The sequence below is a fragment of the Cricetulus griseus genome, chromosome 8 (genome assembly GCF_003668045.3).
Source record: "Cricetulus griseus strain 17A/GY chromosome 8, alternate assembly CriGri-PICRH-1.0, whole genome shotgun sequence".
Taxonomy (NCBI): domain Eukaryota; kingdom Metazoa; phylum Chordata; class Mammalia; order Rodentia; family Cricetidae; genus Cricetulus; species Cricetulus griseus.
In genome coordinates this window covers 73893885-73965050 of record NC_048601.1, presented here as the reverse complement: position 1 = coordinate 73965050, position 71166 = coordinate 73893885, and the positions used below count along the sequence as shown (strand labels likewise).

Below are 71166 nucleotides of genomic sequence, written 5' to 3'. Positions count from 1 at the left end.
ATATTAGGTATGTTTTCAAGGTTAAACAGATATGTTTAGATATATAGATGGTCTTCAAACCCTTCAAAGACCAACAGAATATGGCATTTAAGGTGTTTAATAACAGTGAGACATGTCTGCTCCTGACAGCATCAATTACTTTGAAAGAAGATGATGGGCACTGAAGAGTGTCTATATGGAATTTGCTTTCATTGTGGCAGATCTAGCCATTTGGGCAAAGAGACTTCCCTTGCCTCAATTGCTGACAGTACATGTCCAAATGGGATCAGCAGGACACAAAAGAAAGCAGCTGCCAAAATTTGCCAAGACAAGGTAGAACAGTCCTTCAAAACCCCTTCCTTCTTAAAAATGTCTGTCATATACACTAGGCCTATAGGCCAAAGTTGGATGCCCCAACATTACAGAAGAACTTTGGGTCCAGGCATCCAGGTGTCCCTATCATTAAGTAACATTACACCCTTCTGGAGTCTTTGATGGCATTAAAGACTAAATAATTAGATTTAAAGTTTTCCTTAGTTATGATAAAAGGTAAATTAGGTACAAAACTTAGACTCACAAAGACCAGATAAATAATAGAGTATTTTCTCTAATTTTGCCAAATACTAATGGACTAGATATTGTAACTGTAATTTGTACTTGATAACAGTTTTTGTGTATATAATTTTACTATGTTAAAGTTAAAACCTTCCTTTTTAATTAGACAAAAAGGGGGAGATGCTGTGGAGCAATCATTGTACACTGTATATATGTATTACTCTCATAGACTTCGTATATCTGACAGACATTTTCGAGAAGCAGGACACTAGGAAGAAGAAGAGGAGAGTCTTGGGATTCACCAGCCAGAAGCAGAGGAAGCAAGAGATTAACATGCTGTACTGAGAAAAGGTACCACTCCATGACAGAGGGTAGAACATAGATAAAATATGGGTTAATTCAAGTTATAAGAGCTAGCTAAGAACAGGCCTAAGCTGTTGGCTGAGCATTTATAATAATGATAAGTTTCTGTGTGATTATTTGGGACCTGGCTGGTGGAACAGAAAAACTCCACCTACAAATCTGGGTTGTCAACTTGACATACCTGGGAGGAGGGAATCTCAATTGAAGAACTGCTCCCAGCAGATAGGACTGTGGATATATCTGTGAGGCATTTTCTTGATTGATAATAGATGTAGAAGGATCAAGCCCACTATAGGAGAAACAATCCCTAAGCAGGTGGGCCTGGGTTGTATAAGAAATGGAGCTTGAACATTAGCCTACAAGTAAGCTGGTAAACAGCTTTCTTCCAGGTTCCTACCCCAGGATCCTGATTCCAGGCTCTTCCTTCCTTGAGTTCCTACTTTGGCCTCCCTTGATAATGGACTGTAACCTGTAAGAGGAAACAACACCCTACCAGGTTTTGTGAATATATATATATATATATATATATATATATATATATATTTTGTTTTTTTTTGAGACAGGGTTTCTATTTAGCTTTAGAGCCTGTCCTGGAACTTGCTTTGTGGACTAGGGTGGCCTCCAACTCACGATGACCCACCTGTCTCTGCCTCCTGAGTGTTGGGATTAAGGGCATTTGTCACCACCACCCAGCTAGTCAATATATTTTATCACAGCAACAGAAAAACAAACTAGAACATGGGCTGAATAGTTCCTTGTTATGGGGCCTGGTGTTTGTGTTTCAAGCTGTTTAGCAGTGTCCTTGCCAATAACATCCCAAGCTCTAGTAGTAACACCTGAAAATGTCTTAAGATACTGTCAGTTGTCTCTTGAGAGGCAATTCTATCCCAGTTTATGTGAAGGAGCTGTGGCAATCCCATTCCTCAATCTAGAGAACTAGATTGTTTAAGAATGGGTGTGCATTCTCATGGCCAATGAGATTGAGAAGAAAAATACTGAGGGGTTTCAGGAAATATATTTTCCTTTTATTATTATTTATTTAAATTAGAAACAATCTTGTTTTACTCGTCAATCCCAGTTCCTGCTCCCTCCCCTGTCCCCCTGCCTCCCCCCACCGACCCCCTATCCCATCCCCTTTCTGCTCCCCAGGGAGGGTGAGGGCTTCCATGGGGAATCTTCAAAGTCTGTCATATCATTTAGAGCAGGGCCTAGGCCCTCCCCCGTATGTCTAGGCTGAGAGAGTATCCATCTATGTGCAATGGGCTCCCAAAGTCCATTTATATACTAGGGATAAATACTGGTCCATTACCAGTGGCCCCATAGATTGCCCAGGCCTCCTAACTGACACCCACGTTCAGGGGGTCTGAATCAGTCCTATGCTGGTTTCCTAGCTATCAGTCTGGAGTCCGTGAGCAACCTGTTGATATTTTCCTTTTGATGTCAGAAGAACAAGACCTGGGGCCTTGTAGACTTAATGTAGCAGGTAGGTGATAGAAGAAGAAATATCCGTAAGTTTGACGGGAGTCTGGACTTCATATGGGCACCCTGCTTCAAAAACAAACAAAACCAAACAAGACAAGTGTTGGGACTAGAAAGATGGTTCAGCAAGTAAGAACACTTACTACTCTTGCAGAGGACTGAATTTGGTTTCCAGTGGCCACATGGTGGCTCACAAACATCCTTAACTCCAGTTCCAGGAATCTGACAGTGAGAGACAAACAAACAAAAAACAAAACAAACAAAAAAGGACACCTGCTGAGCATGTTGGGATGTGCCTTTAGCTTTCAGAGGCAGAGGTGGGTAGATCTCTGTGAGTTTCAGGCCAGTCTGGTGTCCTAAGTCAGCCAAACCTACATAATGAGGACCCTGTCTAAAAAAAAGAAAGTGCAGGAAGGGTGGAGACAGCCTATAGGATAGATATATCAAGCGTGTATTTACACCCCTACACCTAAAACGAGAGGTGTTTCTTTTCTTTTCCCCTGACTCTTATTTGTGGACAGAATCCAGATGTGCCGTAGTCATCTGACCACAAGTTTTAAGGTGAAGCCAACTCAGGGGTCAAAGCAGAGCCAGGAGATTCTCAGAGAAGTCAGGCACAGCCCTGACGCATGGGCCTGGCGCCCAGCCCACCACTGGGGAGCTTTTGAATTCAAACAACAAATCTCCTTATTGTTGAAGGAAGGGTATTTTGTTTCTTGTATCTGAAACCATCCTGAGTGAAGTCACTGGGAGAGTGTGGCACATAGAGAGGCACCGTTGGTCTGCCGGAGCTGCCAAGAACAGGGCCCAGCTCATGCCTGCTGGGACAAGTGCCTTCTTAATTATAGGCAGAACATTTCCCATCACTGAAGTGACAGGAGGTGAGCGAGGCTACTTGGGGGGTTTTTGCAACTTTATAAGAAGAATCCTAAGCTCCTGCTGTCAGAGGATGGGAACAGGGCCGCCATGGAAGCAAGGACCAGTTAGTTGTGCTTCTAGGCCAGCAAAAGATACAAAGGTCAGCCTGGCAAATGGGTCAAACTGGTGCTGAGGGGCCACAGGAGTCAGATTCATTTATTTATGTATCTAGTTATTATTTAATGCTATTTTTTTTTTGAGACAGGTTCTCCTGTATTTCTGGCTGGCCTTAAACTTTTTTGTATATCCAAAGGTGACCTTGAGTGATGGCCTTGAACTTCATCTCCCAAGTGCTTAGATTACAGGTGTGCTCAAACCCAGTTTATGCAGTGCTGGGGATCAAACTCACAGCTTTACTCTTGCTAGGCAAGCACTCTACCAACGGATTGAAACCCCGGAGCCCAGGAGTTGCATGTAGATTCTAAGACCAGCAGATTTGCCTGAACTGCCAGGCACAAGGACCCAATCACCCAGAGTCTCATTGGATCCATGATATTCCCCTTTGGCAGGCAGTTGGGAATCCCTTGGAGTTCTGCCCCACAGATTCTGTTGAAACTGAACTGGGGTGTTTGGGGGGACCTGTTTTGTTAATGCAGAAAACTTTTTAAACTCATGTCATTACTCCCAACTCAAATCCTTCCTACTTGATTGTGGGCCTTCACTCCAGTAAAATCTTTTCCCAGGTCAATTTCTGTTTGGGTTCAGCAGATGTACTTGCTCCAGTACAAGAACATACAATTCAGGTGTGGTGGCACACTCCTGTAACCTCAGCACCTGGGGGATGCAGTCGGGGAGAAGCTCCCCTGCCCCCAGCTGTCTTATGTAGCCCAGGCTTCCCTTGGATTCATGGCCAGCCTCCTGAATGCTCAGATTGTAGGCATCCACCAGCTTACCAACAGCACCAGCACCTTTCTTTCTTTCTTTCTTTCTTTCTTTCTTTCTTTCTTTCTTTTTTTTTTTTTTTTTTTTTTTTTTTTTGGTTTTTTCCGAGATAGGGTTTCTCTGTGTAGCTTGGGAGACTATCCTGGCCTCGAACTCACAGAGATCCGCCTGCCTCTGCCTCCCGAGTGCCCAACAGCAGCTTTCTGTGCACTTTGTCTCCGTCTTGTTTCTGACTTACATGTCACAGATCACTCCATACAAATACTTAGAGAATGCCTTGTACTTTTCATATGGTAACCAAGGACTCCCACCGGGTGAGCGTCCTCAGATCTCCCCAACCAGGGTTGCTCCCTGCTTTCCTCTGGCAAATAGTTCTGCAGTGTAGACCCTCACACAGCATGTGTGTGTGCACCTGTATGAATAATGAGATCTCCGGGCCAGGTGTACTTCTGTTGCTGTCTCACAGGGGCTCTTGTCTTCCATCAACAACACATCCTCTGACAATATTGGCCAAAAAGCCAAAAAGCCGAGGAACGGGGATGGTTTGTGGAGCTCAGAGACTAGAACAAGAAGAGCTTTATAGTGCTTTGAGTTTCATTTCTTTATGGAGACATCAGGTTCACTTTGAAGTGGGCCTCTCACCTCATGGTAAGTGCATTTCCCTTATTTGATATTTGCCCAGGGAGTATAGCAATACAGTTTAGCAATATAGTATAGCAATACAGAAATAAGCATGTTTTCTTCTTCCTTCTTTTCTTCTTCCCTCCCTCTCTCTCTCTCTTCCCCCTTCTCCTCCTCCTCCTCCTTTTTTTTTTTTTTTTCTATTTTGGAGACAGAATCTCATTCTAGCCCAGGCTAGCTTTGAACTCATGACCATCTTCTTGCCTCGGTCTCCTAAAAGCTAGGATAACAGGGGAGAGCCATCACACATGGTTCTAATTTTGCATTTCCTTTTGTAAAATATTTATTTTGTGTGTTTGTGTGTGCCTGAGTGTACGTACATGTATCACATACACGCAGGATCCTTGGGGGATCACAAGAGGCATTGCGTTCCCTGGAACTAGACAATTGTGAGACACAGTGTGGTTGCTGGGAACAGAACCCAGTTCTCTGCAAGAACAAGTGCTCCTACTGCTGGGCCATCTCTCTAGCCCCTCCAGTGTATATTTTTGTATTGGTGGCTTTTCAACTAGATGTATCAGGGATTTTTCTATGGGTCTTTTTTTTTATGGAATTTTAAAAACTTTGTCTCAAACAGGGCTTCATCATTCTTTCTTTACAAAACAAATTAAGGGCTGGTGAAATGGTTCAGTGAGTAAATGCACTTGCCGAACAAGCCTGACAACCTAACTTTGAGTTCCAAGACTCACACAGGGGAAGATAACTGCTTCCTGCAAGTTGTCCAGTGCCTTACACACACACACACACCAATAATAATAATATACGATAAAGAAACAAACAGAGAAGGCGTGCTGCTCCACTTGGGAGGCTGAGACTGAAACATGGTGACTGGATGGTCAGACCAGCCTGGGCTACAGAGTGAAGTATTTTCTCAAACAAATAAGCAAACAAACAAAAGCAACAAGAACATCAAAATACAAAAACCAAATAGAGCTATGTGTGGAGGTGCAGGTCTGGAATCCCAGCACTTAGGATGCAAAGGTTAGGAGGCTACTGAGAAGCAGGACCTGAGGTACACAGCTAACTTGCCTGAAAAAAAAAATTAAAACATGTACATACACACATGTGCACATACATACACATACACTCAAGCATGTCTTCATAATACACACACATATAAATAAATACAGCTAGCAAATAACTTTCTTCCATGATTTGCTGAATGTTTGAGGGAATGTTTGTTTTTCATGTAATTTTTAGAGTTGGCCTGTTTGTTTGAAATTGTATTGAGGCTTTGAAAGGCACAGATTCCCCTAAAAGGAAGTGACATTTCTGAGGTACTGTTAAGCCCCTCTGCTTGTCCTAGTCTCTGAGCTCCTAGAATAGCTCCCATGCCTAGGAACATTGGATGGAAGAAGAGATGTTGTGAACGTCTGGTGTTAAGTGGGCACAGGACTGTTAAGTCACCAGGTGATCCTGACACAATGACCGGTGGGGTCTCATTCCCCACTGGTCTGTCCCCCAGGCTGCTTCCAGCTCAGGTGCTGTTTCTCAGTTATTCTTGTTGCTGTGGCAAAAATACCCAACAAAAGCAACTAAAGGAGGGGGGAATCATTTTGGCTCACAGGTTGTGAGTGGGGAAGGCATGGTGGCAGGATCTTGGGGCAGCTGGTCACATGACATCCACAGGCAGGAAGTAGAGAAGGATGGGTGCTGGTGCTCATGAGGCCCTCTCCTTTGTATTCAGTCCTAGACTCCAGGCCGTGGAATGGTGCCCACCACAGTCAGGGTGGATTGTCCCACCCCAGGTAACCCAGTCTAGATGGTCCTGTTCTAGTTTGCTTTCTGATGTTGTGATAAACACCGAGACCAAAAAAGCAACTTGAAGAGGAAGGGGTTTATTCCACCTTTCAGCTTCTATTCCTTCATAAAGTGAAGTCAGGGCAGGAGCCTGGAGGCAGGAAGTGAAGGAGAGACCATGGAGGAATGCTGCTTACTGGCTTGCTCTCCCCTCTCCTACATCACATCAATCGTTAATCAAGAAAATGCCCCCAGAAGCTTGCCTATGGGCAATCTAATGGAAGCATCTTCTCAATTGAGGTTCCCTCTTCCCAGACAAATCAAGCTTGTATAAAGTTGACAAAACCTTAGCTAGTTCACCCACTTAACAGACATGCCCAAAGGTTTGTCTCCTAGGTGATTGTAGATTCTGCCAAGTTGAGAATCTGTATTAACCACCAGCTACTGTGTGTGTTTTCTTCCTCTCAGCCAAGTCCTGTATACCTGCCTATCTTTCCCTCTTTCTCTCTCTGGAATCATCTCTCTAGACCAGACCATTGTAATCTCATTTGTAATTAATCAGTCTTTCCCACGTTCCCAAGACTACGTATTTGCTATTCCTGCTGTGTGGATTTATTTATTTATTTATGTTTTAGTCCTTGAGTTCTTATTGCATAGAGGACTTGACCTTGTGAATGATGCACTTGGGAGATATATACTCAGCATCTCTTGGGTACCAACCATAGGCTCTGCACATTACAGCTTAGGATCTTCACTTTGCAGAGAAGGAAACAGGGCCCAGGAAGGCCCAGGACCACACCTTGTCCAATGCCAGCCTTTCCTGCCAAATGCTCTTCTCAGACCCTGTGCCCATCAGGATGAGAGGGAAGTCAGACATTAGTCCTCAAACTCAGGCACTTCTCACATCTGCTGTGACACTGTGCATGTCTGTGGAGAGATGCTTGTGTGGAGAGGGCGAGTCATGCAGTTTAAAGTCAACTCATTTATAGTCAGGTTCCCTGATGACAATTTGCCTGCTGACTATGGTCTCCCTAATTTAACTCTTATTGAGCACAGATGTCCTATTTGTTAATTCCTTTGATGTATTTTGGATTTTAGAAAGTCAGTTTGAGCCGGGCGTTGGTGGTGCACGCCTTTAATCCCAGCACTCGGGAGGCAGAGGCAGGCAGATCTCTCTGAGTTCAAGGCCAGCCTGGTCTCCAGAGTGAGTGCCAGGATAGGCTCCAAAGCTACACAGAGAAACCCTGTCTCAAAAAAAAGTAAGAAAGAAAGAAAGAAAGAAAGAAAGAAAGAAAGAAAGAAAGAAAGAAAAAGAAAGTCAGTTTGTCTAAGGGCACTTCAAACTTCACAGTGTGGCACAGTCAGTGACTCAAGTATGGGGAACATTTGTCAGTTTGGGGACTTCCACAGCCCTTTGAATATCTGCCTTATGTTTTGGGATTTCTCTACATTGTGACTCTTGACTATCCGGCCTGCTTTTCCAGCTTCCCTTGCAGCTAAGTATGGATATGACACAGACTCTGATAACCAGCTGAAAGAGGTCAGCTTGGAAGTAAATACCAAAAAGGTGGTGCTATCCTGAAATCTTATCAGAGATGCCAAGAGACAATCATCCAGCTGTTGGGTGGCTATGGTATGTCCTAGCCGTTAAATCCCATGTCCATCATCAAGAGTATGGGCAGAGATGCTAAGACCAGGGCCACAGCAGTGGCATTTCTATTGGCAGAGCTAAATGACATAACCAGCAGGGTTCTCTGGCTTCTTGAGGATACAGCAAGGGACTTTGTATTCTTTGATAAACTTTTTCTGACTAAACTATCTAAATGACTTTTGTTTGTAGCTCTATTGTAAGATGAGGTATGGATTCCATTTTTATATTTTAACTATTGTGCCTCCTTTATTTCTTCCTTTCTTCCTTCTTTCCTCCCTTCCTGTTCATTTTAGCTTTTTGAGGCAAGGTCTCATATTGCAGGCAGGCCTCAAACTCCGTAAGTAGCAGAGGATGACTTTGAACTCAGCTTCCTGTCTCCACCTCTGTAAGAGCTGGAGTTTTGGTATATAACACTATATCCACTATTTTAACACTTCAAATGCCTCTTTCCAGGCCCACAACTTCATACACTATAATTAAACTATGCAATATAAGAGAGTTTCCAGATCATTAAAGTCTGATATTAAAAAAAAAAATAGGATACAACTGGGCGTGGTGGACAAACCTTTAATTCTAGCACTAATAAGGCTGAGCCAGGAGGATTTCCATGAGTTCAAGTCCAGTCTGGGCTACATAGTGAATTCTAGGCTAGTCTGGGTTGCCGAATGAAAACCAGTTTTGAAACAGCTTCCTTCTCTTTTTTCCTCCCCCAGAGATCACAAGATATAAGGAGTTTCAAATAGTTGGTTAAAAATTTACATAATCTCATCACTTATGCCTCAGACTTCATTTTAGTTTGTTCCCTCCCTTTCATTTTTTTTTAAAGATTTTAATTATTTATTATGTATACAACATTCTGCCTCCACACCAGAAGAGGGCACCAGATCTTATTATGGATGGTTGTGAGCCACCATATGGTTGCTGGGAATTGAACTCAGGACCTCTGGAAGAGCAGCCAGTGCTCTTAACCTCTGAGCCATCTCTCCAGCCCCTTTCATTTTTTTTTTTTTTTAATGGAGACTGGGTCTTACTATATATCTCTGGCTGTGCTGGAGCTCACTAATATACCAGGGTGACCTAGAACTCACAGAGATCCTCCTTCCTCTGCCTCCCAACTGCTAAGATTAAAAGTCTATATCCCAAGCCAGGTTTGTTCTTCTCTATTTTTTGGGGGGGGTGTCTTGAAACCCCCCCCAAAAAAGAACTACCCATTTTCTTCAGTGTTTCTCTGAGAGTGTCCTACACACTATAAGGCCTTAATAAACATGTTTCGATTGATTTTTCCCTTGGAACGTGGTATGCAAACTGTATAGCTATTCTACCAGTCTTCAACATCTGTGCCTGTGCATGCTCATAGGGAGAGGGAGCGATAGTAAACACTAGACAGGAACCTGGAGGTCAGAGCAATCTAAGCTGCAGAACCCAATCTTGTGTGGATGACTGTCCCCTGATGCACCACATACATGAGTTAGGGAATATCACAGTACTTATTCCAGCTAATCTTCCAGGGTTATTTGGAACGCTGTAAGACATCATAAAGCACCTAGTGAGCATGATTTAGTCCTCATAAAATGCGGCCAGAAAAGAGGATGGAGAGAGTACTGAAGTGTGTGTGTGTGTGTGTGTGTGTGTGTGTGTGTGTGTGTGTGTGTGATACAAATCAGTTGATAGAATTCTTGCCTAGCACAGGTGAATTCTTGGGTTTGACGCTGAACTCTGGAACTGGTGTTCTTCTACTATTTCCAGTAAACTAGATGTGGTGGTCAATGCCTGTGACCTCAGCATTTGGGGGTGGAGGCAGGAGTATAGCTAGTTCAAGATCATCCTTGGCTACATATTTAGTCAGAGGCCATTTGGGGCTACATGAGACCCTGTCTCAAAACAAAGAGATAGAATTAGCCCATTGATCATGGTTGAGCTGGCCCCATGACTTTGATCTTAGTTTTTGGAGGAAAATGGATTTTTATTTGTTTGTTTGCTTGTTTGGTGGCTGGAGAGACAGCTGTGGGTGTCGGGAATTGAACTCTTTCATTTTTGGTTGTGAGCCTGGCTGGCCTTTAATGGCTGATCCATCTCTCCAGGCCAGGAAAATGGATTTTATATACTGAGCTAACTGTTGGTTTTTAAGTGTCTCTAAAAATATTATTACATTATTTTGTGTGTGTGTGTGTGTGTGTGTGTTTGTATGTAGGTGTATACATGCCATAGCATGCATGTGAAGGTCAGGGGGCAATTTTCCAGAGTTGATTCTCTCCTTTTACCATGTGGGTCCTAGGGATCAAACTCAGGTAGTCATGGTTTGGCAACCAGAACATTTATCCACTGAGCCAGCCCCTGAGTGTTTCTAGGAAGCTGATATTTTTTTTTCTTCTGTTTTCTATCTATCTTTAACCTGTGCCATCAACTATGCCTCAGACTTCTGAACACCTAAAGCTGTAATCAGACTCCCTGCCTCACCCTTGTCTTGGCCCGGCCTTTATCTTATCTGAGAGTTCCTGTCTCTTCTCACTCTGGCCTCTCTCTGATCCCTTCCTCCCACTCACGTGGAAGGCAGCTATTGTCCTACAGAACCAAATCTGATGGACCATTTCTGCTTTAAGTATCTCTCTCAGGTATCCCAGTCTGTGTCAGACACCTCCAGTTCATCTGTCTAAAGAGGGAAGCTGGGTGGTGATGCTGTTGCAGCTGGATGAAAGATACTGGTGAATTGTGATGGGCAGATTGGTGGAAAGGATTTGAGAGCTAATATAGAAAAAGAAAGTCTCTCTTTTGTGTCTTTTAGTCATATATGACGTAACAGTCATCACTATAAATCATCTACTAATTTATACAACAAACACCTATGAGGTGTTTCCATGTGATAGGGTGCCTCCATTCTAGGCACTGTAAATGTAAGGGAATGGCAGGCAGTGGTGGCACATGCCTTTAATCCCAGAATTTAGGAGGCAAAAGCAAGTGGTTCTCAGTGAGTTTGAGGGCAGCCTGGTCTACAGAGTGAGTGCCAGGACAGCCAGGACTACACAAAGAAACCCTGTCTCAAAAAACAAAAAAAACAAAATAAAACAAACAAACAAACAAACAAAAAAGGTAGGGGAACAATAGACACAGGCTCTTGTTTGGACTAGGGAAGGCAGAATGAATATAACACTTAAAAAATAAGCTGGGTGTTATGGCACATATCTTATATCTCACCACTTGGGTGTGGCGGCTGAGGCAGGAAAATCTTTTATTTATTTATTTATTTATTTATCTTTCTTTTATTTATTTATTTATTTTGAGACAGGGTTTCTCTGTGTAGCCTTGGCTGTCCTGGAATTCACTCTGTAGATCAGGCTGGCCTTGAATTCAGAACTCTGTCTGCCTCTGCCTCCTAGTGCTGGGATTAAAGATGTGAGCCACCACACCTGACTGTAAAAATTGTTTGACAGTCATTCTTAGGAGTTTGAATTTTACTTGAAGACTGGAAACTACTAATGGTTTTAAGCCAGAAAAAAAAGACTATCTGAGATATATATATATATATATATATATGTATGTATGTATGTATGTATATATATATATTTTTTTCTTATCTGTCTGTCTGTCCAGGGTCTCAAGTAATCCAATTTGGTCTTGAATTCCTGACTCTTCTGCCTTCACCTCCCCAGTGCTGAGACTACAGCTGTACACCACCACACCCAGCACTGGTTTGTATTTTAAACAAGTCTCTTTAGCTCCAGAGTGAAGGAGAGATCATAACGGTCAAGCCAGAGGTAGTTAAAAATGGAAGCTAAGTGATATAAAATGGGCTCTGGTGGAGTCACTGGTACCTTGGCCCCGAGGGTCTGGCCTCTGATAAGTTAGACCATTTGCTCACTGACCGTGTGAATAAACGTGACAGTGAGTGGCAGAAAGGAATCATGGATGGTGATGCCTTTTTGGGGGACAACTGATAAAGGGAAAAAGTTGGGAAGAAAGTTAAGTGCAGCCTTGGTGCATGTTAAGTGTGAGATATTAGTCACCTCAGCAGGGGTGACAAACAACAGTTGGCTAAGAAAGCCAGAAGCCCAGGGGAAAGACCTTGCTTGTAGATTTAGGTTTGTGAGTTACCATGTGTAGACAGTGTAACTGCTAGTGACAGCACCGGAAGGGATCACCCATAGAGGAAATAAACGAACTACATCAGAGACTGTGGTGGAAGGCAGCTCAGCAGAGAAAAAAGGGCTGGGGTGTACCTCAGATGGCGAGTGCTCTTCTAGCATGCCCAAAGCTCCAGGTTTAATCCCCAGCAGTGGCACATGCCACTCGAGTTGGGGAAGGAGCTTGTGGAGTGAGGTTAGCTGGAGCTGGTCGAGTTCGTGTCCTATGCTTACCCTTCTCCATCAGCACCAGCCTCATGTCACCTGAGATGCTATTTCAATATTCAATATTCAATATCTACTCATATATGTATGTATACCTGGAGTCTGGTGTCAGGCATGAGTTGAGGTGGAGACTTGGGCTCTTCTCAGCGTCTATAAACCATTCCACACTAGAGCCTAGGACCAAACAGTTACAGACTCAACATCTCACTTTCTCCTCCCTCTTATCTGTCCCAGCTACTGACAAGGTTTCTCTCCAGCCCTTTACTGGTTTCTAGAAAGGCTGGATAATATAATGGCGAAGAGAATTCCTTTTCAGACTGAGACGTGTTCCTGACTTCACCTACCACTTGTTAGCGATGTGACCCTGGGCAAATCTCATTAACAGCACAGCGCCCGGTTCCTTAATCTGTAAAACGGGGTTAGTTAAACCCTTATGCTATTGGTATGATGGTTACGAGGGGCTGACTTTTCTAAGAGCTGGCTCATGTCGCTTCGGGGATGCAGGGAGCCACAATCAAGATGCTTCTTCAGACTTGTGACAGGGCAGTGGCAGCCCCTCACATGATCCGCAGATACCAGACTGTGTCCTTGTCCGCCCAGGGCGTGTGTTGGTGTTAATCACTTGTCTTTCCAGTCGCCCAACATCTCTTGGGTCCGCGATCACGCGCCCCCCACCCGAAGCGGAGCCTGACGCGGCGGTGGCTCATGCGCCCTAGAGTCCCAGGCCCTTGCCACGGAACACACGTCCCATCCCTGGCGCAGGGCTCCGCCCCTAGCCTCCGGCGCGCCTCTCCGGCCGCCTGCTCCGGTGTCTGAGCGGCCGCGCCCGCGGGCTTTGGGCACTCATTGGCTGTGGATCGCGGGCGGGCAGCCGGAGAGCTCACACACCCTCTTCCCGCAGCCAATGAGCGCGCTCACGTCACTGTCCGGGCCGGCCTAAAGAGCCGGCAGCCCCTCAATAAGCCACATTGTTGCACCAAACTCCAGAGCCGGAGTCCCAGGACACCACACGCTACGCCGCGTAACCCAGCTAAGGAGATCCAAGGGCGGGAGCATCACGCCAGTGACCGTGAGAGCGCGATCGACGGAGTGGAGCAGCGTTGTCATCCTTCCCAAGTTGAGTTTTGGTGACCGTGTGGCTGAAGTTAGTGACTAAACTCTAGGCAACTAGACCCGTCTCCAGGAGTGAGACGTAGGCACTTTCTAGTAGTTGTGACTAAAAGAAAAAAAAAAAAAGAAAGAAACTTGTTTCTGGAGACTCGGGGCCCCCAGCTGGTGGTGAGCCTTCGTGGTTAACCTTCTTTGTGCGGCTCCTGGAGTCTTCGATCTCAGCCGGACGCCCGGGCCTGGGTACAAAGCGATCGTACAGCGTGCGCTCCCCCGCTAGTGCTCAAGCCTCGGGCCCCGTCTCGTCGCAGCAGGATGATCGCCTCACATATGATCGCCTGCTTATTCACCGAGCTCAACCAAAACCAAGTGCAGAAGGTAAGTCAGCACGGGCGGGGGAGGCTGGCTCGCTTAGGACCGAGTTGCGTGCTCTCCGGGAATCTGGAGCGCGTAGGGGATCTGCTTCCTCCTCCTTCGGGGCTGGGGACGTGGAACCAGTCTGGGTAGCTGGAAAAGACCTGGGCACGAGAAGCCACGTCTGCTAGGCACTCCCGGGGCCGGGACGCGCGCCCTCCCCACACTTAGATCCCCTGGTTTCTTGAGGGGCGGGGCGCCCTGCACGTAGTCTGAGGCTGCTGCGCCCACGTGGGAGGAGCCCCCTTCTGCAGCCGGAGTTCCGGCAAGAGCACGTGGGGAAGAATCCCGTGTAGGGGAGGAGGCGCGGTGGCAGTGGGTGGCAGCCCGGGCCCGGCCCTCTGGCACTTAAGGACTCGTTGGAGAGGCCATCGGTTCCTCGTGGCGCCTCTTGGAGGTGGATGGGGAAAAAATAAAATAAAAGAAGCCACCCAGGAAGGAGCGGGAAAGGGAGCAGAAAGACTGGCTCGCTGCGCCCCCTCCCCGGAACTGAACTGCCCGGAACTGAGGCTCGAAAGGGGCGCCCCCTCACAGCAGATCTTCCTGGGGACCGCCCCGCCTCTCGTCCCCGCGTCCGGCCTCCGAGTTGGGGCCGGATTTTGGATAATACTTTTTAGTTTGCTACTAAAAGTTACCCGGAGTGGACTCACCTTCCCACTCCAGGATTCCCTGAGTTCTTTTGATTTGTTTCTTGGCTTCTGAAAGAGAACCTTCGTCGCTCACACCCTCCTGTGCCCACCTCACTGCAGTCTGGGCGAACCCGAGCTCTGCGTCGCACGGCGGGTCATTTACATGAGAAAGAGCCTCGGGCCCTGCCTGGAGCCTCACTCACTCTCTCCGCCTCGGGCTAGGGAGGTGGGGGTGGACCAGAGCCAGGCTCGAAGCGCTCTAACTCCCGGGAGAATTGAGTTTCTAAAATGCCCAGGATTACGGGATTGGTTCCTGCCCTGGGCCCTAGTCCAAGATTTGAGGGAGGGAATGGTCTAGTATTGGGGCGGGGGAGGTGTGCTGTCCAAACGGTTGTGTTAGAGCTATGAGCCGTTGCTCAGTTACACACTTGAAATCTCAGTGTCTCGTGGGAGCAGATTTTAGGAAGTGCCCTGACTACGTCCTAGGACTCACCCCCCCTCCCATCCTCATGGTCCTGAGTGCGTAGGAGCGGATGATAGATCGCTCATGATGTATCCGGGGGCCCTGGCAGATGAGCCTCAGCCTGGAGAAAGGCACCTGATTTAGTTGAGTTTTTCTCTGTTGGTTGGTTCTCTCTAATCTCTTGGGATGTAGTCCTGCACTTTAATTCTGTTTATTTAGAAGCTTGTCTTTGGGCTGGCACGATTTTGCTGATTCCGATGGTCTTTTCTGTTCAAGATACGACAATCTCTTGGCAATTCCTAAAGCGTAAAGTGGAGGGAGGCTCCTTAATCCTAAGGGAGAGTGAATTTCCCTCCTGGACATACGACTTTTTACGAACTTTCTCTCCGGCGATGGGACTGTGGAAGTACAACAGACACCTTTAGGGGCATGCTAGGGAGTCACCTGTTCTTGGGAAAGGAAAGGGAATTGACAAGGGTGCATGGAAGTGAGGTGTTTTGTTTTTGTTTTTTCCTCCCGAGACAGGGCTTCTCTGCATTGTTTTGGAGGCTGTCCTGGAACTCGCTCTGTAGACCAGGCTGGCCTTGAACTCAAAGAGATCCGCCTGCTTTTTGCCTCCCGAGTGCTGGGATTAAAGGCGTGCTCCACCAATACCCCGCGTTGAGTTCTAATTCCTGTCTTGTGGCTTATTCACCGCAGGACCCTGAGCCTCTTGGGAGACCTATTTTCTCCTACAAGCTGCAGGTGACTGTGCCCATCCTGGTTTATTGTAACTTACTGGGCACAATATGAAAATCTTGTTCCTTTAGGCTTTTCTTTACTCTCCTATCCCCGGACACTTGGATGTATTTCCTCTAAATTACCAATAGGGGCAGAATCGAATCAGGCCTGTAACTTAAACCAGGTGTCGCATGGGATTTAGCCTCCCAGTTTAGATTCTGATCTGGCTTAGATGTGCAAAACAGTTTGATCCCTCTGCAGTTTGAGAAGAGATGCAGGGTGTCTTGGGAATGCCTCTGAGCTGAGGAGGAATTAGGAAAGATGAAACTCCAGTTTAATTTTGGAGTATTTCTTCTTCTTTTGGTTTTTCTTTTTTTGTTGTTGTTTGCGTTTTTGTTTGTTTGTTTGTTTTGAGACAGGGTTTCTCTGTGAAATAGTCGTGGCTGTCCTGGAACTGAGGACAGGGTTTGTTCTAAGCTCCTGACACAGGTTAAGTTAGCTCATGAATATTCAAATAACTTCCAGAGATGAGCATGAGTGTTCCTTATTGTATTGGCAAGGAACTGAGGTCAAGATTAAGTTGTTCAAGATCACTTAGGGGCTTTGTTTTTTGGTGAGGTTTTTTTTTTTGTTGTTGTTGTTGTTTTTTTTTTTTTTTTTTTTTTTTTTTGTAAGAACACCAGGATGGTTTCTGCTCTTTTTGATAAGAACATCTTGTTCTTGTCTGCCCTGGGAACATTAGACTGTAGTGTTCACTTGTGGTGCTGGGAACACTTTCCACCAGTGAGACAGACGGGTAACTGGCCCCCGTTTTGGTTTGAGCAACAGCATTGGTGCCTACTGGATCTTCCCTAGGCCCTGGATTCCTTTTTACCTTTTCTGTGGGTTCCTTCCAGACATCATAAGTCTCCCAAATTCTGGTTTAGGAGCTAGACTGCTGTATTTCAGGAGCCTTCTACAACTCTATCAGCTAGCTACCCCTCATCCCAGTTTCGTTTTCCTTGCAACTTTTCATTTCCCAAAGTTGAAAGCCACGGGTCCTCTGTCAAGGCCGGTTCTCACTAGGCCTCTCTGCCCTGGCCCTCTGGGGTGGGGGTGGGGGCTGATGGTGAATGAAGCCCAGCTTTTCTCTATGCACCTCTCCCAGTTGTATGTCTCCTCTTTCAGGCTTTCTATCACACACCCACCCTGTGCCTACATCTTTGCGCTTGAGCTTTGGTGGCATTAGTTTAGTTAGTCCCTCCAGTAAGGTTGGATTTGAGTTGGAATCCTTCCTCAGGCAGGGACAATCCTGGCTGTTCCAGTTGGTCACCAGTTCCGATCATGGATGGGGTGCTTAGAGTGTGTGTGAGAATGGAGGAGAGGCACTGGTGGAAGAATCAGGGATGGGTGCTGGTGTGTGGCGCGCGCGTGTGTGTGAATCCTTGGAGGAAAAGCAGCTCTCAGCCATTCTGTCACCTGAGGCTGCATGATAGGAGAGGAGACAGGGAGTGGTTGTGTTGCCTGTGTCAGGGCCTTGTGTCTTGTCCATGGAAAAAGAGAAGGTTTGTTTCTTAGGCAGTGAGAATCACAGTTAACTATAGGCATGAAATATATACCCCTTTCTTAGCCATGGCCAAAGTGTCTCACTACACTGAGAGGTGACATTTAACTCCAGTCTTGTAATAGGCTCAGCTTACTTAGGTGCCTTGCATGAGGATTTGAGGAAGTAGGAAGATTACTGGAAGCAAGGATCTTATGTAGCCCAGGCTAGCCCTGTAAGGGAGGCTCACTTTGAACTCCTGAGCTACCTGCCCTTACCTCCCAATGGCAGGAATGAACAGATAACATGCTTTTCAGAGCTGATCTTTTCTTCTTGAGGAGTTGACAACTCATTCAGCTGTTTTCAGGAGAGAAACAGACCATAGAGTTTAAAGAGGTGGTAGCTAGAGCAAGACCTGATACCTGAAACAAAACACCAAAGCCAAGCACTCCGGAGCTTCTGAAGACCTGCTCTTCATAAGAGGGTCCGTCCCTTTATGCTGGAATTTTGAAGTCAGCAAGTTTGGTTTGTTTTCGGACATTGTGTAGTTGGTCACTGCCATTTCAAAGCATCAGGCATTGGGCATGGCAAATCACCCCAGGTTTTATTGTTTTATTGGCTGTGCGGGTCCCAGCAGCACTTGCTTGGTTTGGAGGTGGTGCTGCAGTTAACAGCTTTCCAGCCGCGGTGCCTCAGACATTTGAGGCTAGAAAATCTTCTGCATGAGGGGCTATCCCATTCTGTCATTTAATTTGATTTGATTTTCCCTTTTTGAGACATAGCTCAGGCTGGCCTCCAACTCTCTACACAGCAGAGGATGACCTTGAAATTCTGATCCTCCTGCCTCTTCCCATGTGACACTGTTTCATGTGGTGTTGGAATCAAACTCAGGGCTTCATGAATAAGAAAGCACTCTACAGATTGAACTAGATCCCAGCTCCTCCCTCTTCCTTCCTTCCTTCCTTCCTTCCTTCCTTCCTTCCTTCCTCCCTCCCTCCCTCCCTCCCTCCCTCTCTCTCTCTCTCTCTCTCTCTCTCTCTCTCTCTCTTTTTTTTTTTGAGGCAGGGTCTCGCTGTATACCTGACTTGCCTAAAACTGCTATGTAGACCAAGCTAGTCTGGAGCTTACAAAGATGCACCTATGTTTGCCTCCTGGATGCTAGGATTAAAGGTGTGCCCCACCAAACCCTCCCTTCCTTCCTTCCTTCCTTCCTTCCGACCTTCCTCTCTCCCTCCCTGCCTTCTTCCCTTCCTATCTTCCTAGTTTCACTGTAGCCCAAGCTGACCTAGAAATCTTAGTGATCTTTCTGTCTGGGCCTCTCAAGTGCTGGGATTGCTAGCATGAGCCACTGTGCCTTGCTAGCCCTCAGTTTTCAACAGTGTTGTCACATGGGAATCTGAGGAGGTTGTGAGACCATGCCCTTAAGCTAAAGCCCCCCTCCCCCATTCCTCACTGAAGGGCAGGTTCACAGGGCAGAAGCAACTAGATGCTTTGGGCAGTGCCCTTGTTCCAGGAAGCCACTGGGGAAGATTGTGCTCTCCAACGGGAGAATCTCCTGCTGGCCCTAGGGGAGCATCCCGTCACCTTCCACACAAGGTAGACATTTGATCTGGGGGGAAAGGCTGGTGACTCCCACACAGGGACAGAGGCAGTAAGTAGTTCTTGGTTATAAGATGGAGAAGGCTTGTGGGGTTGAGTCCTGGTTATCCACGGAACAAGCATTGGTAGTTTGGGCCAGTTAGGAAACTTTCTAACTTGCATTCCTTCTGGTTCCCTGGGGGAAGACTCAGAGGTCTTGGGTATTTGAGGGTACACACCAGGTTGAAGCATCTTCTTTCTGGGGGAACCCTGCACCCACCTTGCACTAGCTGAGTTCCAGTAAGTTCTTTTTTCAGGAGCGAAAGGGCAGAGGGTGCCCAGGGCAGGTGATAAGCCCAGGGGACTGGGCTTAGGTTTCCTATCATCTGCTCCAGACACTGGCTTCCCACTGGGGAAAACCTTGGAGGTGACCCTTAGAGACCAGAGATGACAGCCACACCCTCATTCTTTTGATTCATCAAATGGGGTCTTCTTGAACCACAGCAGGGTGCTTTGCCCTCCATATACAGACTCTGGGCTGTTGAGTGTTTTCCCTCTTAACAACCCTGGGGAGTCCCAAATTCTTCGCAATGTAATAGTTAATCTCTGCAGGGACTGTAGGGAGCCCAGGGTCTTCACCCTTACAGTACTTTATTACTTTTTGAGGTGCTAAGGGTTAAACTCAGGGGCCTAGGCAAGTTCTCTGCCACTGAACTGTATCCCATCCTTTGCTTTCTTTGTGTGTGTGGCAAGGGGAGGACATCAAGATCTCATACTGTAGTTCAGGCTGGGCTGAAGCTCACTATGTAGCCCAGGTTCATACCAAACTCATGACAATGAGTTTTCAGACCTCAGAGTGAATGTGACCCAACCTACTCTACCCCTTGTATATCTTGAATAGGTTTTGTCTTCTTCAGTTAGGACTTTGGGGTCTTGGCCAGAAGAGTAGAGAATCTCATTTTATGGGTGATCATAAATGTTTAGTGCTTCTATCTCTGGACATTCCTGCTCTAGAGTGACTTTGCCTTATCTCAGAACCTGTCCCAGAAGTCCTTGGAGTAAGGGGACCAATCCATCCATCAACCTTCCCTCATAGTCCCTGCCTGGGTATCCAGCATCCCTGTCCCTGGAGGCCTCACTGATCCCTGATATAGGAAGGGATAGACAAATAAAACATCTGGGGTTTAGTGAGGGCATTTGCTACTGCCTAATGTCCTTTCCCAGATGAGGGGCTCTTCCTACTTGCTCAAGTTTTAGTCCTGTCCTGTCCTGTCCTGTCCTCTCCTCTCCTCTCCTCTCCTCTCCTCTCCTCTCCTCTCCTCTCCTCTCCTCTCCTTTCCTTTTGGTTTTTTGAGACAGGGTTTCTCTGTGTAGCTTTGGAGCCTGTCCTGGAACTGCTGATAGACCAGGTTGGCCTCACACTCAGAGATCCAGCTGCCTCTGCCTCCCGAGTGCTGGGATTAAAGGCGTGTGCCACCACCACCTGGGGTTTTAGTGCTTTTCATGAAGCCTTCTAGACTCATCTGTTCCTCTCACCTGTAAAAGTCTTTATTGGAGGGAGGGTTGAGACAAGGTCTCACACCATAGCCCAGGTTGGAACTCAGTATGTAATTCAGGCTGCAGCAATCCTCCTGCCCTAGTCTCCCTCCAGATACTTGGGATATCGTGTGTGAGCTACCTGTACTGACTCTCCTATAAAGATCTTACAGATAAACATATCTCAGACCACCCTCTAGCTGTATTGGAGAGGTGGCACTGTTATACCATTCAGGTAAACACACTGGGTCAGTACTTTGCCTGAGGGCAAGGTGGAATTCAAATCCAGGCAGGCAGCCCCACTAAAGAGCCCATACACTTAACCTCCAGCACAGGGCAGCCTGGGACAACTGGAGATGGTTGACTGTTTTATTGGGTTATGAGTCAGGTGTCAGTTGGAAAGGGACCTTAGGAATGATGTCATTCAATCCCTTTTACGGTAAAGAAACCAGCTGCACGATGTACTAGGAGACTGGTCCAAGCTCTTCCAGAAGCCCCAAATCTGAAACTTAGTTTCTGGATCACTGTCCTGTTTCCTTTAATGTCACCCTTGAGTGTAGGTTCCTTTAGAACAAAGTCTGATTTGCTTCGTAGGCTGTCTGTCACTGTGGGACTCTAACTTATTGTCCAACTGGCTGCCTTTGAGAGTAAAAGCAGGCACTGTGGATAGCCTTGCCGTTTCCACGGGTGTCGGCTGAGGTGGCTTTGGGCATGGGCATGTTAGGGTGTCTTGCCTGTGATAGGTGTGGTCTTGGGTCGGGAGGGATTTCTAGTCTGTAAATGGAACAGAGAGACAGACCCGGAAAGATTTGATTCAGCAGGTGGACAGTGGCTATAGAAAGAATGAGAGTAGAAGCTACTGTGGGTTAGAAAGCTGCAAGACAGATTGTGGTCCTTAGCCTGGGGCGACCTAGAGAGGGCAAAGGGACCTAGGGAGCCTAGCATAATAGGCAGGATAGGCAGATCAACATGGAGGAAATGGTGTCGGCATCCCATAGTGAGAGTAGAGGCCTGAAGAGCAGGGTCAGGCGTGAGCACCTGTCAGTCTGGAGTGGCTAGCTCTTCCTATTCCTGTTGCCATAGCCCCATGCTGGTAAACATAACCAAGTACCAACTAATCTCGAGTACTAAGAATTGCTGGCATCACAAATATGCCTAAGATTTGGTTGCTTGTGGTCTTCTGGGACTAGAGAGAATGGGGGGGGGGGGCAGATGCCTACTCAACTGGGAACCAAGTTGTCTGCACATTCATGTCTATTGCAACAACTACTCATAATAGCCAATCTATTGACACCTTAGATCTCCATTAACAGATGAATGGCTAAGGAAAATGTGGGTATATGAAATCTTTTTCTGCAGGAAAATGGATGGACCTGGAGATCATGTGACTTGAAAGAGACCAGACTCAGAAGGATAAATGTCACATTCTTTCATATGCAGAATCTAGACTAAAAGAAAAAAAAAAAAACTGAAGCTAGGTTGTGATGGTGCATGTCTTTAATCCCAGCACTTTAAGTAGCAGAGGCAGGTGGATCTCTAAGTTCAAGGCCAGCCTAGTCTACAGAGTGAGCTACAGGACGGCCCGGGATACACAGAGAAACTCTGTCTTGAAAAACCAAACCAAAGAAAGTATGAGGGGGACTATTTATGAACAGGATGGGACCGGAAGTGGGGTGGGCAAGAGGGGATGGACAAAGGACACGGCTGTTTATGTATGGAGAAACTTTTTTTAGATAATAGTACATGATTTCCCCCTTTGATTTTCCTCCCTCCAAGCCCTTCTGTATCTCACCTGGCTTTCTTTCAAGCTTGTAGCTTTTTCCTTGTTGCATATATTTGTATGTGCACATGTATATGTGTGTGTATAGATAGATCTGTGTTTAGATATATCTGTGTTTTCAGGGCCGATTGCTTGGTACTGGATAACCACTGTGTTCTTTCCCAGGGAAGATGGTATCTCCCACTTGAAGCTTTCCTTAGTTTCTGTAGTTCTAGGGTTGAGGCCTCTCAAACTTTCCCAGCCCATAGTTTTTTTTTTTTAAATGATTGAATATACACTGATTTTTTTTTAATCTTCTTTTTATTCTTTTTTTCTTTTTCTCTCCGAGATAGGGTTTCTCTGTGTAACAGCCTGGTTGTCCTGGAACTTACTCTGTAGACCAGGTTGGCCTTGAACTCAAAAGATCCACCTGCCTCTGCCTCCCTAGTGCTGGGATTAAAGACATGCACTACCACCGCCCAGGGGGAAAAAATAAATTAAAGAAGCTAAATGTGGTCCACCCACCTGACATTCCAGCACTTGGGTGACTAGGGCACAGAGATTGTCTGGGCTATATCTCAAAAACACAAGCAAAACAAACAAACAAAACAGAAAGTGTTTATAAGCCTGTATTTTATAATAGCAAGGGAAACTCCAGTTGTCTGTCCTGGCCTTCGGTTTGTAAGTATTTCTTGGCATATCTGTCTCTTGCTGTGGCCTGAGCCTCTGGCAGAGTCTGCTGTCTCCTTTACCCTGGTGTCTTCCGTGCCCAGCCCTGGCACATTCCATCTGGTGCTCATGGGTAAATGGACCAAGCCGTTGTCACATACCCCTGGGACCTGTTATTTGTTGCACCACTGCCTCCCTCCCTCCGGGATGGAATAGCTAACTGGGAACTGGAGGGCCCGGACTGGGTTTCTCCAGTGCCCATCTCCTGGCGGCTGGCAGTTGCTGTCTGCTGGTCTCTCTCATTCCATGTGGCTGAGAGAGAGAACTGGATGAACAGGAAGGCCAGTGATTCACCACCGTGCAGCAGGATCTTGGAGGAGTGGCCTGCGTGGCTTCCTACTTACTCTCTCACATTCACCACACTGCCTCGGGCTTATGGACATGTCGGGCGTCAGAGTTGGAGTCTCCCCAGGGCCGCCCCAGCAAAGAGCCTGCTTTCCCATTTGGAGGAAGTGTTCAGCAGCTCTGTTATTTTCCATCAGGGTTCAGAAAGTAGGGGTCGAAGCTTATCCCTGTGTCTTCTTCCCTGACTCGTCCCCTTCCTCCTTAGGAGACACCTGTCTTTCCTTGACAATCTCATAGCACAAATTTGCAGTTCTCTGCGCAGCCTTGACCTTGCCAGGAGGAGTCTGAGAGCATTATAATTAATGAGGGCACGGATAGCATTTGCCAGTTTTCCCAGGACGGACACACCTGTGCCCCAGGTTGGGGTGCCCAGTGAACTGACCACCTGACGTTGTGGGCCCTTGCCAGGGATTAGGCTTGTGGTCTGGGGAAGCTTCTCCAAGCCTTGGTTTCCTCGTCAAAGGCTGGTGGTAAAACATTGGCAAAGGAATAATGCAAATATATATATATATATATATATATATATATATATATATATATATGAAATTCTTTTGAAATTGTGCTGCAAGCCTGTGTCAGCATATGGTCATTGGAAAGCAGTGTGTGACTAGGTTTAAAGTAGGGTGTCCTCTCTGATCTCCTGGGTGCTTTGATTGTGCATAGTCAAGTTCTTGATGTCTGCCTTTTGTTTCTCCTACTTTCTTATACAGGGTCTTTATATATAGTCCAGGCTGGCCCTGTACATGAACTCTTCCTGTCTAAGCCTCCTGAGTGCTGGGATTACAGATGTATGCCATATAACAGAATCAATGATTTGTAAAATTAATGTATAAATCAAGAATATATGCACACACAATATAGCCCTAACCCTCTAACCCTAACATACATACTTATATATATAGGTTTTTTTTGACACATGGTTTCTTGGTAGCTTTGGAGCCTGCCCTGGAACTCATTCTGTAGATCAGGCTGGCCTCTGCCTCCTGAGTGCTGGGATTAAAGGTATGTGCCACCATGGCCAGGCTTAAGTACATATTTTAAATTTTAGTTAAAATATGTATCTATTGTGTATATATGTGCCCTGTGGCGCATGTGTGGAAGTCATAGGACAGCTTGCATCATATGGGTTCCTGGGGTTATACCCTGGTCATTAGGCTTGGCAGCAAGCTCCTTTACCCACTAAGCCATCTTACAGGCCTGGTGTATTTTAAATTATATTTGAAGATCAAACTCAGGGCCTCATGAGTGACAGATTACAGGCCTGTGCTATCAGGTACTGGCTTCCTAACTTTCTAAATTGACCTATGATACACATAAGAAAGTAAATACATATGGGATAATACCGCCACCCACCCTGTATCACCAGTCACCCCCATTTTCTGGTACCAGTTCCCGTCGCTCGTCCTGAAGGGCCATCACTGTCGTGACTTAAAAATTTTATTTTCAGGCAAGCTTCTCACTGTAACCCAGGCTTGCCTAAGCCAAGGATGGCCTTGGATTCTTCCGATCCTCCTGCCTCCACCTCTTAATGCAGGCATTACAGGCATGCGTCACTGAACCTGGTACTGTCACGACTTGTACCAATATAGACCTGCTTTTGGATTTGGGTAAATGGACTCCCAGGGTGGGTTGTTCCCTACTGTGCCTGCTTGCACTGATCATCTGGTGTGGCACATCTCTGTCCCTGTAGATGGTGGCCAGTGGCGTGTTCTCATGCTATGTGATATTGCTCCACATGACTTTGTGGTTGATTTCAAACCATCAAGATCAAGTCACTTGCAGAAGGCAGGGCCCTTCTTCCTAATTGTCCTGTTGGTGGCCAGGCTGAGCTGAGGCCTGAGACAGTGGACATAGTCATTTCTTCAGAACAAGAACTTAAGTGTTAAGAAAGCTGAAGCTCAGTCAGTTGCTTTTGGAACAGGCTTTTGCTGTGTTACCCATACTGACATTGATTGAACTCACTCTCTTGTCAGTTAAGCAGGCCTTGAACTCAAGTTAATAGTAGGATTGGCTAATGTTCCTCCAGGACCACTGGAGAGAACCTTCTAAATATTAACAGAAATATCCAAAGACTGGAGACAGGGGGTCAGCTGTGTCCCTGGCTCCCTTTATGGCTTTGCTCTGATATGTTGAAACTGGTGTGGGTTTTTTATCCTGCCAGGAAGGTGTGTCTTACAGAAATGACTGATCATTTGGTCATTCATGTATTATTTATGCTCCATCAGCTTCCTGAAACAATTTGGTGATTTAGGTCAGGATTTCTTGACCAAGGCATTAACAGGAGCTGAACCGAGGATCTTTGTCCTTCCTGACAATCAATGCAAAAGGACAGGGCTCTTCAGGAATCAGGGTTTTCATCTCATTGGCCTGTATCAGGAAGCATGGTGGTGAATTTGGCACCCAAATGTCCTGACACGGAATCCTGCAGGGGACTGACTGGTAAAGGGAGGACCAGCCAACAACATGACTGCTTCAAAATGCTCCCGTGGTCTTCGTGTTTCTTCCTTCTCAAGATTTCTGTTTTGTTTGGATGAGACAAGGTCTTGCTCTGTACCCAAGGCTGACCTCAATTTGTGATTCTTCTGGCTTAGCCTCTTTAGTGCTGGGATTATAGATGTGAGCCACCATGCCTGCTTCCTGCTTCCTCTCTCATTGGGCAGGGCTGGAGGGATGAGGAGTATTTGAAGGGCTGATGATGCTGGCTTCCCTTCTGGATAAGGTTTGCTTTTCTTTTTCCTTCCTTTTTTTGGGGTGTGTGTGTGACAGGGTTTCTCTGTGTAACCCTGGCTGTCCTCAAACTTGCTCTGTAGACCAGGCTAGCCTCAAAACACCTTTGTCTCCTTATTGCTGGGATTAAAGATGTGTACCACCACTGCCCAGCAGGGTTTGCTTTTCTTTAGAGCTTGTCCTGTCTCCACCTCCAACTCTGGAGGAAGTCATGTCAGACTGGAGCTGTGGGAGAAATGAAACTGACCCAAATTGCCCAATGAGGAAGTTCTAATCTCTTTAGCATCTCTGAGGCTATATCAGGTAGAAGTGCTATCTCTGAGACACGCCCTTGCCTTGGGTAAGCCTGGCAGCTTTCTCTTCTCTGACCCCAGCCAGCTTCGCTCAGGCCTGTTTTCCCTCCTCCCATTCAGATAGAGACCTAAAGGGAAGGACCTGACCCCCCAAAACACATACCCATAGGCCAGGAGTCACCAACACAGAAGAGAAGAGTACTATCTGGAGAAATAGGTCCTGCTTTGTTAAACCTTGAGTGTGGTTGAGAATTGTACTTGGCCCTCTATGGGTGCCAGTTGGTAGAGAGCATTAGGAAGGGGAGGAAAGAAAGGGGACAGTGGGAGAGCTTTAAGCTTGGCACCTCAATTCTGTCTTGACTGGGGGGCCCTTCACCCCATTTTATAGTGAAGACTGTCATATCTCTCCAATGTTGTGAACTTTTGCGTGTGGTGCAGCTGGGATTTGCATACGGATTTTTCTTGTGCTGAGTTCCTCACTTCGGTGAAAACTGGCCTGAATGGTTCCTCTTTGCTAGTCCCAACTAATTCAGTCTCTTCCCAGAAAGCAACAGCTTTGTCTTTCCAAATCCCACAAGCCTGGGTCAATCAACACTGGGTTATTTCACCCTTGGCTTAATGTCCCAGCTTCTGGCTTTTCTTTCCTTTTCTTGTGTGGCCTATGCACATGCGAATGTGTGCACACGTGTGTGGAAGCCATAGGACATCATTCTTGGGTATTGCTTTTTAATTGCAATCCGTTTTTTAAATGTTTTCCTTTGGCTTGAGACTTGCCAATTTGGCTAGGTTGGATTCTGTCTCGACCTCCAAAGCTGGGTGGGATTTCAAGCGTATGCCACTATGTCTGGCTCTTTTCCCTTTTCTTTTATTATTTTATGTGTATGGATGTTTTGTCTGAATGTCTGCGCACCATGTGCATGCCTGGTGCACAGGATCCCAGAAGAGGGCACTGAATACTCTGGGACTGGAGTTACAGGTGGTTGTGAATTACCATATGGGTGCTGGGAATTGAACCCTGGTCCTCTGGAAGAGCAGGCAGTAGTACTCTTATCCACCTAGCCATCTCTCTAGCCCCCTGGCTTTTTAAACTATGGATTCTTGGGGGTGGAATTCAGGTCTTCATGCTTGCAAGGCAACTTTGCCAGCTGAGTTATCCCCAGCATTCATTGCCTGCTCTTTTTTAGCTGTAGCTGGGGCTAGCTTCCAACTTGCTGCAATCTTCCTTGTTTTGTCCTCCTGAGTGCTGAGTGCTAGGATTACAGGCTTTCGTCTCTTGCCTGAAAGACTTGGCAGAATAGAAGAAAAAGACTGACCTAAAGCAACATTGACTACAGGAACCTGGCCAATTATGATGACATTATTAACACCTGGAAACCTGCTCCAGACAGGGGTGAGGCTATCAGATCCCTCAAGCTTAGAAGTGTCCATTTGGTCATCCTGGAACAAATGTTTAGAGCCTAGGCCATCCTGGAATTTTCAATGTAGCCAAGGATGACCTTGAACTCCTGTTCCTCCCAAGTGCTGGAGTCACAGGCCTGCGCTTGTAATAATAATAATTATTATTATTAGTTTTTTCATATGATACATTTCCATCACATATTTCCCTCCTTCCTCAACTCCTCCCAGATCCTCTCCAACTTCCTACCTACCCAGCTTGTTCTGTCTCTATCCCCAAAACAAAAATAAAAACAAACACAAAACCAGTAAGACAAAACAAGCAAACACAACAAACTAAAACAACAGCTCCACAAGCACAGAAAAGGCTTGGGCAAGAGCCTCATGTGCTTCTGGACTGCAGCCAAGTTTGGGAACTCTTATCACAAGAGGCCCTTTGGAGACCCTGCAGAAGTTATCAGGGACTGATTTAGCTGTGATTGAAGACAGGGCTTCTAAACTCTGTGGAATGAGGGAAGCAGCTGCAGGTTTGAAAGTACTCAGCCTGAAGTCTGGGGACTTGGGTAGGAGAGGCTCAGTGACCCGAACATAGATGTTCACTCCACTTTTATGTCCGTTACTCTACGGCTCCCCTTTCTGAGAGCGCTTGTGTTTAGGCTCGTTGGTGATCCAGTGCTGTGTGTAATAGTAAAATCTAGTCGCCCCACCCCAAAAGGGATCTTCCGTGACTCCAGGCATATGTTCCTCTGGAAACTGCATTCATTTCTGGAGGCTGCATCTGTTTTCCACTTCCATGTCCCTTGGCTGCCATTCACCAGTGCAGTGCACCCACCAAGGAACGAATGGGCACCAGTGGCACGTTTCGGAAGCTGTGGTATTAGGATCTGTAACTCAGGCCCATAGAAGCTGTAGAAGTTCTTTCAAAGACACTGGTGATTAGGTCAGGTGGGGCCTTAAGTTACTTCTAGTAAGCAAGCCTGGAAATGTTTACCCACTGCTAGTGGCCACATTGCCATTATCGTTTTTATCTGCTACTGAAAGGTGATTATCATCTCCTGAGCAAAGGGTAACAGGCTCAAATACAGGGAAGTCTTTAACTACATTCTTGGAGTTAAGTAAGAATGAGAACAATTAGCAATTAAAACCTCAAAGATGGGGCTGGGGTTGGCTCAGTTGGTAAAGCACTTAAACATTGCAAGGAGGAGGACCTGAGTTCTACCCCCAAATAATGCATTGTGTCTCACACACAGACACACAGACACACACATACACACTCCTCAGGAAGTTTGAAGATAAGCCAAGAGAGATTGCTGTGGGATTTGCTCTTTTTTTTTTTTTTTTTTTTTTTCTCGAGACAGGGTTTCTCTGTGTAGCTTTGGAGCCTATCCTGGCACTCGCTCTGGAGACCAGGCTGGCCTCGAACTCACAGAGATCCTCCTGCCTCTGCCTCCCGAGTGCTGGGATTAAAGGCGTGCACCACCAACGCACGGCTGGGATTTGCTCTTTTGTAGACCTAACTTCACACAGAGGAAGCGGTAGGGAGACCCTTCGCAAGGCGGTGCAGGCTCTGCTCTCCCGTGTGGGATTTCATCTACCTCCTTGGCAAATGGTGGAGAGGGAGTGTCTGGGAGCTTTCTGGGTCTCTCTCCTCTGGAAAGAGTAAAGTAGGGACTCTGATTCTGCCACATTTCACATTTGTGACAATGTCCAGAGAAGGACTGACTAACCCGGGAGGGAGGGTTCCTGGGTTATGTGCTCTGATATTGTCTCCTTTCTGGAAAGTTAACTCCTGGGCAGGCCCTCATCACATCACACTAGAGAATTGCTAGTGCTCTTCGAATACAGCCTTCTAGCTGTGGTGTTCAGTAAGTTAGGGTTAAATGCCTGCTGGGTGGGTTTATCAGGATGTAGCTAAATTGGAAGTCCAGGAGCATTATTTCCAAATTATGGGTTAGGTATGGGCCAAGAAAAACCTCAAGTCTTTGGAATAACTGGAGCCTGAGTGTCCAGTGCAGGTTCCGGAGATGTCTGCAGGACCGGCAGGAGATGATGGGATGCACGTGTAGTTTCAGGGTGCCCAATGCAACGGAGGACAGCTTGGACCACTCCACACATAGAATGTGTATGAAGAGCTGAGATGCGTCCTGTGACTAGGAAGTGGGCAGAGGCTAGCTTATAGGGAGCTTAGGATGTTTGATGGCTGTCTTAGTCACGATTCGAGACATGACCAAGGAAACTCTTACAAAAGGAAGCATTTAACTAGGGGCTGGTTTTAATGTACAGTTTCAGAGATTTAGTCCCTTATCATTATGGTGGGGATCCGACATGGTGCTGGAGCCGTAGCTGAAAGCTACATCCTAATGAGAGGCGTAAGGGAAGAGGGGAGAGAGACTGGGCCTGGTGGGAACTTCAGCTCACCCTCCCCCTGCCCAGTGACAGACTTCCTCTAACATGACCGTGCCTACTCCAACAATGCTATACTTCATAATCCTTCTGATCCTTTGAAAGAGTTCCACTCCCTGGTGACTAAGTATTCCAATATATGACCCTATGGGGGCCATTCTTATCTTAAACTACCACAGTGGGAAAACCCTAACATATTAAACACAAGAACAGAACAGTCTAGGTGGGGGGTTGGAAACTGGCAGGAGAGTTAAAAATAGAACTGGGGATTGTGTAAAAACTAGGGAGGAGGTGATGGCTGTAGCCCTAGGGTGAGGGATGATTGGATTGACGGGACTGGCCATTCGGGGTGAGGCCAGTTTGGCCAGCAAGAAAAGGAGGCCATGAGCCTCCATTACAGGATGCTATTGTTTTAATTTGATTTACTTGAAAATAACTCTTTTCCCAGTTGTCTTCCTCTAGCTCTCTATTCTCTTAAATTAACTTAAGCTGTTTTATTTCATCTTATTTTTTGGTTTGTTTTTATGAGTCTAAGTTGGCCTTGTGTGTCAGAAGGATGACTTTGAACTGATCCTACTACCTCTGCCTCCAAAGTGTTAGAATTTGGGAATGCTCCAGGCCTGGTAGGTTTTGTTGGGGTGCCTTACTTATTCAGTATTGGGATTCAGCTAGAATCTTGTACCCGCTATGAAGTACTCCACCACAGATCTTTATAGCTGGAGTTCAACTACCAGCTCATGAAAAAAAGATAGGTCACTGTGCTGCTCAGACTGCCTTGGAATTGCAACCCTCCTAAATGTTCCTGAATGCCTGAGTTACAAGTCTGACTTTTGAAAGGCTGTAATATTTCATGACATGCGTCTATGCGATAGTTCATTTAACCCATTTGTATCTGTTGTCTCCCCTTCAGGTTGACCAATATCTGTACCACATGCGTCTCTCAGATGAGACTCTTCTGGAGATTTCTAGGCGGTTCCGGAAGGAAATGGAGAAAGGGCTAGGAGCCACCACACACCCTACTGCAGCTGTGAAAATGCTGCCCACCTTTGTGAGATCAACTCCGGATGGGACAGGTAGTGTGTGTGTGTGTGTGTGTGTGTGTGTGTGTGTGTGTGTGTGTGTGTGATTGCTCCACGGATGAGAGACCACTTTGTTGGCTTTGTTCAATGACACAGAACTAGTCTCAGTCACGGTTGTTTTTGTTTTTTGTTTTTGTTTTTCTTCTGTATACTGTGTTCTGCCTGCATGTATCCCTGCAGGCCAGGACAGATGAGGGAGCCAGATCTTATTACAGATGGTTGTGAGCCATCAACAGGGTGCTGGGGTGCTGGGACTTGAACTCAGGATCTTTTAAAGAGCAGCCAGTGCTCTTAACTGCTGAGCCATCTCTACTACCCCAGTCAAGGGCTCTTGGGTTCACCCTTAGAAGTCAACGTAGGTTGATGCAAACACTGGGAGGTGTGTAGAAGGCTGTGGGATGGAGTGGCCATCTGACGGCTTGGACAGCCAGGTTCAGAACTCTTCTTTGTCAACTCTTCCAGTGTACTGCTGACGGCCATTTTCTTTATGCTCATGTGCTGAGCTTAGTCTTCTTGACTCAGTTTGGGTTTCCCAGTCTCATATAAATAGCACACAGTGGCCATGATGACCATGGTTGGGCACTCTCCGGTCAACCTATATCCAGTGTCATTTAGTGTTTTATGAGCTCCAGAAAAAAGTCCTATAAATTCAAGTAAACTGGAAAAACTGTGAAGAAGGAAAAACTCTATCTATCTATCTATCTATCTATCTATCTATCTATCTCCCGGTATTAGTTCTTAAAAATATTTGTTTTACTTTGATGTGTATGAGTGTTTTGCCTGCATGTGTATCTGCACACCACATGTGTCTCTGCCCACCTTGGCCAGAAGAGGGCATCAGATCTCCTGGAACTGGGTTTATAGATAGCCTTGCTAAGTTTAGTTAACTTCCTGAGCCTTCTGTATCCACCAGCTTCCTGGGCCTTCCCAACCTCCCTCCAGGAGGGAACCTTCCAGTGAAAGGAAATAGCCACACAACAGAAGGGTGGGGGCTAGTTCCCAGAAGGCCTTGCACGTGGGCCTGAAAATGTAGTTTTCTTCTGTTGACTTGGTGGAGATGATGGACATTTCTGAGGGGTGTGAACAGAATCTTTGTACTCATGTTAGTTTATTAGCACAGGCAGGGGTGTCTGGGAGATACAGTTGTGGCCTTGGGGGTGGGTTGTGGAGGGTTGTAGTGGACAGGGGAGAGAAGATTCAAAGCGAATGCTAGGAGCTTGAATCTGCACAGTGACTTTGGTGGCAGCAACCCTGGAGGTAGAGGCAGAACCCAGCATTGGCAGAGCTTGTTCCTTTGTCACAGGAACCATTCTAGACTGGCACTTTGAAGTACATAAAAGGTGGGGGTGCTAGTGTGAGCTCTTTATCTTGGGACTGGGGAGAGAGCCCAAGCCTTTGGAAGAATTAAGAAGTGGACTCCGAGGGTCGGAGGGAGGAGACAATTCTAAGAAGCCAGCCAGTGGCCAGTACTCATTGATTTCCACAGATATGCAGGATTCAGGCTGTGGAATGTTGTTGGTCTGTGTTGGTACCTGACCTTGGATCACCATGTGTCCTTGAGGAACACTGAGAGTCTCTGAGATCTGGTTTAACAAGACTTTGTACAATTCCTAAAATAAGTATATTTGATGAAGCCTTGTGACCCAATCTGGTCCCAGCACTGAGCATGTGTTCTTGTTTGGGGTCATTGTCTGAATGTGTGTGTTTTCCAGGCCTTTAAAAAGCCCCTAGAAGTCGGTAGTGGGGGTGGAACCTTGAAAGGTCTGCTGTGTCCTCTAGATTGGTATGTTTACCATTCCTGTCTCATTCTGACCGGAAACCATACTTATATCTGTTTCAATTTGACATTCTGATAAATGTATTGACTTCTGAAGGATAGCCTGTATTTTGCTAAGAAAGCACCTAAAATGTTGCAGTATGAGCTAGGGACTAAACCTGAGCATCTACATGTGTTAATTTTTTAGGGATTTATTTGTTTTTGTATGTGTGAGTGTTTTGCTTGCATGCCTATATGCCATATGCATGTTAGGTCCTCTGGGAGGTCAAAAGAGGGCATTGGGTCCACTGGAACTGGAATTACAGGCTGTGAGCCACCATGTGGGCACTGAGATTTGAACCTGGGTTCTCTATAAGAGCGGTAAGTGCTTGTAATTGGTGAGCCACCTCTCCACCTCCAAATCATTTACATAAACAAAAATTCTATGAGGTATTTTTTTATTTATTCTTATGTCTATCTAGTATGCTGTGTGTGCGTGCCCACTCGCACTTGAGTGAGGACAGAGGGACAACTTGCTGAAGATCGTTCTCTCCACAACATGGTTGCTGGGGATGGAACTTGGGTTGTCAGGCTTGGCAACAAGTACCTTTACCTTCTGAGCCATCTCACCAGTCCCTAAAAGAGATTTTTATCCCCCCCCCCTTTTTAGAATATGAGGTTTGCATGGTCAAGAAAGTTGCCCAAGTTCACACCACTCATGACAGGCTGAGCCAGGAGGCAAATAGCCGCCTAAGTTACCAGGTGTGTGTGAGTGTGAGCACGTGAGGGTCTGGGTCTGTGTGTGTAGCAAGTGTTCAACTCAAAAGCTTTTGAAATAGTAAGATTGTGCTAGTGGTTTAGGCTATGTGACAGGCAGGTGGCAAGTGGTGTATATGACAGTTCAACTGTATACCTTGAATAAGCTCCCTTGTTCCTGGCGGTGTTGTTTATAATGCCACCATATTGAAAATGTATCTTTGCCTGAAGGAATACTGCACAACACCTTATGTAAATGAGCATACTTAAGTGCAGCTCCCATAGCATAATGAGTTGCCAGAAGACACATAACCTACTGGTTGTTGGACACAAATAAGACTCAATCCTTCAAAGCATCCTTGCACTAGGTACGGCTACCTCCATCCTGAAGTCATTGAGACAGAAACTGGACCATGTATACCAGATAACAAATAGTCCTGTGATATGGCACTGTCTGGGTCTCAATGTACTCTACAGACGAGGTTAATCCCATAGCAAGTAGGTAGTGGCGTTGGGATTTCAAATCAGCCTGCTCAGAGCCAGTGCCCAGCTCTGAAGCACACCACCAATGGCATGTTTTACTCTCCGTGTACTTCATTCTCCTGGGAACTCTGGTTCAGTTTGATCCACAAATTCCTCTCCAAGGTAACGTCATCTGTGAGACAGTGGTGTGCCACACTCCCATGTCCTCAGGGAGATAAAGCTTACCAGATGAGACAATTAGAGAGTGATAACTAGGCCGTATAATGTAAGCACAAGGTGCGATAAAAGGAGACCAGCTTGGTGATAAGTTGTGTGGAAGCTGCTGAAGCCCCTTATCTTGGTTGCTGGGTATTATACTAACATCCACGCAATGGAGGCCTAAGTCAACAGTGAGTGCATGAGCAAGTTAATAAGTGGGTTTATGTGGTGCCGACAATCTAAGCAAAGATTGTGCTGATAGCCTCCATACAGCGGGTGGCATTTACATATGTTGGGTACTGGGTCAAACACCTGGTCATTTATTGTATTGATTTTTTCTTGTTTTTTTAGATTGGGCCATATATAGTCCATATATAGCAGTCCCCAGAGGCCACTGGTCTTAACTACTGTAGGACAGGTAGGGGCAGGTCCCTTTCTGGGGGTGTAGAATTTGTTATAAGGCCAATTTAGAAACTGAATGTAGAAGTCTACTTGTGTATTGAGTGAGTGACCTTGGAAGTACATGGCCGTATGCTTCTGGCATTGGTTGGCTAGTAAGGGTCCTGTGTGTGTGTGAACCCAATGCAATCCAGTTGTCTAGGTTTCCCAGCTTCCCCACTGAAAGTCCCATTACCTGTCTACACTGGATAATCTAATACAGGAGGCTGACATCCTTATCAGCCTGGGCTACAGAGTGAGGCTTATTATCAAAAATCTCAAAATGAAGGACAGTGAGATGGCTCAGTAGGTAAAGGCAGATCAGCAACCTTAGTTTGATTCCTGGGGCTGGCATGGTGGAAGGAGAAGACAGACAGACCCTAAAAGGTCACATCTACACAACATAAATAAATGTAAAACAGAACCTAGACGAACATTTACATTTCTTGAAATGACCCAACCTCTATTTTTGGAGAATGTCCCTCAGTTCTAAATTTAACTGAATGAAATCTTACGATGCAAGAACCCCCAGAAGAAACAGAGACAGTGAGGAGAGAAAACTGGAGATGAGTTATTACTGAGTTATTATTTAGTCTCTCCCTAGTCCCTGCTACAGACAGACCTTGCCACCTTCAAGCCTGCCTAGGACCATGGGAACTGTGTGGGGCATCCCTTGTGTAGAAGGGGCTCCTGAATCCGTCATTTCTTTCTTTCTTTCTTTCTTTCTTTCTTTCTTTCTTTCTTTCTTTCTTTCTTTTGTGAGACAGGGTTTCTCTGTGGCTTTGGAGGCTGTCCTGGAACTAGCTCTTGTAGACCAGGCTGGTCTCGAACTCACAGAGATCCACCTGCCTCTGCCTCTGCCTCCCGAGTGCTGGGATTAAAGCCCGGCTGAATCCATCATTTCTAAGTAGCCTGTTTAATCACCTGCTGTGGGTGCCTAGGAACCATGCTCCAGCTCCAACCCTGACCCAGGACACTGCAGCTTCGAAACATAAAGCCAGTCGCCTTTTGATTGCAAGGCTCTGGCTCTGGCTGGGCCTCCTGTGCTGAGCACCTGATGGGAGAAGCAGGTGGTGATCTATTTTCATTAGTGGCAAGTACCTAATGGTTGAAAATAGACCCTGCTGGGAACATTCAACTGGCCCCTATCCCTTAAAAACAAAACAAAACGGGAACCCAGAAGTCATCAGGTACCAAATCACCTGGTAGAAGTCTTTAAACAACGCTGGAGTGATGAGTTGCTCAAACAATTACCGATGCCATGTTACCTCGGGTGACATTGACTACCAATTCCAGGTGGCTAGCCAACTGCCATTTCAGTACCTGATCTTTCCCTGTGACAGGTGAGTTCCCAGGAGAGTTGGAACCCTTTATCTCACTGACCTTATGTATCTGATAAGAGTCAAACTGAAAGTGGGCTGCTGGCTGTGTGGGCTGGGAAGTGAGTCAGCAAATGAGTGGCTGGAGGGAGCAGCTTCACCCTTCTCCCGCTGGGCAATTTGATGGAGGGTGGCACCACCCCACCCCTCTGTCACCAGTACCTGAGCTGTGGATAGAACTACTTTCTGTATTATTTTATGTGTGTGGGTGTTTTTAAACGAACAGCATCTTCCTTAGAGAGACCTGTGAGGTGGGTACAGAGGTTTGGTATGATACAAGAGAGTACACAGCCCACACCAGCAAGCTTCAGCAGGTTCTACTGTAGGCAAGGGCCTGACACTCTTTACCTTCTCACTTGCCTCCATCCCTCAGGAAGGATGAGCTGAGGCTCCTGGTATAGATGATGGTGTCTTTACTTTTTTTTTCCTCACTACTCTATGGATTCCAGGAATGAGAGTCACTAAAGGGGAGAGGGTGTGGTCCTCTAAGGCACAGGCTTTAGAGTTGGAAGCCTTGGCGTCAAACCCTAGCTCTGGTTCACCCCTTTGTGACCTTAACCAAATGACTCAACTTTCGAGGCATCACTTCCTGACACCCAGTCCAACGGGGGGGGGGGGGGGGTCTGTTGCCTCCAGGTTTTACACTCTTGGCATTGTAAGTGAAGAATTCCCTATTTGAGGGTTTACAACTTTCTAGTGAGCACCCTTGTTACTCATCATAGAAAAATCCTTTGGCTAGGCAACCCTGGGTCTGAATATTTGCTGTGATCAAAGGCATGTACCACTAACTACTCCCAGCATATTTAACTTTTTATTGCACTTATTTGTTTATTGTGTGTGTGCACTAGAGTGTATATATGCTGGAATGCATGTGCTTTTGTGTGTGTGTGCGCGCACGTCACGGAGGGAATATGGAGGTCAGAGGAAAACCTGCAGGAATGCATTCTCTCCTTCCATCGTGTGGGTTCCAGGAATCAAACTCGGGTTGTCAGACTTGGTGGCAGTCACCTTTACCCAGTAAGCCAACTCATCAGCTCTTATAATTTATTTTTTAAAAAAGTGAAAGTTATGATCTGGCGATAACAACAAGCTTAACAATATGAAAAGTCACCAGACCTGATCAGTTGCCTCAAAAACCAACTGCTGTTACTAGGTTCTTTGCCAGTACTTTCCTGGTATCCTTCTTAAAGTGTATTTTATTAGGTATTATTTTAAAATTTATTTTATTTTGAGGTAGGGTGTCTCTGAAACCCCGGCTGTCTCAGAACTCACTATTTAGACCAGGCTCTCCTCACACTCCCAGAGATCCACCTGCCTCTGCCTCCAGATTAAAGTTGTGCGCCACTATGCCTGGCTTAATTTATTTTTATCCATTTGTGTGTCTGTATACCTGTTTGTATACATGTGTATCGTGTGAATGCAGGGCCTGTGGATACCAGAAGAGGGTGTCTGGTCCCTTAGAACTGGAGTTTTAGATGGTGGGGAGCAACCCAATGTGAATGCTGGGAGCCAACCTCAGGTTTTCTGGAAGAGCAGTGCTCTGCCTTGACCTACAAGCCATCCCTACAACCCTGGTTGTGATCTAAGAAATCTCCTCCCCCACTGGACTGAAACTCACTATGTAGCTGAGGCTGGCTAACCCCTGTTTCTGCCTCTTAAAGTGTTGGGCTTACAGGAGTGTGTCACCATGCTGGGCTAAGAAACTGCTCTTGGTATGTTTTCTTGCATCAGAGCCTCTCTCTTGCCCTACCAGAGTCTCACAGATGCATTTGCCCTTCACAGTCACACAATCCATCGCCTGCTCCCATGAACGCTATTCTGGGATTCTGGAATGTCTTGGAAGGATCCCAGTGGAGGTAGGGCTTGAGCTATAACTAGCAGTATGTTGATTCAGAGTGACCAAGACGAGTTAGGAGAAGAGCTTTCTGACCAAGAAAGGATGACAAGGACATTGACATTTTACCGATGGCTATCTGTGTGTCCATACATTCATGTATAACCTAGTCCATATTTCCTCAAAACCTCACAAGTACTGCGGGAAGTCAACACTGTGAGCTGTGAGTTCTGCAGGTGAGGGAACAATTCCCAGAGGTGCCCAGGCCACTGCTACCGTGAGTCCTGGCTACCGTGTGTAAACTTTGTCACTTATTCCCTGCTCTGTGGGGAATGGTCATGAGCCATATAGAGACTGGGCCTAGAAGATTGGGTCCCTCCATTGCCCTGTGGGGTCATCATAGGATGACTGGAGTCACTGCCTCATGTTCTGAACTCAGAGAGGGTCCAGTCCTTGGTCATGTGTGTGTGGAGCATGTGCTGATGAAAGGAGAGGGGTGTATTCTGAAAGAATGGTAAGCATCCCTCAGTTTCTACCGGCACTCTATTATTTACAGTCCCCGTTAGTCCATCAGAAAATACAGCCGAATCACATTCCTGATGGAGCCATCCTGGGCTGAATCCAGCTGGGCTGGTCTTCATAACCAACCAGAGGCAGTACTGGCCACCTCCGTCCCCCATGGTCACTGATTCAGCGGATCGTGTGTATCCCAGACCTCAAAGTGCTGATGAGGCAGCTCACCCTTGATTTTTCTCTTTCATCCCCCTGACAACCACCACATAGCGTTTCCTAGAATCTGGCTGAGGCCCCATGGCCAGTGGAGGTTCAGTACTCTAGTGTCTAGAAAAGTCATCCGAGGCCACGAGGAGGGGTGAGGGGGGGTGGACAGAGTTTTCCCCAGGCAAGGCTGGCATTGCCTTACGGAGCCTTCAGTGAACTGGTGTCTGGAGTGAGTGGTAACGATGCCTTCCGAAGCCCAGTAGGGAATGGAAAATGTGTACCTGCAAGAGGAATGCTGAAGTCACCCAAGCCTGTGGCTTTTCCTGGAAAGGTGTCTCTCACCTCCCTTGCCATTTGGGGTCTGGGTTTGAGACCAAGTTTGCCACGAGTCTGGTGTTTACTGTGTCTTTTAAGTTCTTGCTACATTTCTGGGTGATTCAAGAACATTACTTAGTTCTCTCATGAGGATCCTGGCAAGTGTGATGCTCCCATTTTAGAGAACAGAGATCAAGAAACCAAATTCCATGCTCCGGGTATAAAAGAGGCTCTAGGCTATAAAGTAGCCGGGCATGGCTTCTCACATAAGTAATATGGGTTTTGCTAGCAATGCACCGGACATTGTGTGTGGGAGTGAGTCCTGAGGAACCTCAGGTGGCTGACACCTACCCCAAGTGTCTGCTTTGCATTTTAGAGACTGTGGACACCGCATTCAGGGAGCTGGTGAGATACGGCCATTCTGGGTGGGGTGTGTGGCCACTTGAGGGAGGGGACAAGGTGCTTAGGGAACCCAGGTGACCTGGGCACAGATTAAATCGTTTAGTTTATTTAGTCAGAACATGTCTTTGACCCTCCCAACCAGATATGAGGCTCAGTATTGACCCTATCCCTTCAGAGAAGGTGAGGGTGGCAGGTGGCTGGGAGAGGCTACAGTGGGGTGAGTGCTTTCTCTTCTGGCTCTCATGGCCTGCCATCCTGGCCTTCCTGTGGGCTGCATGCCTCTTCAGTACTTATCTGTGCCTCCCTGCAGCTGCCTATGTTATTAACCAGTATCTGGGTGCTTCCTATCCCAGCTGCTGGTTTCCTGGTGGGAGCGAACCAATCTGATTGGAGGTGTTTTCTCAATGGAGGTTCTTCTTCCCAAATAACTTAAGTCATTGACAAGCCAACCAGGACAGTTAGAGTATGAAATTGCCTCATTCTTGATGTGAATTACAAAATAATAAAATATCATTAAGAAAGCCAAACATAAAGCTGGGTGTGATGGGGATGTGTGTATGATCCTAGGACTCTGGAAGCAAGACTGGGTTACACTGTGAAACTGTCTCTAAGAAAAAAAAGTGAACCACTTGACAGCTGTCACTCATGAGTGGCTGATGCTCATGGAGGGTCTCTGGGCTTGAAGGCTGGTTTTCAGGAGGCAGTTCGATCTTGTCTTGCCCCATATTGACAGAGGCCCCTCCTTTGTCTACAGAACATGGAGAGTTCTTGGCTCTGGACCTTGGAGGAACCAACTTCCGTGTGCTTCGAGTAAGGGTGACAGACAATGGCCTCCAGAAGGTGGAGATGGAAAACCAAATCTATGCCATCCCTGAGGACATCATGCGGGGCAGTGGAACCCAGGTACAGTCTTCCTATTGAGACGGCAGCAGAGTTACCAATAATCCTGAAACACTGCATCTTCTCTTACCACAGGACAGTCATTAGGACATCCTGGATGCTATTCCAGCTGTAAGCTGTATTCCCATGCTGAGAGCCCTGACTGTCCCTGCCATATTTTGTGCCCAGAGGGTGCTTGGCGGTAAAAGATGGGAGAGATGGGACCCTCAACAGTCGAAACAGGCTTCTTCCACCTGGGAAAGGAGTTCTGATTGTGAGCTGAAGGAGATATTTTCAGACTGTTTGTTTGTCTTTGGGCGTGGCCCTGAGGGTCAGCCTGCATCCTTTGGAAGCTGGATACCTGGGATTGTGGGCATTTTAGTTCTGCTGAAGGTGTCTCATGGCTGTTGTGTAGTGTGTCAGGAAGAACACTGCCTGCACGGTGGTGGAGTATTTGCTTAAAAGATTAGGTCCTGTATTAGGACAATCTTGCTGTGTGATTCTGTGCAAATGATAACACCTCACAGTGCCCCATCTGTAGAGAGAGATGGTGGGGTAATAAATAGTTAGGTCGTGCGGCTGCTCAGAGGGGAGGTGTGGCTAGTGCCACAACTGGCAGGCACACGGGTGTTTGCTGTTTCTCCATGGGAGCTTTGCTCATTCTTCTTCAGATTCTCTTCCTGTGCTGTCCTCAGTCTCTGGCCAGCATCTCTAGCATTGTTCCCCTTCATGGAGAATGTGGTCACCTTTTCTTCATGTTCTCTCTGACTCTCATTCTGGGCCCTGCTCCCAGATGACAAATATTTGAGAACCAAACAAGACAAAGTCAAAAAGTGTTTGACTGTGGCTGTGAAAAAGACTTGTGATGTCTTAACAATGTGCTGAACAGTTCTCCCATCTCAATGGATGGCTACTTACTCTTCAGCCACACGAAGGGCCCTGGTACCCACCCCATGGTCCTGGCTAGGGCTTGGGACTTGAGTTGACAGTTGCAGTGTGTCCGTCAAACTAGAAAGAATCTGACAGAATCCAAGAAGTTAAAATTTACTTTGAAATCTCTCAGATTGGCAGGGCCAGGTACACATCTAGCATCCGAGAAGCTGAGCCTGGAAATTTGAGGGTGCAAAACCAGCCTGGGCTATATATAGTGTGACATTGTTTCTAAATGAAGATAATTAAAATATGACATCTAATAATAAAAAAAAATCTCAAACTACTGAGTTAGAAAGCATAAAGAAAATAGTTTCTATTCCTTTTCTTTTTAGCTACATGTATTTATTTATTTGTGTGTGTGTGTGCATGTAAAGGTCAGAGGACAGTTTGTGGGAATCAGTTCTCTCCACCATGTAGCTTCTGGGGCTTGAACTCAGATCATCAGGCTTGGTGGCAAGTGTCATCTCACCAGCCCAGTTTAAATTAGGAAGTTAAAGGAAAAGAAAGCAATGGGCTTTCTTTTAATGCAGCTTAATTAGCTAAAAGCTAAACCATCAAACCTCAAACTTGCAAAGCTGTGAATCTACCTGTCCTGGGTGAAGTCTGTCTTCTGGTCATTGACTTGGGGTTCAGAGTGATCTTGACATCCCCTTCCTCCTCAGCCTTCTGATCCCGGCACTGCCACACCCTGCTGGGGTCGTGAGGTGTGCGGGAAGAGGAGTGAGCTGGTCCTCGTGTCAATAAGGAAAAGGAATGTTTGGAGTACAGGCTAGCAGCAGGCTTATGCCCTTTGAGCCTTTTTTATGGCAGGGAAGTGTTGACTTTCCAGCATCATATCCTGATCCTCAGATAGCAGGAAGAGAGAGTTAGTCTTCCAGTTCAGGGGAGCAATCATCTCCTCTTTTCCTTCTAGAAAGCCTGTAGATTTTTGATCTTGACATAGACTCACAACCTTTTGCAACAGATTTGCTCCATGCAAAGCCACGAGTCACCTGAAGCATGGCAAATTTAAAGTGTGATGACAGACTCTCGAGAGGAAGTTCAGGCTGGCCCCAAATTCTCCATTCTCCTGTCTCAGCCTCATGAGTGCAGGGATATTTTTCTTGCCTTCTGTAGGGTAGGCTGCTGGGGAAGGAACAGTGATCAGGGCTGGGGACTGGGCAGACATCTTGCTCTCCACCCTGGATAAAGGCCTCTCTAATTCCCATGATTGCTTGATGTTTGCATGACTTTTCTTTGGATAACGACACTTGCCCGTAAAAGCTGGGGCAAGAGCTGAGTGGTAGAGCAATCACAGAGCATGCACAGGGTCTTAGGTTCAGTCTAGCACTGGGAAGAAAAAAGTGTACTAACCAGCATCAGGAACAGGGTTCTGTGAATTTGTTTATATTTGTGTATTAAAAATCCCAGCTAGCTCAAGGGAAGATAGCCTATCTCTGCTGGTGACCCTCTTGGTGGACAGAGACTGGTCCTGTCTGTGGCTTGCCTGCTTTGGATTGGAGGTTCAAAGTTCAGCTTCAGCTGTGGTTAACCTTGCGCAGGATGGGATAGATGGACAGGATCCACGTGGGAGTTTGGTGTGGGCCAGCCCCTCCTAGATTAGGCTGGCTTCCTTCCTGACTCCACAACTATTCATCACCCCAGACATCAGGGAACCAGTAGGCCTGTTAAGCCCCCATCCCTTATTGTTGAAATCTGCTTCAGGATTCCACAGTGGGCTTGTTAAGAGATGACTGGTCTCCTAGATGGGTTTGTGAAGGCTGGAAGACAACATGGAGTACTCACGCTTTCTCTCCATCATACGGGTCCCAAGGCTTGATCTCAGGTCACATGCGTGCCACCAAGTGCCTTAACCCTCTTAGGCCATCTCACCTTCCCCTTTGCTTCTTTCTAGGAAGGAATGTGCTCATTGTCTTCATTCTCCCACCCCTGTTTCCTTGGCTTTTAGATTTTGCCATTTGGCCCTCTTGGCCCGTGGACTCTGTTCAGCCTCATGGGCCGCTGCTTACTTTTTTTATATCACGTGGCCCCCGGCCTCAGTCTCTCAACATTTGGAGAGCTGCCAGCTTTCTGTGAGGGTGTTGAATAGGTGGGAAGGGGACTCTTGGTTGGTGGCTCTGGCCTGACTGGAAGCCTGGCTTGTCAGGAGCACACCTCTCTACCAGGCACAGTGGTGGGTGGGTCCTGCTCAGTGCCGTCATTGCCCTGTCTATCATTTTGAAATTAGAAAATAAAATAGAGGCTGTGGAAATGACTTAGTGGTTAAGGGAGCAATTGTTGCTTTATCAGGGGACAAGACCCCAGGATCCACATCCAGCAACTCACAACACCTATAACTCTAGTTCTAAGGGATTGGACACTCTCTTCTGGCCTTTCTGGGCAGACAAACACACATACATACAGAGATAAAAAATAAATTGGGATAAGATGAACAACAAAACCAAAATAACTTCTATGAATTGCTCCCAGGGAATTAGTTTTCTCTTACAGAGACAAAATATAAAGGTTGCTTCTTTTTGTTGAGTTAGTTCAGAGACAGCCAACGGAAAGCATTCTGTCCATCCTTCAAGGCACAGGCAGGGGTGTCAAAGCGCTTTTGGCAGTGAGATGGACTGGATTCCATTCTGGGAAGATAAGCCTGACTTCCATGACGGCCATCAGGGGATGCTCTGGTCCTCAGGGCATATGTGGACTTTCTGATAACCACGAGGTCCCCTGACTTACGAGCTCTTCTAACCAAGATTTGTATAAAAGGCCTAAATGGAAGACTCATTCTGATGAGCACTAATTAGCATTGTGCCTTTGTGTACACTGGGTGACTGGGTCCAGATGTCATTTCCTTTTTACAAGATAGCAGATGATGACTTGAGTTCTATTAGGTCATTTTTGTATAAGTTACTTGTTGCTGTAACAAGTTACATTAAAAAGGTGGGTGTTTCTTCTGGCTCACAGTTGGAGGATACAGTCTACCATGGCAGGAAGAGCATGGAGGCAGGAGCCTGAGGGCTGGTTACATTGTGTCCATAGTCAAGAAGCAGAGAAATGGATGGATGCTGGTGTTCAGCTCATTTACTTCTTTTTATTCAGTCCAGGCCCCTAGACTGTGGAAGGGTGCCACCCATGTTTGGGGTACATCTTCCCACCTCAGCAAACCTAATCTAGAAACTCACTCACAGCCATGCTTAGGGATTCGTCTTCTGGATCTTGCCAGATTCTGTCACGTTGACCATCAATAGAAACCATCACAATCAAGTCTGTCTTCCCCTGTTAACCAGCCTCCCTGCTCATTTCCTGTTTGTGTCCTTAGCTATTTGATCACATTGCTGAATGCCTGGCCAACTTTATGGACAAGCTACAAATCAAAGCCAAGAAGCTCCCGCTGGGTTTCACCTTCTCCTTTCCCTGCCACCAGACAAAACTAGACGAGGTATGGCAGGCTGAAATGCTCTCAGTGGCATTGGGCTTGGGGTCGTGAGGGTGGAGGAGGACTCTGGAGCCATCTGCAGCTATGGTGGCAGTGGCTCTGAGGAGTTTTGCATAGGAGCTTTCAGTATTGAGACTTTTGTCCTTCTGGGAACCTGTTTGTATGTGTCGTGTGTAGGTGTGGAGAATGGTGATGAAATTCGAAAGGCAGAGGTACTCGGGCACCCCATCCCCCCTGTACATATTTTGTGGTATCCTTATCCTGTCCAGGTTAGCAGGAATAAGAAATTAAGATCTCTTTTGATCTAAAGGGCTATGAGAAAGACCCGTGGATGAGAAAAAGACACCTTAGAGGCTGAGAGGATGCACTTATCTGGTAGAGTGCTTGCCTAGAACGCACAGTGTCTTGGGTCCATCTCCAAAATGGCATAAACTGGCCATGGTAGTGCAAACTGTAATCCCAACCCTCAGGAAGATCAGAAACACCAGGCGATGGATCCCGTTTGCCACCTCTTTCCAGCTCTTTGGGGCAGAGAATCATGATAAACTCATGTATGCACTCTCCTGTCCTGGTGGTGTCTTTTTTTGGGGGGGGGGAGGTGGGGAGCTGAGTCTCCTCATTCCCGGGCTAGTCAGGAAACAGTGTACAAATTTAAACATGACTTTAGCTCTGAGGTTTGTGTAGAGGGTTCTGATGAGCACTGTGGGAGTGTCACTGTTTCAGTTGTGGGAAATGATCATTCTTTGGTTTTCTAGAGTTTCTTGGTCTCATGGACCAAGGGGTTCAAGTCCAGTGGCGTGGAAGGTAGAGACGTGGTGGATCTGATCCGGCAGGCTATCCGGCGCAGAGGGGTGAGTAACGGGTGGGAGCTCAGCACCAGATGTTTTTGTAGGACTCAAGGATAAGTGTTCTGCATTCCTGCCGCATTACCCAGTGATTTTTGTATGTGATCAGATGCCTTTTGGGTTTTGAGATTTACTTGATGGACAATAACTCTGGCCTCGGTGCAAGAAACACCCTAAATCCTTAACCTGAAGAGTCATTGTCAAGTTGGAATGTTGGCATGATAGACAAAAGGGGAAGGAATGGAGCAGAGAGGTGATGGGCTAGGTCTATAGGTTGTGAGTAGGAGGGAGAAGACAACAAGGTGGACTCAATTCTTGCTGCGGTCTGGGAAATTGTCCTTACTAAAGATAGACAGAGAATGGGGGCGGGGGGAAATCTCTACCTCTAAACCTCTTTGGCTGTGGTTTGGGTTAGTAAGACACTTGCATGGTACATCTTGCTTTCTCCGTCTTCACGCCTGTCTCCCCCTTGGGATGATGAAGTTCCTGTGCTCTTCTGCAGGACTTTGACATTGACATTGTGGCCGTGGTGAATGACACAGTTGGGACCATGATGACCTGTGGTTATGATGATCAGAACTGTGAGATCGGTCTCATTGTGGGTGAGTAAGCCCCTGGTGTGAGGGTGGGGATGGGGGCTGAGAGGGAGGGAGGGATCCTTAGCTTGGGTGTTTTCTCCTACTTTGTAAAGATAATGAATGGTTCAGCTACTTTGGCCCAAGCTAGGAGGACCTGTGGAGTTAAGCAGTATTGTGTGCTAGAGGCTTGGCTCATGTGTTGTGTTGTCCTGGGAGGCTGCAATGAAGAATCTCAGCCCCTCTGCAGACATGCAGCAGTGAGGAGGGCGGGGGTGGGAGAGGATAGGTCATGTAGGCGCTGAACAAACAGTTCCTTCCTTTGCCCGCCAGGTACTGGCAGTAATGCCTGCTACATGGAGGAGATGCGTCACATTGACATGGTAGAGGGTGACGAGGGACGGATGTGCATCAACATGGAGTGGGGGGCCTTTGGAGACGATGGGACACTCAATGACATCCGCACCGAGTTTGACAGAGAAATCGACATGGGCTCACTGAACCCTGGGAAGCAGCTGTAAGTGGGGCCTTCCTGTGGGTGGGTAGGTAGGACATGGGGGGCGGGGCGGGGGCGGGGCCACAGCCAAGGGTTGTTTCCATGCTTTTGCATTGTCCCCAAAGGGCACAATGTGTGTGTGTGTGGCACCCACTAGTTATGGGAATGTTCACGATCATAAGTCACCAAGAGGGCTCAAAGAGAGAAGCAGATAAGAACACAGTGCCCTTCAAGAAGGCCACTTTGTCGTCTTCTTGCTTATTTTCTGGAGACAGTGAGCCACGTGAAAAAAGGCACAATATGGGATGAGGGTCTTCAAAGGCACCGTTTGTGGCTCTCAGCCCATCACTGCCTGGCGGGCAGCACCTGGTTTTATTTGATGATGGGAATTGAACCCAGGCAAATACTCTCCCAGCTGAGCTAATACCTGGCCTTGATTTGTTTTTGTTTTTGTTTTGTTTGAGACGCAGTCTCTCACTGTTTAGTCCTCGGCTGGCCTGGAGCTGGCTATATGGACCCAGGCCGGATACACAAACCCACCTGCCTCTGCTTCTTTCTTAAGGGCTGGGGTTGAGGTTGTGCTGCCTGGTGTTGTCTTTTTTTTTTTTTTAATTGTTGCTTGCTCATAGTCCCAGAGCTTTCGACCTTTATTCACACTAGGCCTCTGGTCCAGCTGTGTCCTAGGGAGAATTGGACATGGAGGCTCAGCATTTTGCATCCTCCATCCCATAGGCTCCAGTTTTAGCTTTTTGTTACTTTGGATTTTTTTTTTTTTTAAGACATTGTATTTTTCTTTCCTTTTTAAATTAGGTGTATTCATTTTATTTTATGTGTGTGTGTGTGTGTACCACATTTGTATGTGATGATTGGAGATCAGAAGAGGGCATTGGATGCCCAGGAACTGGAATGACTACATGTGGGTGCTGGGAATTGAATCCAGGTCCTCTGGAAGAGCAGCCAGTGCTCTTAAACGCTGAGCCATCTCTCCAGCCCTACTTTTGACTCTTACACAACCTTATTTTGTTCTTGAATTTGCTAAACTTCTGTGTTGAAGATCTTGAAATAGGGTTGGCTGCAGCAAGGGCTGAAAGCCAGTTGCAAAACCTTTTTGAGCAATGTACCATTTCTGTGGTCTTCTTGGTGTTTGTTTTAGAAAAACTATTAGTTCTTCTCTCTGTTTAGAAAGGAAGCCCAGGAAACCCAGCTCTATAAACTGGGGCAGAGATGGGTAGCCTCCAAGTCACAGGCTTCTCTCCATGTTGAAATGCCAGTCTGTGCACTTGGACTTTTTTTTTAGGAACGTCTGTTTGTGTCTCCTGTGAGTGCTGAGAGGTTTATTAGATGAAAAGGCCAGTCAGTCACTTGGTGCCTGCTTCCCTTAAAGGGGCACACCCATGTCACCGTGAGGAGCTGAGTGTCCTTGGAAGTGTCCAAAGATAAAGCGACCAGTAATGGCTTATCCATAGATGACTGACAAAGATTGGGAGGGCATCTTCCAAATTGTCACTGGGGTGGCCCTGAAGTTATGCTGGACAACTCCATGTTGTGAAGAGCCCTTGATGGAGGAGTGCCCCATCAGCTTCCATGGAGCCAACTTGGTTGACAGTGTGATGTAGACATTTGGATTTTGTAGTGCTACTCAGGCTGGGACCTGTGGAGCTCTGGGTTTTTGGGACAATCTCATGCAGCCAAGCTGTCTTTGAACTGTCTGGGATTACTTTGATTTCTTTTTTTTTAAATATTTATTTTTATTTTATATATGAGTGATTTTTTAAAAAAATTTTTGCATGTATTTAACTGCACTGTGTACATGCATGCCTATGCTGAGGAAGCCAGAAGGGGGTGCTGGGTCCCCTGAGACTAGAATTACATGTTCTCATGGGTGCTGGAATCTATCTTAGATCTTCTGCAAGAGCAGGACCCACTCTTAACCACAGAACTATTTCTCTAGCCCCAATTTCCTTCATCTTCCTTCCTCCCTCCATCCTTTCCTCTTCCTTCTTTCCTTTCCTATCCTTTCCTTTCCTTTCCTTTTCTTTTTTCTTTAGAGACAGGGTCTCACTGTGTAACCTAGGCTAGCCAGAAACTTTTGATCCTCTTGCTTCAGCCTCCTAAATACTGGCATTGCTGCCAGCTCTCCTTTAGCTTTATCCGGTTTGAAGATTGAGCAAGTCACATCTTGCTGATTGAGAACCTGGCTTTCAGTTCTGTGTCAAACCCCTGCTGGGCCTCCTGGGTGGTGTGGCCCATCCTAGTCAGTACACATTATACTTCCTCTCTGTTAGACGCAGTTCCTGTCTGAGGCATCAAGGAGCTTTCTTTACCAAAAAAGATAATCCGCTAGGCTGTTTCTTCTGTCACAGATTCCTAGAGCCCTAGGCAAAAAGTAATCTCTAAAGAAAACAGTGTCACCTAGTGGTGGAAAATCAAATTACTGGCCTTCCTTCAGTTCCAGAGCTGATTCCTCCTGTAGTCACTTCTTCCCTTGTACCCCAGAGGCTCTCAATGTTCACCCCGAGATTTACCCTGCAACTTTACCCCAACCTCTGGCCATGTTATCACCCCATTTTCTTGAGAATCCAGATTTTGGAAGGCAGTGTCTATGGATGAAGGGGAAGATCTGTACCTAGATATAATTCTAGCCACTTAGTTTCCTATTGGGACTCTATATAAGGCTTTTAAAAAATATTGTTGCTATTATTTTTTTTTTCTTGAGACAGTATTATTGTACCATGCTGGGTTGAGACTTGCTATGAAGCCTACACTGGCTTCAACAATGGCAGTCCTTCGTTCTCAGTCCCCTACAGTGCTGATGAGTGTAAGCCACCATGGCTGGCTTTAAGACTTTATTTTAAAAGAGAATTTTCTTGCTTGATGTAGTATAGTGTGCCTGTAATCCTAGTACTTGGGAGGTTAAGGGAAGAGGATTGCTTGAGTTCAAGGCCGGCCTGTCTCAAAAAGGCAAAGCAATAGTAACAGAAACTGTACCACCAACAAAAGCAGTTTTGTTTTTGTTTGTTTGTTTGTTTGTTTTTTGTGATGGGAGTCTCATGTGGAATAGTCTGGCCTTGAACTTCTGATCCTCTCACCTCCATCCCCCAAGTGCTGGCATTACAGCTGGACCACCACGCCTGACTCTGAGTTGAATTTTAAATAATCACTGTCTTGGTAACTTAAATTACCCCAGATTCTGTTCCATACTTCCTTCCTGTGTTTCACTGGGAGGCTTAATGAGCCCACTCATTTTCTACGAAAGATTGGCCGGTCCTGTATCTTCTGTCTCCTGGGTTGTTTGTTGTATTTGTACTGCCGTGCTTTATAAGTGCAAGTGAATCCTGGGTCGTTGAGTTTTAAACCTGAGGTTGAGAGGTCTTGCGTCTGCGGCCCCAGAGGAGGGATGGAGTCCATCCGTTGATGGAACGCCACTGGTCTGTCTCTGCAGGTTCGAAAAGATGATCAGCGGGATGTACATGGGGGAGCTGGTCAGGCTCATCCTGGTGAAGATGGCTAAGGAAGAGCTATTGTTCCAGGGGAAACTCAGCCCAGAACTCCTTACTACTGGCTCCTTCGAGACCAAAGACGTGTCAGATATTGAAGAGTAAGCTTCTGGGCCCTCTGCTCACCAAGTCTCCATGAATCCGGCAGGATCTGGGGAGGAAAATGAGGGGGTTGGCTTTGAGCTCTGTGTGTGTGTGTGTGTGTGTGTGTGTGTGTGTGTGTGTGTGTGTGTTCATGTGTGTACATGTGGCCCATAGGGCAACCATTGGCATGTTCTACAGGCTGTCTACCTTAAAATAGACTTTCTCAATGGCCTGGAATTTACCAAGTAGGCTAGGCTGATTGGCCGGTGAGTCCCCAAGGATCCACCTGTCTTCCCCTCTTCAGTGCTGGGACTAGAGACACATCACATTATCTGACTTTTTTGTGTGAGTCGTGAAGATTGAACTCAGATCCTCATGCTTGCAAAGCAAGCACTTTACCCACTGAGCCATCCCCTCAGGCAGGACTTTGAGATTTTAAGTAGGACTGCAAAGAGTTCATACAGTTGTCTTTGGGTGGTATTACGACTTCATTAGCCAATCTGTATTCCTGCTAATTTGAGTATGACCATGCCAAGGGAACTCAAGATGCTAGGAACTGTTGGTCTCCAAGTGTAGGGACTTGGTATGCTGCTCTGGGCTTGATGCTGGAGGCATCTGAGAGGATTTTACTCTGCATCTGCCTCCTATCCCTTCTCTTGAGTTTGAACATTTCATTTCTCATGAACATTTTTCTTTCTCAAGAAAAGATTCTGTGCTGACCCCAGTTTTATAATAGAAAAAAAAAGTGGTCCTGGGTGCCACTCTATTTTCTTTCCTGTTTTGATAAAGCACTCTGACTAAAAGCAACTTGGAGAGGAAAGGGTTGATTTGGTTTACACTTCCAGGTCACAGCCCATCACTGAGGGAAGTCAAAACTGGAACCCAGTCAGGAACTTGAAATAGAAACCATATAGGAACACTGCTTACTGGCTTGTTCTCTGGCTCAGCTAGCTTCCTTATTCAGCCCAGGACCATCTGTCTAGGAATGGTACCACCCACAGTGGGCTGTGCCCTCCACCAATTAATAATTGAGACAGTCCCCAATTGACATGTCCACAGGCCAATCCGATTGAGGCTTCTCAGGTGACTCTGGACAGATATCCTTAGATACACGTACCCACACATAGCTTGGCAGAGATGGCAGCAATGATATCCTGTTTTTTCTTTATTGTTAAACAATATCCCAAGGTTTAAGGCTACAGTTCTAGGCTTGAGATTTCTATTTGGTTGAAGGGGTCTTATAGTTTCAGGGACGCGATGGAGAGAGAAAGGAGTTTTAGTGCCAAAGCAGGGCAGTGAAATACTTCAAAGGACTTTGCTAATGAGGCCCTTGGAGTAATTCTGTCTTCTCTTGGTTAAGCCCAAAGGGAGATGAGGGCCTGTGTTAGAGAGGCAAGGGACTGCTACTCAGGTCTCCTTGACCCCAGCTCCAGGCACAGACTGACTTTTGATGTTCTAGAGAGCAACAGGTGGACTGCACACTCAATTCAAGTACTCAAAGGTGGCTGGCAGCTGACTCACCATTCAGCTACTTGGAGGGGAACAGAGAGCAGGAACTGGCACATTCACTTGGCATATGCAAACAGGGTCTCGTCTTCAGAAGGCACACACAGAGGAGCTACTTGTTCTTTCCTGTAGAAGATAAAAGGACACTTGTATAAGTCAGACTTGTGTGTGTGCGCGTGCGTGTGTGTGTGCGCGCGCGCGCGCCCTCCCTCGTGGTGGGGGGTCCGGGAGCCAGGCCTTGTAGTGTGTGCTATACTTCCTACTGCTGAAGGAGTCAGCACTCTCTCCAAGGGGGAGATTGGAGCTGGGGGGCTCCCTAGCCAGCCCACAGCCCCTCCCACTAGTCACAGTGAGTTAGACACTGCTGACACCCTATCTGCTTCCCAGGGAGAAGGACGGAATACAGAAGGCCTACCAGATCCTGGTGCGTCTGGGTCTGAATCCATTGCAGGAGGACTGTGTAGCCACACACCGAATCTGCCAGATTGTGTCTACGCGTTCTGCCAGCCTGTGCGCAGCCACCCTGGCTGCAGTGCTGTGGCGCATCAAGGAGAACAAGGGCGAGGAGCGGCTTCGCTCCACCATTGGTGTCGATGGCTCTGTCTACAAGAAACATCCCCAGTGAGTGAGCAGCTTGGGGCTGGGAACAACAGAGTCTGCTGGACACTATGAGCCGGCTCTGTATTGCTTTCCATGGAGCATAAGTATTCCCTGGTGGGCACTATTGGTGTGGGTGGGGTTGATTTCTGAAGGCAGCCGATGATTTGCCCTCTGTTCAGAACTCCTGGCTGCTGAGTACTTGGCTTGCCTTTGTCTCCTCCTCCACCCTGCTTTTTGTTGTTGTTTTGAGATAGGCCGTCATGTGGCTCCAGGTTGGCCATGGATGAACTTAAATTTCTGACTCTCTGTCTCTGCCTTCCAAGTTCTTGGGTCACAGGCCTGTGCCACCTTTATTTATGCAATGTTGGATTGAATGCTTTGAGCATTGCAGGCAAGTACATTACCAACCAGGCATCACCCCAGCTGCCTCCATCCTTTTTATGAGTTACTGTTGCACTCACTGTCCTTGCATTATTCTGGTGGTTTGTGTGGGTGCCTTGTCCTCAGCTAGTGGCCACTCCAACCCTGGACACCAGCCTCTCCACTGATTTTGGTGTTGAATTGTTCCTGCCCTATCCATGTCCCTTAAGTTGTATATTCCAAGATGTTCACATGCCATCTGGGACCCCTAATATGTCTCTTTTTAGTGCTCACTTACTTTCCGTCATTTTCTCAGTGTGAGTGCCAAGTCTGGGCACCTTTAACTGAGCTGGTTGCTGCCAAGTGCTCTGCCCTGAGATCCTTGCTTTCCAGCCCTGGGCAGTAAAAACACAGACAACCTGGGAGTATGGTTCAGAGGCCGGTTCTGCCTCAGAAGTTCTGGGGTGAGATTGGCTCTTACAGCGGACAGCCTCCAGTGAGTCTGGTCCATGTGGTGCAGGAGGCCTCCACCCAAGGAGTCATTCTCACTGACTCCACTTGTTTAGGTGCCTTTGAGATCATCAGCAGGAATTGGGGGGGAAAAAAAAGGCCAGAGTCTAAAAGATTTTTCTTTCTTTTTTTTTTCTTAATAGTAGATAAACTTTTTTTCGATGGAGTCACATGAGAATTTTTTTAATTTTTATTTACTTATTTTTATTACATATACAGTGTTCTGTCTGCATGTTTGCCTATACATAAGGAGAGGGCACCAGATCTCATGACAGATGGTTGTGAGCCACCATGTGGTTGCTGGGAACTGAACTCATGACCTCTGGAAGAGCAGTCAGTGCTCTTAACCTCTGAGCCATCTCTCCAGCCCCTAGAAGATTTTTGTAGGTTTTTGTTGTTGTTGGGTGTTTTCCCAGGACCTCCGGGAGCAGGTGGCAGCGGGAGCACTTGATTCTAGTAGATTGCCCTTGCAGAGGCTGTCTTCATTTGCTAAGCAGAGGAACAGGTCTCATGTGACTGCATACAGGGGGTGGCAGCTTTAGAAGAGCCAGCTAGGGCTCCACGATTGAATACCGGGCTTTTATACAGTAACCTTAGGATGGGAGAGAATGGAGAGGAGACGTGGGCGCCATTTGCTTCTGTGGGGGCCACTGGCTCTGGGCAGAGGTGGAAGCTGCTCTGAAGCGGTCTGTACACCATTGTAACCAGGGACACCTGTCTCCTTTTGTGTGTCGCTGCAGTTTTGCCAAGCGTCTTCACAAGGCAGTGAGGAGGCTGGTGCCCGACTGTGATGTTCGCTTCCTCCGGTCTGAGGATGGCAGCGGCAAAGGGGCAGCTATGGTGACAGCAGTAGCTTACCGGCTGGCTGACCAGCACCGGGCCCGCCAGAAGACCCTGGAGTCTCTGAAACTGAGCCACGAGCAGTTGCTGGAGGTCAAGAGGAGGATGAAGGTGGAAATGGAGCAAGGTCTGAGCAAGGAGACACACGCTGCAGCTCCTGTGAAGATGCTGCCTACCTATGTGTGTGCCACCCCGGATGGTACAGGTACATAGCACCGGTGCCCACCTCAGTTCACCTGGGGTTTGTCCTGCTGCAGACATTAGTCACGATCTTTAAGATTTACTTAAAATTTTGCGCCTGCGTGTATGCGTCAGCTGGTGGAGTCCACCGGAGGGTGTCCAGTCCCCTGGAGGTGGTGTTGCAGGCAGTTGTGAAACCTCTGACGTAAGTGCTAGGAGATGACCTGTGACCTGCAAGAACAACATCCGCTCTCTTAACGGTTAAATTATCTCTCCAGCCCCATTTATTTTGCTTTTTTGAAATGGGTCTCCTGTAGCTCAGGCTGGCCTCAAACCCTATGTATAATCCAGGATGACCTTGAATACCTGTGCTAAGATTATTGATGTATGCCAGCACTTGGACCAATTTTATTTATTAAAAATTTGCTGTTTCGCCAAGAACTGAAGCCAAGAGAAGTTAAGAACCTTGCTCAAGTTCATACAACCAGACATTGAAACCTAGGAATCTGGGGTTGAGAGCCAACTCTCAAACACTATGTTAGTTTGGGTCTACATGTATTTCCTGCCTGGCCTCATACAAAAAGTTTCTGATCCACGATGATCTTTCATGGTTGGCACAGGCTCCAGAGGAAGAAAGTAGGGTTTGGTCCCTGGTCATCCTCTAGTGGCTTTTTCTCATTCAGTCATATCTTTAATATCATCTATAAGTAGGAAAAGAAATGGTTTGGGTTGCCTCAGGGGCATATAGCCCAGGTCGACCTTAAATTAAGTGTAGCTGAGGCTGTCCATGAATGCCGGATCCTCCAGACTCTAAATCCTGGCATGCCACACTGCCTGACTTAGTTTTCTTTGAGGAGTCCCTCACTTGTTCCTTCTCTTTTCCCGAATCGTACCCTACGTAGCATTTGTCTTGGCCCAGATGTTACATTTAGACAATTTTAAGCATACAGTATTGGCATGCCGGATGTTATAAAGAGCCGACTCCTGGGGTCAGGTGGGCCCATCTGGTCCTGAGAGTCTTCCTTTCTTAACTGCTAGGTGGCGCTCACGCTCCATTTTCCCCTAACGAAGGGACTGTGTGTAAACTCATACCACAATTCATTACCGTCCTGGGTTCATTTTCTAGAGAAAGGAGACTTTCTGGCCTTGGATCTTGGAGGAACAAATTTCCGGGTCCTGCTGGTGCGCGTGCGTAACGGGAAGCGGAGGGGCGTGGAGATGCATAACAAGATCTACTCCATCCCGCAGGAGGTCATGCACGGCACTGGGGAAGAGGTGAGGCTTGGAGCAAGAAAGAAAAGGAGGGGACACGGGGGCTGGAGAGATGGCTCAGAGGTTAAGAGCACTGGCTGCTCTTCCAGAGGTCCCGAGTTCAATTTCCCAGCAACCACATGGTGGCTCACAACCATCGGTTATGGGATCAGGTGCCCTCTTCTGGTGTGCAGATATACATGGAAGCAGAATGTTGTATACATAATAAATAAATAAAATCTTTAAAAAAAAATAGAAAAGAAAAGGAGGGGACACACCAGGGAAGAGGGGAGGGTCATGACTGGGTGGGCTTCTGGGAGAGTGGCCTTCCCAACTTCAAAGATCTCCCTTCCCCTAATCACCCCTGGCTTGGGGAGGACTGGGGTTCAGGACCCTGGCAGAGTTGCTTCTTAGCAACTAAGCTTGATTTCTCCTGAGAGGAATGTTTGGGGGGTCAGCCCTCTCTGGCCAGGGTCCCTCCCTAAACGCCCTTTCTTCCTGCAGCTCTTCGACCACATTGTCCAGTGCATCGCAGACTTCCTTGAGTACATGGGCATGAAAGGCGTGTCTCTGCCTCTGGGTTTCACCTTCTCCTTCCCCTGCCAGCAGAACAGCCTGGACCAGGTAGCTGCCTTCTGGGAGGGCTTCTGTGGGCTTCAACTCTCAGCTGACTCCAGTTTCCAGGGGAAAAAGTTGATCTCAGAAGAGGGGAAGGGTATGAGTCAACTTGGGTTGGAGACGTTAGTGGGATGGGGGCCATGGCAGATGGATGTCCTCTTGGTTGCAACAGTGTGATAATAATCAGAAATACTAACTCATATTTTAGTGTGTTGGGGTGTCACGTGTATGTTCAAGTAGGGTATCCACCTTGTTTTGGGGATACAGTCTCATTAGCCTGGAGCTCACTCCTCAGCTTTTTACATGGGTGCTGAATATCAAACTCCGGGTCCTCGTGCACCTAAGTAGACACTATCTTTTCATGCCAGTCCATGTGTAATCTTTGTACTTTTATCAGAGGAGCCTGACACTGTTAACACTATTCCTATCGGGACTGTAAGATCTTAGATAGTTGCTGAATTTTTCTGTCTGTGTTCTGTGAGGCTCGTGTGTTAAGTCTAGGATTGTAAAAGTAAAGAGTAGCAAAGTGGGAACCAGCTGTGGCTGTTAACTCTGATGACATCATCTTTTTGATGAGGCTTCAGTAGACCTTAAGGAGACCTGGAGGCCCAGAGAGAGGTCCCTGGACACATTTATTCACCACCAGCTTTGGGCAAGTCTCCCTGGCTGTTGAAGCCCAGTGTTGTCTTATTATGACAGTCTGAAATGAGGTTGTGGACATTTTTTGCCAGAGGCACACAGCTCACCTGGAAATGAGAGATGGGTGGAAGAGACAAGCACGTCTTTGTCTGTATGTGGGTGTATAATCCAGGGCTCCACGGCACTGTTTTGTTCTGAATCTCTTGAGATCCGATCACAGTATGACACATCCAGGTTTATAGATTACCCAAGTGATGGGCACAGCCCATGAGTGAGGCTTGGAGGCACCGTGCATGTGGGTGGCCATGGTTCCAGCCTTTTGGGAAAGGGATTTGAGAGTGCTGATTTGTGCTGGCTGCTACAAAGAACAATAGGGAACAAAACTTTCTCGCATGTGCAAAGCCGATGGGCATCTGTGCCCAGCTGGCTCGTGACACAATGAAGAGCACACTAAAAGGGGGGCTCTTAGGGGCTTCGTGATGGCTCAGATGGTAAAATGCTTGCCTTGTAAGAATGAGGATCTGAGTTCAAATCTCCAGCACCCATATAAGCTGGGTGCAATAATGTGCCTGTAACCCTGGCCAGCCAGCCAATATAGCTGAATTAATGAGTCCCAGGTTTAATGACACATCCTTAAAAATAATAAGGTGGACAGTAAACGGGAAAGACGTCTGGTATCAGCCTCTGGTCTCTGCATACATGCTGCCTGTATAGCTTTATCCACACAGACATGAACAGGAACACTACTCATCCCCTCCCTCCCTCTATCTGTCTAAGAGTCTATAGAAGACTCTGAGGAGCTTGGTGGCTTCTCTCCTAGGTTGTTCCCCAGCTCTCTGTTCATTGAAATCTGGAAATTAAAACATAACACATAGTGATGGTGAGAATTAAATGATGCAAGCAAGTTACCTTAAGTGTGAACTCAGGACCATTTGTGGGTCATCTGTTGGCAAAATGGGGCTCCAGGAATGACCAGGACCCCATCTCTGTCCCTCCTTTGTGTACCTATGTGTCATTCATTCATTCATTTATTCATTTATTTCAGAGCATTCTCCTCAAGTGGACAAAAGGCTTCAAGGCTTCTGGCTGTGAGGGCGAGGATGTGGTCACCTTGCTGAAAGAAGCAATTCACCGGCGAGAGGTAGGAGACAGTGCAAGTTCTGGTCCATTGGGCCCATGGTGCCCAAGGTGGCTGATGTATTCAGAGGCAGGGCAATGTATTCATGTTGGAGGGAAATTAACTAAATTATTCAGCAGTGTTTGCTTCACTACTGGGCATGGGGACTCAGGGCTGACTGCCATAGTCTTACTTTATAAACAGAAGGCCATGATCCAGTGGCAGGTGCTGCTGTAAGGGCTTTGAGGAAAAATAAAGTTGAGTAGGGAGAGCAGAGAGAAGTGGGCAGATAAGTGACTGTGTGTGTTGGAATTTTTGGATATCTGCTTCTGCCATCAGGAGTTTGACCTGGATGTAGTTGCTGTGGTGAATGACACAGTTGGGACTATGATGACTTGTGGCTACGAAGACCCTCACTGTGAAGTTGGCCTCATCGTTGGTAAGGACACCAATTATTCTTCCCAAGTGGGGGTGCCTGGCCTGGGGTGGGAGGAAGACTGGCGCTGATTGAGGATTGGTGCCCTTGATTGACAGGTACTGGGAGCAACGCCTGCTACATGGAGGAGATGCGTAATGTGGAACTGGTGGACGGAGAGGAGGGCCGCATGTGTGTCAACATGGAATGGGGGGCCTTTGGGGACAACGGCTGCCTGGATGACTTCCGCACAGAGTTTGATGTTGCTGTGGATGAGCTCTCCCTCAACCCTGGCAAACAGAGGTAAGCCCTCAGCGGGGCTTTCATCCCCGAATGGGACCTCAATTGGCTGGGCTTTCCACCATGGCTCTTTTCCAGATGCCTGCTCTCTTGAGGACCCTAGTGGGTTTCTCCTTCAGAGAGGTTCTTCTCAAACCCCCATCAAGGTCTGGGAGAGTGTGTTAGAAGCTAGGACTGAGACTGAGGAAAACCGGCGGGAACTAGAAGCACATCTCCCCGCGCGGTGTCGGTGTGGCTCTGACAGTAGGGGAGCCTTTCTCCAGTTACTCAGCGTCTCCTGTCTCTATTGTCAGAATGGACGAGCATTCCCAATGTCACACAGCCTCCTGCAGTGTGGGGGGCTTAGAGCTGGGCTGAGACCTAAGATCTGCCACTTCCCCTCAGGAAGGTGCTCTCTACGGTGTCGCCAGGCTGAATTAGTCCAAGACCTTGATCCTTTAGAACACAGTTTGTGAACGATTGGTCTAAATTAGAGGTCCTAGACTGAAATACCCCCACAAGCCAGGCAGGTATCATTAACGAAGGAAGCAGGCTACAAAATAAGGTAGGGAAGTGATAATGTCTCCCATGATCCTTGGGCCCTTAGCTTTCTAAAAGGGCATTGTGCATAGTCCAAAGATTCTTGAGCCATGTCATAGCCATGGTTGGTCCAGAAGCGTGTTTACAGGGTACTGCTGTTGACACCAGTTACTTGAGGTCCAAGTAAGCTGCCCAGTGGAACTTAAGGAGGAAGACCCAGCCATCCTCCGATGCTCCTAGAAGTAGTGTTGGGTTTGTGGATTTGTTTCTTCCTAATGAGCTGTCAAACATCATGTGGTTAGTTTGGGCGAATGTTTGAGAAGATTCCTGGATGTCCGCACACATGACTCAGGGGCCATCCCTTTCCCTCAAGGGGAGTTTGCCAACCTCTGCCTTCTTTTCTGCCTGGACACATTTGCCCCTTCTAACCTCCGTGGACGCTGTCACATTGCAGATTCGAGAAGATGATCAGTGGCATGTACCTGGGCGAGATTGTGCGTAACATTCTCATTGATTTCACTAAGAGAGGGCTGCTCTTCCGTGGCCGCATCTCAGAGCGCCTCAAGACAAGGGGGATCTTTGAAACTAAGTTCCTGTCTCAGATCGAGAGGTAAGGATGGGGTCCTGGGAAGAGGGTGGGACCATGTTCTCATTTTCCCTCATGAGTAGACAAGTTCTTGTGGTGCCAGGATGTAGCTCACAGAGATTGGCTTAGAGTGAACTACCCACTCCTGACTAAAATTCCCTAAAAGAACCATGCTGCGCGCATGGGGGAAGGGTCATGAAAAGTGGTATTGGCATGTTTTAGACTGAATATCAGGGCTAGTCTGCTCTAGGATGTGAATTTCCTTTGTTTTTAGTGTACTTTGGTTTTGGTTTTCTTGAGACAGGTCTCACTATGTAGCCAACATTGCCCTTGAATTTGTGGCAATCCTCCTGCTTCAGCCTCCTGAAAGATGGGATTATAGGCATGACTCATGGCATCAGTTTTGTGGTAGCCATGCCCTACCTTGGGTGTCGAATAGAGATCATTTGTTCATGGCTCTGTTCCCCCCATCCCCTATGGAACCTTCCAGGATGGAACCAGGTGGGCCACTGGGTCTTCCTGGGCATACCTGATCATTGTCTCTCTCCCCTGCAGTGACTGCCTGGCCCTGCTGCAGGTCCGGGCCATCCTGCGTCACCTCGGACTGGAGAGCACGTGTGATGACAGCATCATTGTGAAGGAGGTGTGCACCGTGGTTGCCCGGCGTGCGGCCCAGCTCTGTGGCGCAGGCATGGCTGCTGTGGTGGACAAGATAAGAGAAAACCGAGGCCTGGACAGCCTCAAAGTGACAGTGGGTGTAGACGGGACTCTTTACAAGCTCCATCCTCAGTGAGTACCTGACCCTGGAGGCCTTCCCTGTCTTCCTTCTTCTCCTGGTATATTTCTATCCTTGGCTTCTCTCAGCCACTCCAAAGAGTGTTTAATGGCTTAGTTTGGAGATAAATGGTGATGGCCCTTTGGCTGGCTTGAAAGCCTAAGTGTAGTTGCAGTTTGATAATTTTCAAGGCTGGATAGCAACAGGTGTGCCCCCCTCCACACTTGGCTAGTTCCCAAGGAGGAGATCATAGTTCCCAGTGGTCCCATCACTGCTGTTTCTATGATGTGTTGCTTAATCTGTGTTGACTGTTATGAACAGTGCTGCTGGGAGTATTCTGGTGGGCTTACTCTATGATTCAAGCAAAAATTTCCCTGGGATCCAGGGATTGTCACACAGAAGCCACTTGGGGCTTATGTTGATAAAGGTTTTATAGGAGCACAGCCATGCCCGAGTTTATGTCCTGACAGAGGCTTTATTCATGGTCAGATGGTAGAGTAGTCAGGAGAGGACACATAGCCCACAATCCTGAAGCATGTATATGAATGTGTATGTGGAGGTATGTATACAGAGTAGAGGTGTCCTTGGAGCCCAGTTGATTCCCTGGAACTAGAGTTACAGGTGGTTGTGAGCAGCCTGACATGATGCTGTCAATTAAATTTGTCTCCCGAAAGAGCAATAGATACTATAACCACAGAGCCATCTCTCTAGCCCATAATTTACCTTGAAAATTATTTTAATTATTTGTATATATGAGGTAGAGGTGGGAAGTGTGGGAAAGTTGTGTACATGGGTAGAGTGCCTACAGAGGCCAGAAGATGTCATTGAATCCTCTGGAGCTGGAGTTACAAGCCATTGTAAACTGCCATGTGGGTGCTGGGAACTGAAACCTGGTCCTCTGCAAGACCTGGGGGCACTAAGTCTCTTATATTCCAGACCGGCCTCCATCTGTGTATGTAGCCGAGGATAACCTTGAGCTTTTGATTCTCTTGCCTCTGCTTCCTGTTTGCTGGGATTATAGACAAGGGGTCCCATGTGCAGTTGATGCTGGGAATGAAACCCAAGGATCTCACTTATGTTGCTAGGCAAACACTATCCACTGAGCTCCGTTCCAGGACCAGTTGATTTATTTTGAAGAAAGTTCACCAGCATCTTAGGACATTTATGCCAAAGTTGAGTCTTCCACTCTCTTGATTGGCCTCCATGTTGTAAGATTTGGATGTGGTCCTGGCCCCTTCAAGCCTCAATTTTCTGGCACCCAGTACATAGTAAAGTAAATGTTTGCTATTTTGTAGGTGTCGTGCTTCTCATCTTAATTCTTATTTCTGGCTACACTTGAGGACACAAACCAGTCACATCCCTTCTCTCTCTCATTCCAGCTTTGCCAAAGTCATGCATGAGACGGTGAAAGATCTGGCTCCGAAATGTGAGGTGTCCTTCCTGGAATCTGAGGATGGCAGCGGGAAGGGAGCAGCTCTTATCACTGCCGTGGCCTGCCGCATCCGGGAGGCTGGGCAGAGGTAGAGCCAGAGACCACACGGGACTTCTCTGCTTCCTGGCCACTTCCCTGCTTTAAGTTATGAGGATGGACCCCTTGGCATTTCCTGGCAGAGAGGACCCTGTGAGACTGCTTTTGTCTATGTATTCACTGTAGAGTTTGGCACCCAATCCTTGGCCTTCCTGAGAATCAGAAAGTATGGAATTGTTCACAGTTGTTCCTGTCACCTCCTGAGATCATCCCTCCCCATTCTATTTCCTGTACAATCCTAAGGGATGGAGATAGTCTTGAAGACATGGTTGCCTCATCTTGGAGATGAATGTGACATTTGCAGGTGGAGAACATCTTCTTGAAAGGATGTTTGCTTCTCTTATGAGAGGCAGACATTGGGAGGGAGGAGGAGGAGCAGAGGGACATCCTCCGGGTGGCCGTATGGCTGAACCCTCTTCAACTCAACCATAAGCATCGCCCTGCCGGTTCTCACATTTGCTGTCCTGGAATAGAGAATCCAAACCAAAGCCAAGAGTTAACACCTCCTTCGAGCGTTTGTGGCTTTACCTCACATGACTGAATGAGTCATCATCCATGAACAACAGACCTTGGTAGAGGGGTCACTTTTGGTAGCTTTTTAAAATTTTTTTTTTCCCCTGCAGAAGTGGAAACACTGTTTTGTTTGTTTGTTTGTTAATTTATGTTTGAAATTTATTTAGTTTGTGAAGTAGGTCCTCTCCTTCATCGTGTAATGGTTAATTGTAAGTAATGTATTTATATGGTTTTTTGTTCTGTACATAGCTAGCCAGGGCCTCAAGTCTCGGCCTCATTAATAGATTGGTGTAGTTCAGGATGTGAGGTGGAGGCACTGGCTGACTCCCAGAAACACCTCCTTCACCTGAGGGAAGAGGAGAGATGTGGTGGTTGAATGGCAGAGCAACAGCCTCCAGGCTTCTCCTGCCTCTACAGTCTGAGATGTATGCAGGGCAGGGATGGAGACTGAGGCTAACCCCTGGATGGAAAAAACCACAGCAGCTGGCTGGCCAATCTGTCTGCTTTCCTGAGTGATATCTCCTAGGATGTTAGCCAAAGGAAACCGAAGGACCTGTTCAAATACTGCTTAGAAAAAAACTCAATTGTAGGTCAGTCAGTGTTTTAAAAAATGGTTTGGCAAGCTAAAGGAAGCCACCAAAAATGTTTCTACAGCTATGTCCAATTGTCAAAGCAAACCAAATGAAGCAGTGAAACAACCAAACCAAACCTCAGGGATGTTGTACCTTTGCCCTCCTAGCAGATTCCGCCTCGGGTTTGTCTTGTGTTTTAAAGAGGCGCTGTCTGTCTGCTCCGGCAGATCCAGCTGTGTTGAGCCACTCACTCACTTTTTTATATGAGCTATTTATTTCAGACTGTTCGAGAAACAGGAGGTCATGAAAGCCCTGTCCTCTGCTCTCTGAGCATACGGTTCCCTCTGACTCCAAAAGTTCACTTCTATCCTCAAAATATTAGATTGACCGCCAACATTAAACATGGTTATGACATAATAAAGAGGGAACAGCCTTGTAACACTAATAAATAGGATGGATACAGGAGTCAAAACAGAAAGACCAAGAGAAACTTATCATTGTTAACACCTAAGTTCTATGCATTTTTCAATTGTGTAGAGCAAAGCCTGGATACAGTTGAACAAGGTGGCGTACAAAAATGAAAAATGCCCAGGTCCTCCTGGGATGCCCAGAGGGAAGGTTGGATCTTGACTTGTTCCAGGCTGGCGCTGCCTGTGTGGTGTAGCACCCTTGTTCCCCCAACCTGATTCAGGTCATTGGAAGCCAAAGTCACCTGTAGATGTGGGAACCACTAGAGGGTAGCCCTGGAGTGCAGATGGATTTTGACTAAATTTTTGAGTCTTGAATTTTAAACTTTAAAATCAGGCACTATCTATGAGAGAGGGCACTTTTTGGCAGAGATATGTGTGTAAGTAGCTTTTAAGGAAGTGTTGGCTCTTGATCCAGAGCATGAGGCAGTGTGCTGTGTTCCTAGAACTAGGCTGACTGCTCCCAGCACTAGGGTGACAGCCCTCTGCTAATGCTGCTTTGTGTGATATCCAATGAACCTTTGGCTCATCTCAAATCCCTGGGCACTCAGTCTAGTGAATGTGATGTCACCATGTACAGTAGAGAACTAGTCTTGAATTAACCATGTGATGTTAACTATTATTAATAAATTTTAACTTTTTTTTTTTCAAAATATCCAGTGTGTGATTGGATCCTTAAAATGGGCATTTTTAAGAGTGTGGTCATCTTTGGGCAGGTTAGCATTTCCTGGTCAGCCTGCTCGATCATTGATGAGATCAATACATTTAGAGTGTAGTGTTATCTTTCAGTATCCATGGAGATGGGTTTTGGAATGCTAAGGCCTGTAGGTGGTGAGATACTGTATTACCTTTCTATTCTATGATAAAACACCACAAACAAACAGCAGGAATGCCACACTGAGAGCAAAAGCTGAGCTTCAAGTGGAAGCAGAAAGTAAGGACTAGAAATGGTATCCGTCCTTAAAACTCTCCGAAGCCTGCCCCCAGTAACACTTTCTCCACCAAGGCTTTTAAACCCCTCCAATCAGCACCATTAAATGGGAACCAAGTATTGAAATGCCTAAGGTTGTGGGGCACGTCTCGATCAAAACATAACTCACTTATATGAAGCAGAGTAATTCATATTAGCCTATAACTTACATACATCCTCTGGCTCCAGGTGCCTCACACTGTCTGTAAATGCTGGGTGAGTGGTTCCTACACTGTGTTCAGAGACTATACACACAGTAAAAGTCTCTACATGTTTGGGGCAAGTTTACTTTTTTCTAAAATATTTCAAATACATATTTTTAGGTGCCCCAGCACTTGAACCCAGGGCCACCTAAGCAACCCTGTCACCTAACTACATCTCTCTCTCTCTCTCTCTCTCTCTCTCTCTCTCTCTCTCTCTTTTTTAAGATTTTTATTTATTTTGTATACAACATTCTGTTTCCGTGTCTATCTGCACACCAGAAGAGGGCACCAGATCTCATAACAGATGGTTGTGAGCCACCATGTGGTTGCTGGGAATTGAACTCAGGACCTCTGGAAAAGCAACCAGTGCTCTTAATCTCTGAGCCATCTCTCCAGCCCCCCTAAATACATCTCTTGTTCTCCCAACCCTTTTTGAAAGGGTCTCATGTAGCCCAGATTGGTCTTGAACTCCTGGTCCTGCTTTAGCCTCCCAAGTGCTGGGAGTACTGACATGTGCCACCATACCTGGCCCCAGCCTTCTTATCCTTGAGATTTGGTTCTCACTAAGTTGCTCAGCGCTAAAGTAGCCTTAGCTCTCTCTAACCCAAGCAGGCTTTGGATTTTGCAGTCTCCCGAGTAGGTATATGTATAGACAGGCTCTCAGTATGTACCTCAGGATGGCCTGCACCTTGCTATGTAGACCAGGCTGGTAATCAACCTGTCCGAGGCCTCCTGCTTGTCCTTCCAAGAACTTGGGGTACAGGTGTGAGCTACTTAAGAGCTAAGGAGCTGAGTGAGCAATGGGGAGACTGGATCCAGGTGGTATGCATTTGTAATCCCAGAGCTGGGGAGGCAGACATGGGTAGATCCCTGGAGTTCACTGGTCAGCAAGCCTAGCTTATTCATCAAGTTCCAGGCCACTGAGACCCTGTCTCAGAAAACAAGGTGGACAGCTAAGAACGTGTGTGTGTGTGTGTGTGTGTGTGTGTGTGTGTGTGATATTCTCCTAGCCTTTACATTCCTGAAAACATTGGCTTAAAAATGTAATAAGGTTGGCAAGGTAGCTCAGTGGATAAAAGAGCTTGATATGAACTGGAGAGATGGCACAATGGTTAAGAACACCTGCTGTTCTTCCAGAGGTCCTGAGTTCAAGTCCCAGCATCTTAGCAAACATTCATAATGGGACCTGATGCCCTCTCCTGATATGCAGGCATACATGCAGACAGAAAGCTTAAGATGCAAGAGAAGAGAATTGATTCTTTTTTTAATTTAACTTTATTTTATGTTCATTGGTGTAAAGGTGTCAGATCTCCCTGGAACTGGCATTACAGACAGTTGTGAGCTGCCATGGGGGTGCTGGGGAATTGAACCTAGGTCCTCTGAAAGAGGAGTCAGTGCTCTTAACCACTGAGCCATCATCTCTCCAGCCCTGAGAACTGATTCTTACAAGTTGTCTTCTGATCTATACACACACACACACACACACACACACACACACACACACACACACACACGAGGAAGGGGGTATTTGTATTCTATACAAAGGGATGGAGTCAGCTTGTGGACACATGGATCCTGTTTTCCCTCCCAGCCTTGTCTGCTGGAGTGCATCCCACTGGCTGAATAGATAGTAACAAGAAGCAAACTTAAAAATTGAGGATGACCTTGAACTGAGCCCCGCCCCGCCCGCCCCCGCCCCCCACCTGCATTTCTCCAGCGCTGGAATTCCATGCATGTGCCACCACCCCTCTCTGAGCCTATCTGGCTTTTCAGAGCAGATTCCCTCCAATTCCCCACTCTGGGCCCCTGAGTGTTGGCAACCGGCTTGGTCCTGTCTGCAATCAGCCATACTGCTCAGCACAGTGTGGGCACCTCTCTCCTAGGTCACTTTGGCCTCTGGCAGTGTGAAAGAAAAGATAACTTGTTGCTTCCCACATGGCTCGGGGGAGGCTCCAGAGAAGGCACAGACAGCTCCCCACAGACCCTGAGACTGGGCGAGCAGGGAGGGGGGTTTAGTGTAATTTAGGGTAGATTTCCATGCTGTGAGGCTCTCAATGTCTCAGATAGCACACGCTTGCCCTCCCCTCCCCTTCCCCCTCCCCCTCTCCAACCTGCTGCCTACGTGCCTATTCCTACATCCCCGGTCCCACCCCAGGAAAAATGACTTTCCTTCGAGCAGACTGCACTCAAGCTGCTCACAGCTTGGGAGTAGCTTCTTCCCCAGCCTCCACCAACTCCCACCCAGCCCCTTTCTTTCTCTTTGTTGTTTTGTTTTCTTTAGCTGGTCCCCAGGTGCTGAAATACAGGCACTCCCCCTGCTCGGAGAACTTTTTGTCTTTTCACAAAGCCTTCTTGCTTTTCTATTTTCTCATTCCCCTTTAAGCCTCTCCTTTCTTGTTCTTTCCTCCCAATTGGCAGTCTTAGCACCCTGCTTGGTGCCACCTTATTTTTGTAGGAGTCTGGATGAAGCACACATGCTTCTTGCAGTTTTCTTTATTTCTTTTTCTAAGGATATGGATGGACGACAGGGTCCTGCAAATGCCAGGCATGGGCTCTACCACTAAACTGTAGGTCCTCAGCCCCTCGTGATGTTTCAAAAATGCACACAACAGTTAGCTAAAGGCCTCTTGGTCTACCTCCCACCAAAGCAGGATTCTTTTACATTTATGTATTAAGTGTGTGTGTGTGTGTGTGTGTGTGTGTGTGTGTGTGTGTATTGTGTGGTGTACATGTATATGTGGAGGTCAGAGAGTAATTGGGTACCAGGATCAAACTCAAGTCATTAGAATTATAGGTAGGTGCTGCTACCCATTGAGCATCCTGCCAGTGTAGCACCTTCAAAGGCCCCCAGGCACTTCTGTGTTTGTATCTATTTCATGCTTCTGGTAGTTACAAACGTCTCATTTTATGTACACACTGTTTCCCATCTATTTTCTCATGGCTGGACAAGCACTGACTCAACTTTGACTACACAAACACCATGGCTTTGAGCCCCTTGTAATGGCTAATCTTGGTTGTTAACTCTGCTGTATCTGGAAACAACTAAACCCCAAGATTCTGGGTACTCCTGTGAGGGATTTTCTTAATCTCTGGTGCAGCCCACATGAAAGGACTCGGCAGAAGGAGGCTTTCCTTTGGCCTGCTTGTCCCACCCTCACTGACATGTTTATCTGGACTCTTGCTGCTGCAGCCAGTATTAAATCAGCTTCTTCAGGATTCAAATGTAGACCCAAGATCAGTAGCTCCCCAGGAGTCCCCCAGGATTGGGACTACTGAGACATTTAGTCCCGAGGTCTGAACAACTGTCAACTGTGAGACAGCCTTTGTTGGACCTCTGAGACCATAGTCTTTGGAAGCATGATCTCTGGGCTCCATGCTTTGGCTGCCTGCTGCCATGCTGTCTCTGTGGTAATGGACTCTAACTCCTGGAGCCATACTGAAGTTCTTGAGTAAACCTTTCTTCTGATGGTGTGCAGGGGAAAGAACTTTAAACTTAACAAAAGGTTCACCAGGAACATATTTGCCTGCTAACAAAATCCCATTTCTCCAGCCCTCCCCCCTCAATCTATCTCTTTTGTAGTTGTTGCTCTTCAAGACAGGGTTTCTCTGTGTAGTCCTGGCTGCCCTGGAACTCACTCCGCAGGTCAGACTAACCTCAAACAGAGATCCACCTGCCTCTGCCTCCCGAGTGCTGGGGCTAAAGGCGTGCGCCACCAACGCCCAGCCCAGTCTATCATTTTTATTTACTAAATTAGTCAAACATATTCTAGGGGCAAAATCACTCAACTGTTGAGGAGAAATATTAGACACTTTGATAAATTGATTCTGTTTCTCATAGCCTTGCTGTAACTGATTTTAAAAACATTGGGTCATCGGCTGTGTTAAGACAGGTATCACTGTGTACCCCAGGCTGGAAGTTGCTGATGTTATAACTAACCCTCTCACTCACACTGAGCAGTCTTCCTGCCTCGGACCCCTGAGTGATAAGGTTACAAGCATGAGTCATCGTGCCTTGGTGAGTTCTAGTCTTGCAACAGGTACTTTGTTCTGTTGGGTTTTGTATGTGGGTGGCCACAGCTCTGCAGAGAGTGACATTTTAACTTTTCCTTCCATTTAAATCATTAAGCCTACCCTTCTCCCCTTAATTCAGCACGTTCACTGGGGTCTTTAGTGCTAGGTCAGATGGAAGCAGTAGTAACACATTTGGTTTCATTCCCAACCTTGATTGGAATGTGCCTCCCTTTCCTTTATGAAAGAAATATCAGGTGTTAAATTCCAGCATTTGGGGGGCTGAAGCAGGAGAAGTATTGTGAGTTTGAAGGCAGCCTGGGCTGTTTTGACTCCATTCCAAAAGACAATTGCTAAAGAGTTTTGGTACCGATGTAAGATATTTCTTTTTTTAGATTTATATTTTACAGCCTTTAATTATATGTGTGTGTGTGTGTGTGTGTGTGTGTGTGTGTGTGGTTGTTTTTCAATTTTGTGTATGTGTGTATATATTTTTAATTTTATATATGTATGTGTATTTTTTAATTTTATGTATGTGTGTGTATGTGCACATGTGTGTGCGTACCCATGGAGGCCAGAAGAAGGCAATGAATCTCTCAGAGCTGCAGTTAACCAGACTCATATTGTCTGCAAGAGTAGTATTCTCTCTTAATTGCTGGGCCATCTCTCTAACTCAAAAGAAGTCTTTTCTGTTCTTGTGTTTGAGGCCTTTCAGGCTACACACAGGGGACTTTAAACACCCCAACTTTATTTTTCACCATCCTGGTGGGAAAACCAAGGTCAAGGCGCTGTTTAGAGTGGTGTCTAGAGAAGGGTCACTCCCAGATTCACAGGCAGCGTCTTCTCTTTGTCCTTAAGTGAGGAAAAGGAACTCTGGCCTCAGTCCTGTGGAGGAGGCATCTATAGTATGAACTAACCGTCTTTCAGAGGTCCACCTCCTAACTCCATCACACTAGGAATCAGGTTTCAGTGTGTGAATTTGTTGTCAGAGCAGACCCTGTGTTTTCAGCCTGTCTGTCATGTCATTATGGCTTCTAGAAAATTTGCTCGAGGTCCGGAGCTCCCATTGGTGTTTAAGCTTCCACTCACTTCACAATGCGTCCTTAGGAAAGCTTGTCAGATTGAGTCAGCGTCCAACAGGGCTGATGCGCCTTCTCATCTCTCATAACCTCTGGTGCCCTCCAGCTGTTGTCTATCTCTGAGGAAACTGGGTCATTTGCCTGGAGTTGCCCTGGGTGACATCTCTAGTGACATTTCTGCTCTCCTGTCTTTCCGTAAGTTGGTAATCAAGTCTGGACTCTGGATTAGATTTTGTTCAAAGATCACCATCCCCAACAACGTTTCAGTCCCATCACTTCCACCTGTGATGTGTCTGTAGTTGCTTCTCCCATTTTATTGTGCCTTCCATCTAGTCCTGATACCCTCCTTTTTTGCCAGAATATTATTTCATTAATCTTTTTAAAGAATTAGTTTTCCATTGTCCTTTTTTGAGTTGTTTCTATTTTCTTTCTCTACATTGGTTTTATTATTATTGCTGTTGTTGTTATTTTGGTTCTTTGAGACAGGGTTTCTCTGTGTAGCTCTGGCTGTTCTGGAACTTGCTCTGTAGACCAGGCTGGGCTGGGACTCAGAGATCTGCCTGCCTCTGCCTCCTGAGTGCTGGGATTAAAGGTGTGCATCACTACTCCCTGGCTTTGTTTATTTATTTTTTCCTCCTTGGTTTGTTTGCTTGCTTGTTTGCTCCCTTGTTCTGGTCTCATTTCCTCAAACACACACTGAAAGCTATTTATGAAGTTACAAACCTCTGGCTCCCTGTTGCTCTCTTAGTCCTAGCATAGTTCACATATAGTGATTTTAAATATGTTGTCTCCTCTTCCTTCTTCATCTTCATTTCTAGTTTTCTTAAATTTAATACTGTCTCATTTTTGTTTCCAACAGTATGTTCTATTAAGTAGCTGTTTGCTATGCATTTCTCACTCTGGCATTTGCTCCAAGGAAACAGTCCACATTGATCTCTGGAAAGCGATCAGGCGCTCCTTTGTAGATTGGTACATGGAATGCATTGCACCTCCATCCCCCAAAAAGATTTATTTGCGCACATGCGCACACATGCCTGGGCACATCACATCTGTGTAGATACCTGTAAAGGCCAAAAAAAGACCGTTTGTTCCTCTGGTGCTGTAAGGAGCAATTGTGAACTGCCCATGGTGGTGCTGGGAACCAGACTCAGGTCCTCTGAAAGACCAGCCAGGCTTGTAAGTGCTGAGCTCTCTCCAGGCCCTGTTGTAGTCCTTCTCTGTGCACTTGAAGACCATGCTGGACACTGAGTTAGAGAAAGAGAGGGGGAAGGGATTGAGGCAGAGTGACTGTGGCTATATTCTTGAG

The 71166-nt window shown here is 46.8% G+C and overlaps 1 protein-coding gene across 1 annotated transcript; it reads left to right on the top strand.

Moving 5' to 3' along the window:
- The first annotated feature begins 14013 nt into the window (after positions 1 to 14013).
- On the top strand, positions 14014 to 64255 carry Hk2 (hexokinase 2). The gene is made up of 18 exons (XM_027429440.2): positions 14014 to 14076; positions 31122 to 31284; positions 40326 to 40474; positions 44691 to 44810; positions 45563 to 45658; positions 46155 to 46254; positions 46561 to 46744; positions 50166 to 50321; positions 52198 to 52431; positions 54021 to 54325; positions 55427 to 55575; positions 56056 to 56175; positions 57854 to 57949; positions 58265 to 58364; positions 58460 to 58643; positions 59614 to 59769; positions 60301 to 60534; positions 61900 to 64255. Exons 1-18 carry the CDS (start codon positions 14014 to 14016, stop codon positions 62042 to 62044), a joined length of 2754 nt encoding a protein of 917 aa, XP_027285241.1. The 3' UTR covers positions 62045 to 64255.
- Positions 64256 to 71166: the final 6911 nt, after the last annotated feature.

Excerpts from the sequence above, each read along its gene's own strand:
- Hk2 (XM_027429440.2), top strand. The coding sequence starts at position 14,014 with ATGATCGCCTCACATATGATCGCCTGCTTATTCACCGAGCTCAACCAA. Across the intron at positions 44,811-45,562 it reads ACCAGACAAAACTAGACGAG|AGTTTCTTGGTCTCATGGAC; the intron begins GTATGGCAGGCT and ends TTGGTTTTCTAG. Across the intron at positions 45,659-46,154 it reads AGGCTATCCGGCGCAGAGGG|GACTTTGACATTGACATTGT; the intron begins GTGAGTAACGGG and ends GCTCTTCTGCAG.